The 69,493-nt window shown below is 44.5% G+C and overlaps 1 protein-coding gene across 12 annotated transcripts; it reads right to left on the reverse strand.

Moving 5' to 3' along the window:
* Window positions 1-19,252: 19,252 nt before the first annotated feature.
* Thumpd2 (THUMP domain containing 2) lies at window positions 19,253-60,119 on the reverse strand. Of its 12 annotated transcripts, XR_003952189.1 has the most exons (12): window positions 59,941-60,092; window positions 58,923-59,046; window positions 50,781-50,916; window positions 49,130-49,539; window positions 47,901-47,978; window positions 44,943-44,995; window positions 39,106-39,193; window positions 33,111-33,182; window positions 32,504-32,618; window positions 27,638-27,746; window positions 25,630-26,020; window positions 19,253-21,976 (listed from the first exon to the last, which is right to left on the reverse strand). XR_003952189.1 is itself a non-coding variant. In XM_030250061.1 (11 exons), the coding sequence occupies exons 3-11, from the start codon at window positions 50,860-50,862 to the stop codon at window positions 21,577-21,579; spliced, it is 1,407 nt and encodes a 468-aa protein (XP_030105921.1). In that variant the 5' UTR covers window positions 50,863-50,916; window positions 58,923-59,046; window positions 59,941-60,092; the 3' UTR covers window positions 19,253-21,576. The 12 variants fall into 12 exon arrangements, 7 of the variants coding, with proteins under 7 accessions (XP_030105921.1, XP_011244939.1, XP_011244938.1 ...); XR_876548.3 differs by lacking the exon at window positions 58,923-59,046 and having other exon boundaries at window positions 33,099-33,182; window positions 59,941-60,119; XR_003952188.1 differs by lacking the exon at window positions 58,923-59,046 and having other exon boundaries at window positions 59,941-60,118.
* Window positions 60,120-69,493: the final 9,374 nt, after the last annotated feature.

Genomic DNA, 69,493 nt, shown 5'->3' on the forward strand with positions numbered 1-69,493 from the left:
TCTGGGGTCCCGAGGACAAGAAAGTGGAGGCCTGTGTGCCCCCAGGGACACTGCCTGATGAGGGCTAAGTATCTGGGGTGCTCCGTGCCTGAATGCTACCTCTAGGTCCACCCGGGCTGGTCCCCCGGCTGAGGGCACCCACACCTCTGCTTGATTTGTTTGAATTTACACCCATCAAATCGCAAGCCTCCCTGGCACTGTCCTTGAACAGGCCACACTGCCATGGTCCCTGTCCTTGCCAGTTATTCTTCACGTGCAGCTTACATGCTAACTAGAATTAACCGAACTCAAGACTCTTGCAAGATGCAAACTGCCTTGTACCTACTGTCTCCACTGCTGGGCCCGATGTCTGGTTCACAGTAGTTGCTCTTAAATCTCTGTGGGATCAATGAATGACCTCAGTGTCACAGTTAGAAGTTCTCCTCCCCCAGACAGCATCGACTCCCTCGACACCCATTTTAGGGAAGCCGTTAAAAATAGACAGTAGTGTGATGAAGCCAAGTGGTCTGAGAGTATCGCTTGGCGAGCAAGTAAGCCTCATTAGGGTAATTAAAGGGACAATTAACCCAAGCTAACCCAGATAGAACTTGCATGTGTTATGAACAAAGCACTATGGAACATTTATTTGATGGCTCAAACATTATTAAGTTAGTAACCTCAATATAACTCTACACCGCAATTTAAACCTTCCCGTTTATGGGGGGGGGGGATTTTACCTCTCTAATTGGAATTCTGAGAGGGACGCTTCAGAAATAATTTCTTTTGAATGCAAATGGCTACGGTGACCAAGAACTCGTTCCAACTGCTTCTGCATTTCTTCAGGGCTTTGTCCTTTGACCAGAAGGAGTGGAGGTTCTCTGTTCTGCAAAACGACCACAAATGGTGGAAGATGCCTAAGGCACTCAGCTGCAAACTGCAAATGTGGCTATTCAATATATTTTCTCTTTGTATGCAACTTATATTTGTGCAAACCTTCAAAGCCAGCGTTTTAATTGTTCTAAACTGGATATGTGAGGTTGTCTGCCTGGAGAGACATAAGAGGAAAACAAATTGGTTAGCTATAAATTAAGATTTCTCTCTCTCTCTCTCTCTCTCTCTCTCTCTCTCTCTCTCTCTCTCATCTCCCCCTTTCTCTATCTCTGTGCATGTCACACGCATGGGTGTGGATACATGGGCCCACACACATGCAAGGAAAGGCCAGAGGAAGACATTAAATGTTTACATTTATTGTTCTCTTTCTGTTCCTTTGAGACAGGTCTCTCACAGAACCTGAAGCTCACCCAAGCTCCTGGGATCTGCTGGCCTCGGTCCTCAAAGGCTGGAGTTATACCTGTGTGAGGCCATGCCTGGGTTTTATGTGGGTACTTGGGAGTCAAACTCTGGTCCTCCTCCTGCACAGCAAGCTCTCTTACCCATAGACTTATCCCCTCAGACTCCTCTTTCTTTTTTGATTGTGTGTGTGTGTCCTCTCCTTCAGCATTCATTATTAATCCAGTGCCTGTGTGCTTGGACTGCCGTCGGTCTCCTTTGGGTCTCTAAGTGAACTCGTTGCCAGTAGGAAACAGAGAGGGTCAAGGGTCTGGCGTAGAGAGCACAAAAGGTCAGTGGTAGAGACGAGGCCCTGAGACCAGCAAAGCTTTCTTGGCTGCCCTTAGTAGGGTAGTGCACTTCATTCTGGCAGTGGGAAGCAATTAAAGGGTTTCACGGGGGAGAATTGTTTGCTTTTATTTCCAGCTTAGGAATATTAGAACTGCAGCTGGGTAGAGGAGGGAGCAGAAAAGACAGAGGCTAGCCCTGGCCTCACAGGAGATGAGAGAATGGCCTGGATGGGCAAGGAAAAGGGAGACAAGTGGAGAGATACATTTCAAAGATGGCATTGATAAGACTGGTTAGTAAACTGGATGTAGGAGAAAGGATAGGAAGTGTTGGGGGCAGAAAAAGGGAACTTACCTTAAGCACCGCCATTTTGACTTCAGACTCCATTTTACCTAAGCTGACCAGCACCCTCTCTAAGCAACGGTAGTTACCCAAAACATACCTGTTACCCAAAAAATAATGTCTGTTCCTAACAACAGAAAGAACAAATGAATTTGACTGCTTGGGCAAATGCACTTACATTAGATGCCAGTTGACAATGGCGACGGAATGCTGGGCAAAGTCCCTAATCCTGGAGTTCTGATTGGTAAAAATTTTATAACTGTAACTTGGCTCAGATGCTTGCGGGTTTTCTGCTTATAAAACCTGCTTCAACTCCCACTCAGAGAAAACAAGGCTTCTAAGCCCCTGTCTGGCTGCCTGGATCAATCAGTGACTCTGCTTATATGGTGGGAATAATAAAGATTTTGCTGTTCCCAAGCCCACAGGTGTTTTCTTTCCCCCTTCCTCCTGGCGCACAGTAGACTCGGGGTAACAGAAGGATAATCACAGATGATGCCTTTGGAAGCTTCCAGAACTAGATAGTTTACTTAGGTTCTTAGCCTCTTCTCTTGAGTGTGGTAGCGTGCACCTCCAATTCCAGCGGCTGGGAGGGACGATCAAGGTCATCCTTGGCTACATTGGGGAGATTAACTTGGGTGACTAACTGGCTTCCCCCCTTTTGTTGTAAATCTGATCCCCCTACCTTAACCTAAGTAATAGGGTTACTGGCACGTGCCACCACTTGTAGTTTGTGGCGTACTGGTGATGGAACCTAGGCTTTTGTGTATGTTAAGCAAGTGCTCTACCAACTGAGCTACATTCCTAGCTTGAATAGTGTGGTTCTTATACTAGAAGAGAGAGAGAGAGAGAGAGAGAGAGAGAGAGAGAGAGAGAGAGAGAAGGAAAAGGTAACAGGCAAAGAAGAAAACATATTCAATTTCATTGTGAAGTCTGTATTACTGTCTCAGTTAGGGTTTCACTGCTGTGAACAGATACCATGACCAAGGCAACTCTTATAAGGACAACATTTAATTGGGGGTGGCTTACAGGTTCAGAGGGTCAGTCCATTATCATCAAGGCAGGAGCATGGCAGCATCTAGGCAGACGTGGTGCAGGAAGGGCTGAGAGTTCTACATCTTCATCTGAAGGCTGCTAGCAGAAGCCTGGATTCCAGGCAGCTAGAACAAGGGTCTTAAAGCCCACACCCACAGTGATACACCTACTCCAACAGGGCCACACCTTCTATTAGTCCCACTCCCTGGGCTGAGTGTATACACACCATCACAGTTACATAGGATGGAATGTATCTTGAACTTGATACATCATGGAACTGAACATTAGGGCTGGGCATATGGTCCCAGCACTCTTCCTTCATTGAACTTCCCCAACTTCTAGCCCATCTGCTTTCTCTTCTAGATGCTCTCTAGAAGCTGGCTCTACAGGGCTAGAAATCATTGCTCAATGTGTGAGACTGGCAAGGTTTCAGTTCAGGCTCAAGGGAAATGCTTCTAATGATTGTGGGTAAATGATCATGAGTGGGAGAAGGCAAGCATCCCGTCGTGGTGACTTCCACGCTCAGCTATACCCACTAAGCTCTAGGTCTTTGGCCAAGTGTTTCCCTCCTCCAAAGCTTACTAAAATTGCGAGAATGTGCTCCTGAGAGACTTAGGACTGATGTTGCTGAAATGCTCAGGTCATTGTGAAAATAATTCCTTTGCCTAAAACAGCCAAGACTCTGACCTCCTTGAGTGTTGTGAGTCTAGGTGAGCTACAGCCACAGGATTGTCCAAAAGGAATCTTTAGGTCCACAAGGGACCTCTGTGCATTCTGTTCATGTGTATGTGTGGAGTGACATCCTCTGGGGATTCTAAAAAGTACACAGAGCCTTGCAACATTCCTAGAGGTATCATTAGACTCTGGCAAGGAGGGCCTGGTCTCTCTCTCTCTGTTGATCATGTTCCTAAAATACAGTAAGTACCACACCATCATAGCCAGATGTGAGCACAGGACAGTTCGTTTGTTCGTTCGTTCGTTCGTTCGTTCGTTCGTTCATTCATTCATTCATTCAGTCAGTCAGTCTTTCTTTCTTATTTATTTATTTACTATTTATTTATTTTTGAGACAGGGTTTTTCTGGAACTTGCTCTGTAGAGCAGGTTTGGCCTGGAACTGGAAATCTGCCTGCCTCTGTTTCCCAAATGCTGCGATTAAAGGCGTGCGCCACCACCACCTGGCTCGGGAGAGTTCATTCTTAAATCACCAAATATCTGCTATTTCGATCTTTATGGCTTTGCTTGCCTGTCAGGCTGACTGTGGTGAGCACATCAATGCTTGCTGTAAAAGCTTGGCCACACCCGACCTGAGCTTCATCCATCCATGGCTTTTGCGGGTTTCAGACACATTCCCTACAAGTCAAGCACATTACACCTCAGCTTGTCACGCTGCTGCAGTGCTTAGACCCAAGTGTTTAAAATCCACCCAAAGACATTGCCGACGTCCTCTCATGTCTCCCCTGAGCCTGGTTTCCCACTTCTTAGTTCTCTACTCCATGGGGTGCTTAGGAAATAAAACAAACACAGAAAAAACCAAACAACCAGCATTAAATTTGGCTTTTGTAAAGCACTTTCGTTTAAGACACCTATCCCAGAGTCACATTCATACTAACTGTTAGTGTTTCTTCATTCTGGTTAGACATATACAAGAGGTAGAGAAGAAAGCTCTGGTCTTCTGGGTCCTCTCCACCGCTGGCTCTGGGCATTAGTAAGAGTGACTCTTTGAGAGAAGACTTGCCTCACCACGTCCTAAAAAGTACCACGTAGCAGGGTTGTGAGTTGCTTTCCGGTCCACTCACCCATAGACTCTGCAGACACTCCAGTAATCTATTCCTAGCCAGGATTTGAGACATCCTTAACTTTTTATGCATCTAGGTAGATTCTCATCGCCTCACGATTTTGACGAATTCCCCTCAGAAGTAATTGCTCCACAGTTTTTAATCAGGCAGCTGTATTTCTAAACCAGAACACACAATGCCCTTTGTAACTCTGCAAAGAATGCCAGGCTTATTTTTCATAAGCACAGGCTTCTCTTTACATGACTGACCTTCAAGGGACCCCATAGTCTGCAGTAGCCTAAAGGTATGACAGCAATTTTAATTACCTTCTTGGCACTCCCCCCACCCCCCAGAGCACATTATGAGAAATTCTCACGTCACCAGGAATGACTGAAGATTAATATCTAAGTGGGTGGATCTTCCCTATTTTGTCCCGTGTAAGCATCCCTGATGGCTTTTTTAAAAAAATTAATTCCCTATTTTGTCCCGTGTAAGCATCCCTGATGGCTTTTTAAAAAAATTTAATTAATTAATTAATTTAAAAAAATTAAAGCAATTATTTGAAAAAAGGAGGCTACAGAGATTTGTGGTGAGTGGCAGGCTGGCCTCTCAGAGGCTCAGGCAATGCAGTCAGTCCTTGCTTCTTCGTGCCTGTCTAGCTGCATGGCTTTGAAAGTCAATCATCTCTGTTGATCCTCTCAGGAGACATCCACAAGCTGGGGTATTTTCCAGAAATGTTGGCAATAGCCACACATTAAAGAGCCTCTCACGCCCCCTCCCCAGCCAGCACTGTGAAGATAGGGTAAACCATTATTTTCTTTATTCATGTTGAATGTGAGCTACTTAACAAGACATCACATATTAAATTACATTTGTAATAAAATAGATCTATCTGATGTTGTCAGTACAAGGATACCTCCCAGTAGTTTTTTATTACATATTAAGGAGAGCAGTCCATTTTATGTTGTTCCTTTCTGAGATTGGTGCACTGTGTGGTGATTTGGTGGTGGTGGTGGTGGTGGTGGTGGTGGCCTGTATCACAGAATCTTCCTCAAACACGAAGAATCAAACCTTGAAGCAGCCTTGGAGGTAAGCAGAGGCAGGGACTGTTGTCTTGTTAGCAGTAGAAGAGGGAGAGAGAGAGAGAGAGAGAGAGAGAGAGAGAGAGAGAGAGAGAGAGAGACCCAGAGCTAAACGCCCACAAAGGAGTGAGCTGGGCTGTGAGGTAGCTATGTCTGAGGAAGTGTCTGTCTCTGCAAAACATCAGTGAAGCATCATCAGCCCTGCTTTATGAGCCTCTGCTGTGGCTACAGTAAATCGCTGTCCTGCCAACATGGTTCTCAGATAAAACGGACTTGGGAGTTGAGACTAAACCAGCTGTGAAAGGTAACCTGAGGAGATAACGGAGTGATGAATGCAGTATCGACCGGGAGGATGAGCCAGCTCCTAAATAAGGAATTCTCCAAATAAAGCAATGGTTTAAACAGTGTCCCTAGTAGTGGGGAACGGTTTTCGAGCGAAGCTGTGGAAGGAATGAAGGAGAGCCAGAGGGAGGACCATATGGGGCTCACAGAGGGGATGGGGGAACAGTCTTTTCTCACAAGCCTGTCCAAAAATGCAACAACAAGGCAAAGCAGATAAGACACAGATGAGTTACCCTGGGGAGCCAGAGGGAATGTGACAGCTAAGAGGGAAACTGGGAGCGATGCATTGAATCAGCTTGTGATTGTGCGATTTACCTACATCATCAGGAAGAGCGTCACAGAAGGCGTCAGGCCTGCCCCAGCAGTGTTGCCCCAAGATTTCTCCGCTGCGTGACTCCATGTACCTCGGTGTCACAAAGGAAAAGAGAGGGTTTCCCTTGGGAGAAGATTATCTTTTCCCCTTGGTGACATTAGAATGCATGGACTTGCTCAAAGCAAAGTGGGGGGCGGGGGGCGTGGTTGAGAATCTTGGGCCTTTCTGGCTCTGTTCACATTACTGGCAGTTGAGCAGGAGAAGTAATTTGGCCGGTGGGTGGTGTATTACAAAAGGAAATAAAAAGGAAAGAAAGGACGTGACCGCTCCTAGGTCTGCCGGAGAAGGAAGTTTCTTAGATATATGTGGGAAAGCAGATCCAGAAACAGACACATCTGGAAGAGTCTAGAGTGGTCGTGACCCTGAGCCATGTTGGGAGAGGGGGAGGGAAAGGGAGAGAGAACAACCAAGTACAACAGCCAGGAGACCAAAGGTACAAAAAGAAGGGAAAAGAGAGGAGGTGACCAAAATGTCTGGATTACGTAGGGAAGAGCCTCTGTGGGGAAGGGCGGCCCAGAGTTCAAGGTAGAGGGTGGGGCATGCCAGCCGTACCCTGTAACAGAAGGATACCGGAGGACCTGGAGGCCAGGTCTGCTTTGGCACGCTCGGGTGGGTAGGGGGTCAGTGGAGATTGGAGAAAGCACTAGGCTGTGTGCTAATGGAAGAAGGAAATGTGTGAGCGGCATACTGCGGAGATGAGGTCCCTGAAGATGCTGTCTCATACATAGCTTTTGTTTCGCAAGCTTACATTCTCCGGTTGCTCAGAAGCCCACTTCTCACAGAAGTCAAGATTTCTGTGATTGCTTTAAGAGCAAGGCAACAGCAGCAAAATGGCCCTGGGCCTGAGTACAAAAGAAGCTGCCTCCACGTTATAGAACAAAGATGAATGCGGTTCTAGAACGAGAGACCGGTGCTGTGTGCATGCTCCTTAACCCGTGGGGTCAGCCACACGTCGAATCTATATTAAGTGCACAGTGTGTGCCAGAGACTGCCTTCAGTGCAAATGGCAGACAATGAGCAAACAAAGCTGCTGTCCTCATCCCAGTCTGCGACAGCATAAAGGCAGACAATAGTTGGTCCTGTCCTGTGTCGTGGAGATGTATGTTGTGAACTCAAGGTGGCCAGGAGACTCAACAATAGCAGGCTGCCCTTCTTGGACAGAGAAGCTATAGATGGCTTCTCTTAAAAGGAGACACTTAAGGAGAGAGCCCAAGCAAGGCAGGTAGCTGGAGAAGTAAGGACAGAGGACCCGGGGCCAATAGAGGCAGAATAAACAGAAGGCTGTTTGGAGAGAAACAAGAGCAGGAGGAACTTTGGGCTTCATTCTTAGTTAAATACAGTCATTGGAAGATGTTGGGCAGAAAAGTAATATAATCTGACTTACAGCAAAACAAAGACCTCTTGGTTCAGTAATAAGTTCTTGTGTCCATGTTTTACTCCCCGCAAGCTGGTACTGGGCTTATCCCATGATGAATAGGCAAACTCTTTCAAGGCAAAATCCATCTCAAACGGTGGAGAGGGATGGAGAGGGATGGAGAGCAGGAGTCATGAAAGGACAACTAGGAGGGTGTAGAAGGTAAGTGGGGGCAGGGGGAGGGACTCTTCTCACTTATGCCATCCTTCATCCTGCAGAAGGGAGTGACCGAGAGGTGAATTGATGGAGACTGACAATATTAAATCATTGTGGCAGGTGGAGGGCAAGATTACACTTCAGCTCGCTTTGTTCCACTTAACATAATAAATGTATGGGCTTTAACCAAAAGCTAATGTTGAGCTCTTCAGGAATGCAGGGGTCTTTCTGGTTGTTACCCTATCACTTCCTCAGTGTTTGCCTGGACTCTGTTCATCCTCTCTGTGTCAAGGTTTAATGGACAGGCTTCAGCCAATCCTTTCCCTTGGTTATGAATATTCCTCTTCATCACAAACCAGCCATCAGTCTGGCTATCTTTTGAACAATCATGGCAGTGACTCAGGAAAGGCCATTTTACCCAGCGTCTGATGCCAAGCTGGTACTCCATAAATGCCTCGTGGCTGGCTGGAGGAAGGAAGGAATAAGAGATTTGAAAGAGCAACACACTTTCACAAAGCAAAATGTACGGACACATGAAAACACCCACTTGATATGTCTTAATTAGCAGGGTCTCTCTGTCAAGACTCTGCATCTTACACATTTAGTCCAAAGCTGTCCATGCATAGCTCCCTGAACAGTCATATTTATCTAATATTGACGAGAACAGTTGCTCTTGAAGTGCAGTTTATTTGGAATCCTTAATGGGCTTTGGGTTACACTGAAAGTCCACGTCTCCCCTGACAGCTGTCTGTTTCCAGTGTGACTTTTTGAGTGTCTCTTTTCCATTCTCAGACCCACAAGCATTTATTTGTTTACTTCCAATAAGAGCTAGCTGAATCTAGTATGCGCGACAGTAGGTGCTCTTGTGTATGTGGGCATAACCCTGAACCATGTGCTGGTGAAGGGGGAAAAAAACTTTAGAAACTATTACACCTACACCATCAGTTGGGGGGTGGGGGGATTCAGAAAACTTCAGAACTGTGTGCATTTTCTCTTTTTTTTCTTTCTAAATTTTTTATTGGTTATTTTATTTATTTACATTTCAAATGTTATTCCCCTTCCAGGTTTCCCCTCTTCAAACCCTCTATCCCATCCTTCCGTCCTCCCTGCCTCTATGAGGGTGATCCCCCACCCATTGCCTCCTTCTGCCTCACATTAGCATTCCTCTACGCTGGGGCATCAAGCCTTCACAGGACCAAGGGCCTCTCCTCCCATTGTTGCCAGATAAGGCCATCCTCTGCTACATATGAAGCTGGAGCCATGAGTATTCTTTGGTTGTTGGTTTAGTCCCTGGGAGCTCTGGGGGGGGGGGGTCTGGTTGGTTGATATTATTGTTCTTCCTATGGGTTGCAAACCCCTTCAGCTCCTTCAGTCCTTCCCCTAATTCTCCCATTGGGGACTCCGTGCTCAGTCTAATGGTTGGCTACAAACATCCACATCTGTATTGGTAAGTTTCTTCTATAGAATAGAGGTTGAAAAGACTGGCATTCTGCCTTTGGGGGTGGCAAGTACCCCCCAGTGCTGGAAAATGCCCTGGTAACCTGAAAATATGATGATTTGCTAATTCAGTGTGTTCTTTGGAATTGACGTCCATTCTTACTTTATCCTTAAGATTTTTCCAAGTACCCACTGTTCCCACATAATGTAACATAGTTATTTTTCCTCCACACAAGAACCCATCCCACCCTCTGTTCTATGACAAGGGTCATGGACACTCACATTTCAAGAACATTATTTCTGCGCAGTTTCAATTTTCCCTCTATATTACATCCTGTGGATAGTGGATTAGACTGTGACGTTTAAATCTTAAAAACAGCGGAAGGAGTGAAAGGATGTGCTATCGGACTAGTGGTCGGTATGAGCTGGTGGGTAGGCACCCTCTTCTCTTGTCCGTTGGGTGGAAGAACTCATCACAGTTGCTTCTGCTCGACAGTGTATCCTGGATTAACTTTCCCTCTTTCCCCATTCACTCCTTCTGGGCTTCCACCCCCAAATAAATCACCCACAAGGCAGTCTTAGGCTCAGCTCTGATCTTGCCGTGTGGGAATGGAGGCTGACACTTGCATGCTAGACAGACATACCTGTCCCTGAGCACTGAAAAGCATTCCAGCCCACACAGCTAACGTCCTTTGTGTTTCTTTATCCGTAGGAATGATGAATCCAAAACAATCGATATCTCCTTATCCAGTAGCTTCATTGTTGTGTCTCCTGGCAGGAAATCCTCTTTCAGAACAGTTACGTAAAGGACAGGGTTGTTCTGCGAATGACTCTGGCTGCTCGCAGTGAATTATTAGTATCTGGGAACTTGAGGGAGGGAATCACTTTCTCCAGAAAGAGGGGCTGTCTTCATTTAAACTCAGATTCCCACAAAACCGATGCTTACTTTCTGCTTTTTATCCCTACCTAGGAAGAGGCTGTAATGTATCATGTGACCCCAGGGTCAGTAGATCTAGATACATAGACACAGAGAAACTGGGTTCCCAGACAATTTCTGGAAAGGTACAGAAGACTAAATTCAGATATCTGGCACAGAGAAGCTTGTGTGTTTTCCCATAGGAAAGGCTCCTTTATCACAGTTGTCGGATAAAGCAGGCCCCAGGCTGCGGTGGCCCGGGTGGGGAGGATGCTGACGGTTATTTGCTGTGATATAATGGATCTTTTTATGAGAGGATGAGATCAAGAGATTCTGTGGAATATGTCCTGACTCTTCATGAGATGGGTGACAGTCCTGGAATAAGAGGTCTTCAGACCACAAAGCCAGGACAACCAGACACTCCAGTGGTGAGATACAGATGTTTCAGTAGGGTAGTTAGGAGTGCTATGGTGGAGTCTTCTCACTTTCAGCTCTGGACTCCTTATCCTGACTATGGGAGAAGCAGCGCCATCTATTGGTCATTGATTCATAGAACACGCAGCATGCCACAGGCTGGTATCCTCATGCTTGACTACATTGCTCTCTAGAGGGAACAACAACATGACTTTTAACAGACCAAGCCTTGAAAGCACAAGGGAAGGTGTGGTGTGTGTGTGTATGTGTGTGTGTGTGTGTGTGTGTGTGTGTGTTGCTTCCTGTGGAGATGGGTGAAGGAGGGGAGGGAAGATTAGAGATGGGGAGGGAGGAATGCATGTGACAAAGTACAAGGATATGTTTGCATGAAGTGTCACAATGAAACCTTCCTTCTGCTTCTATATTTATCTTTGTAGCAATTACATGCTTCCTTTTGCTAGACGATGTCATTCCAAGTGACTTTTTAGGTTTCAATGTAGTAGCCTGGTGGGGATTTCACACGCCTTTGATCCCAGCAATCTAAGGCAGGCAGATCTCTGTGAGTTCAAGGCTAGCCTCGTCTACATATTAAGTTTTAGGACAGCCAGGGCTACACAGAGAAACCCTGTCTTGAACTTTGCCCCTCCCCCCACCAAAAGTTTCAGTATAGTAGAAGTGGACCCCCTGTCCCTTTACCACGTGCCTGGTATTCATCACTCTGGGCCAGCCCTCTGCCAACGTTGGAGCTATAGCGTCAGCTGATGAATGGCCTTTTTGAGGAAAGAAAAGGCACCTCCGGTGGATCTGAAAGTCTTTTATTCAAGATACGGCATCTTCCTTTATTGATAGAACGTTATCGTACACGACATGTATATAAGATAGGGGCTAGTGCTGAGCTAAAAGAAAACCAGGAGAAGCTTGGATGCGAGCGCCCACCCCTCCGCCAGAAGATGAGGAAGCACGGTAGGAAGGGCTTAAAGAGGAAAAGCAAAAGACAATAAAGCCAGCGTTCCCCGACGGACGCTCAGCCTCCCTGGAATGGTCTCTGCTGGTAGAGCTTTTGAAAGGACTGGCAGAAATAATGTCTGCTTCAGGTGACAGGATACAAACAAGGAGTCCTATGGGGTGTCTGTCATTTTGTCACCCTCCCCCGCAGCCCCGAGCTTCTTGGTGAGAAGCCCCATAATGTATGGAAATACACAACTGTGAATAAGGTAGTTCTCTGTGCACACAGAGTGTGTTGATTGATGGAGGCTCTATAAACAGAAGAAATGGTTTTTTTCCAGCAAAGTATTGCCCAAGGGTCTCTCATGGAACCCCCTTTTCCCCTTACTGTGTTACAAGTCTCACAGATGGCTACTACTACTAAAATTTAATTGGAACTGGCAGTAGCCACTTCAGTCTGGTGAGAAGTCATTGTTGCTCTAATGAATTGCTTCCATCCCTGCCCATTTGAGGTCCTGAGCAAGAACCAAGGAGGCCGGGGAAAGGAACAGACTGACATCTAGAGGGCACAGGGAAGATGAGCTCCTACTTGATACAGAGCCCTCTGTATCAAGTAGGAGTGGGGCCTCTGAGGTCATTCCAGTGGGGGTACTGATGTTCTCCTGCCATGGCACTGTGAGAGACTCACACATATTCCTCTTCTCTCCATATCTTCTATATAGGTAGTCTCCACCGTGACACGGCAAGAACATGCCTTTCAGAACATCTCGACTTTGAGCAAAGTATGCCTTGGTAGTAGTGCATAGTGCACAGCTCCAAGTTTGGATCCCTAGGAAGACTTTCCCACATCCCCTCACTAGGAGTGGGGTTCAAATGCCCCTGCAGGTACCAGAAAAGCCTGCAGAGTTACCTTTAAGCCAGATTTCACTTGCTGATGTTTTCAAGCTTCCTGTAGCTAATTCCTTGGGAGACTATGAGAGAGAGGGTGTCCAGTAGTGGCGGTGTGGTGGGAGGCATCTAGCCAGGACACAATGCAGAGTTCCTTTCCCTGCAGTCCCATGGAGCTCTGCACTGAGAAATGAGGTGCCGCTTGGTAGGACAAATCACTCCCAGTTCCAGACATGCATTGCAGGTAAGATGGTTACATAGTGTCTGAAGTCAAGACCAGGTAGCAAACAAGGGGTTGTTCCCCAAAGCAGAATAATTACTTGTAGGCTAGAGCTTGGCATCGCTCTAGAGGTTAAGAGGCTGCAGCTGTGCTGGCTCCCATTGGGATCTGCCACAGATGTTCTGGGCACGGTTAGATCTCTCAGGTCATAAGGACATTAATGTGGAGCTGCTGACAGCGAGGCCCGAACCAGCTGGAGACTCTCTTACCAGGCTTCCAGGAAATGAGAGCGGCAACCCCAGAGGTGACATGGGGTGCCTTCAGATGCCAAAGAGCTGCAGTGAACATCTGCGCCTCCCTTTCTGGTGGTACTGATGCCTCCAGCTTTTGGACTGAAATGGCCTCACTGCTGGTAGCTATTTTGGTAGGTATGGAAGCATAAGGCATGTGGCCTTGGCCCTTGTTAGTAGACAGCCCTCCTTCACGGGTCAAAGAGAGGGTCCCGTGATTGCCTTTTGTAAGTTTCCATTTCATTTTCACTGAGAAAAGTGAAGTAGAGAGAGAGACTTTCCACACTGTACATTTGCCATGTCCGCTCACTGTCGAGCGTCTGCCTCACACTACAATGGACTCAGTCGCTTGTCTCTATAATGGGCACTCTCTTACTGCCAAGGAGGGGGTGGTGCCATTAAAGTGTTTTCTAATAAGTTATCTCCCCTGTGGCATATTAACATTCTGTGTTATTGATTATGAACACCAGAATATCAAACTCGAGAACAATGAGGAGACTGAGCAAGCCACAGGTAAACAAAGTTATCACCTTGGCCATATTTCCTCTGTGCAGCTCAGTGGCTCCATGCTCAAGGTGTCATGGAGACCTTGTCCTCTTCCTGGAAAACGAAAGCCCTTTATTTACTAATGTATTATTCATTGGGAGTGTGAATATCTTTATTTGAATATGTATGGCATGGGCATGCATGGGGCTGTGAAAGGCAGTCTGCTTTCTGGTCGAGCTAGGTTTAAGCCCCGGAGACCCTGCAAGGGACGGAAGGAAGTTTGCCATAGGATCCCAGACACTAGGCGCCATAATTCAGTGGCCTTCAGTCATGTAGGCTGTCAGGACTCCACCCCCACAGTTACCAGCCAGGTAGCAACAGCCACGTAGGCCCAGCCCACTATAAAAGGAACCGCTTTCCTCCTCCTCCCTCACTGTCTCTGTCTCTCTCTCTCTTGCCCTCTTGCTCCCCCGCCTCTCTGCCTTCCCTTCCCCCCTCTCTCCATGTGGCCATGGCCAGTCCCTACTTCTCTACTCTTCTCCCTTTCTACAATAAACGCCTTAAAACCATGGACTGCCTCTTCTCATCAGGATCTGCCTTGATGGAGGAATGGAGCAGGTCTTCTCCTATAGAGCCTCACATCTAACCTCCCACCAGGAAGCTGCCCTGCTGCCAGCCAACCCATGGGACCCAGCCGGAGCGCTCTCCTGCCCTTTTCCCTTTGGCCCTGGGCCAGAGCCTGCGGGCCCCCACTCTGTTCTCAGCTCTTCCGTGGCATACAACAGTGTCTGGGATGTCCAAGTGCCTGAGAACCTGTTGTACTAGGCCTCCAAGCAGCCCAGGGACCCCGAGCCAATTCCAACAGTTCCAGGGGGACCCCAGACTGCACCTTCCCCAACCCCAAGAGTGGGGTCCTGCAGCTTCTCACAGCCTGGCTGCCCAGGGTGCACGCAGTCAAACTCCCTGTGTCCTCCTTGCCCTGGTCCAAGCCTTGGGCTGGATGAGGGACCCCATTTTGACCCGAGGTCAATTTTGTGTCTTCTCTACATCTCTCTGTATACTGAGGCAGAGATTTATTCTATAGCTTCTTAGTTGGGCCAGACAGCTTGCTCTGGTGTTTCTATCTCTGCCCCTCACACTCTGGGACTCTATGTGGCTGCCATAGCCACCAGTTCTTATGTGGGTTCTGGAGGTCTGAAGTTTGGTCCTCACACAAGCACAGCAAGCACTTTGTCCACAGTCATCTCTCTGGCCTAATGGTCCTTTTCTTGTACTAGGTCTTACTGTACTAGGTCTTTAAAGGGACGTCTAGGGGGAAATGTCTTGTTATGTTATCCAGTTTGGTTTTCAACTATCGGGCTCAAGTAATGCATGTGTGTTTGCCACTCCTCCCACGTTTGCACTAGCAGGTTTCCTAAGACTGGCGTTTCTGTGAGCACCCAGATTGCAAGGCTATAAAGGTTTGGGTTGGTCTGCCCAACCTAATTTATTATTTTTAAAAAAGAAATTCTGTTGCTTTTAGGGCATGAATCTGAGAGTTAAAAACTGTTGAGGAGTGTATTTATTGTGGTATAGCAGACATTTTTGTAAAGTACTCCTTTCCACACATCACCATGAGTGAGTTGTTTATGCTGCTTCCTTAAACGAAGTCCGAAGTCCTCTGCTTGTGGACAACATCTCATCCCTTATTCAGGGATGCTGCCCCAGGATTTCCCCGTTCATCAATTTCTCAGCTCTCCTAGGATGCTTTAACATTGTATAAACTTATATAATAACATATGTAATGTTATATAGGTTTTAGTATTTTATATATCTACATATGTAGGTACACATGTATGTATAGTTACACTTCCTACTTTCCCCAATTAAAACAGTTATTTCCTGATTCTGCATCCATTATAAGTCATTTTCTGCATCTATTGCTTCCATTTTTAAAGTCTGGTTGTACCTGTTGTCTGGGTTCACCGACTCCATCTTCTCTTCTATTTTCTCTTGATCCCACTGCAGTCTGGTTTTGTTTCCTCTTCTTTAAAAAAATTTTTTTTAAAGTTTTATTTTATGTGTATGGGTGTGTCACCTCCATATTTGTATGTGCATCGTATATATGCTGTGACTTTGAAGGTCAAGAGAAGGTATCAGATTCCTTGAAACTGGAGTTTTAGATGTTATGAGCCACTGTGTAGATACTGGGAACTGAACCTAGGTTCTACAATGATAGCAGTTAGTGCTCGAAACCATTGTGCCCTCTCTCCAGCCCCTATTTCCCTCCTCTTATCAAAACTTCTAGTGCCAAAGCCACCAGTGAGTGACCTTGTTGGCAAATCCAGTGATTGATTCCCATCCCTTTCCCATGTGGTCCGTTAGCTGCATGGGCAGAATGGCTCCCTCCTTCTCCATAGCTGGTGTCCATTTGCTTCCAGCCAACCACACTCTTGCATTTCCTCCTTGGTGGTGGCTCCATCTTTGTCTCTTCTGTTAGGGCCAAAGAAGTGCAGAGCCCAGCCATGGCCCCTGTTTATGCAAAACTCTCAGCTTCATCTTAAAAGAAATAAAAGCGTTTATCTTGGAGCCACTTTGAGTGACCATGGCTCCAGAACACAGATTTACCCCAGTTACTTTAAATTCTATGCTCTAGTGTGGGAGCAATTTCACTGAGTTTTATTGTTTTACAGAGCAAAGAATTCATACATCAAGCAAAGTTTAAAGTACATCAGAGAGGGAAACAGCAAGACAGAGGACATTTTTCTATAGGCTAACTGGTGAGTCTTAGTTTTTTTGTGGGTGGAAGAAGCCATTGGGTCTGCTAAGGTAACAGATTCTAAAAGTTTTTATTTCTTAATCATAGGTGTTAGTTCTGACACAGAGGTGGGTAAGGAATGGCTATCCCAGGTCTAAAGCTAGTTCAAGATAAGGTAATTGGCTTCTGGACCTGCAACATCCCAATCGCTCCACAGTTCTGAAGTCTAATCAGTCAATCCGTTGCTGTGGATGGAGCGTCCATCCAGGATGTCACAGCTCTTTCCTTTTATGCTCAGTTCTTTGTTGATGACACCCAACCTCAGGCCACTGCGAACACAAACCTTCACTGTCCTAATATGCAGCTCCATTTTTCTTATGCTGCAGATCCAAATATTCAGTTGCCTATTTGACATCTCCAGTTTGCTTAATACATGTTTCAAAATTAGAAAGTCTAAAACTGTCTGGCGAGCAAGTCTAAACTAGATTGTGTTAGTTGAGACGGTCTCGGCTAGACAAGTCAAAATTAGGCTGTCTAGACTTAGCAAGTCTAAAATCTGAACTTCTGATACCCCCCAAAACTATCACTGCTCCACTGTCTCTGCAGCCTTTCCCCGTTACAGCTGACAGAAACTCCCTAGCTCCAGGAGTATGCCCAAAGGCTGGGCAGTCATTTGTTGCCTTACCATCCATCACACTGCTATTAAACACACCTCAGAGCCTGTGCCGTTCTACTTTTAGAGTATAGCCAAGCTACCTCCTCCCCCTTTGCTGTTCCCATTTTAGGATATGTCATAGTTTTCTCTTGCTTGTATTACTGCAAAACAAAAGCACCCCCCCCCCAACAACAACAACAACACTAGTCAGGTGTGATTCAGCTTATGAGGAAGCTCAATATTCTGGAGGCAGAGGCAGGGGACAAACAAACAAAAAGGACCCAACCAACTTCAAAGTTCTGTCATTTCCTTTCGATAGTTCGCCATGCATGTATGCTAGATTCAGCTGTTCTGTTAGTTCTTGTGTTAAAAGCGGCCTCTATGATCTGCCTCCAGGCCTTGTCTGATGTAGCCTGCAGGACATCCCTGCAGCTTCCTGATCTGTCATTCTCCATCCTGTTCCAGGCATCTTTGCTTTCCTCGGTGGTTCTCCTGCCTCTTGCCGAGACCCTACCTATTTCTTCTGCCTGGATCATTCCTCTACCATTTTTAAATATTTGCTTAAATCTCACAGTCTCCGTGAGACCTGTTCTAATTAAAAACGTAAAGGTAAACAGGGCTTGGGGAGATGGGTCAGTGCTTAAAATACTTGACGTACAGGCAAGTGTAAGTGAGGGTGCTGTGAAGCTATAGAACTAAACCGCTCCATGGGTAGAAAGAAAGGCTTATTGGGGACCCAAAAGCAAGCAGAGTCTACGAGTCACCAGGGCTGACCAGTCTTTGAGCGGATACTGGCTGTCCGGATTACTGCGAATTAGGAGTCCTTTCTGGAGGTGGTTGGCCTTTGGGGGAAGGTTGATGGAGGTTCCTGACAAAAGAAGCTGCCTTAAGCCTGCTTTTCTAGTAAATAGAAACCTTTAGGCTTGCATACCTGTAACCACCCTTCTCTTCACCCACTGAAAGCCCTTCTGTTTAGAACAATGTCACCAGCACTGCCATTTGGAGGTGCCATTTAAGATCAACAGCAAGAAGGCTTGTGTTTGGATCCCTAGCGCCCTGCTAGGTGGGAATGGCAGCAGGTAATTCCAGTCTCAGAAGGTAGAGAGACCACGGATTCCCAGAGCAAGTAAGCTGGCTACTGGGAGACCAAAACTGGAAAAAAATACACCTTGTAGGTTAGGAGCTCTGTTTACAGTGAAGAGTAAGTTCCTGTGTAGTTTTCTATGCCCCAGTGAGTGAGTGGGTTGCTTCTGCTTTTCATCTTCTTCTTCTCCTCCTTCTCCTCCTCCTCCCCCACTCCTCCTCTTCCTCTTCTTCTCCTTCCCCTTCCCTTCCCCCTCCTCCTCCTCCTTCTTCTTCTTCCTCCTCCTCCTCCTCCTCCTCCTCCTTTCTTTCCCCCTCCTCCTCTTCTCTTCTTCTCAAGGGTGGGTGGGGGGAACAGACCTGGGAAGACTGGGAAGTGAGTATGCTTGGGGTTCATGCTGTGAAATTCACAAATCATCAATATTCTGTAAAAAAGAATACATTTCTGTTTGTCATGTTTGATCCATCTGCACCAGATGTGCTTAATCACATGTGGGTGGGAGGTATGTGAGTGGGTAATATTTCAGGATGTATGCTTGTCCCTAATTGGATCTGATGGGAAACATGGTGTATTGTCAGTTTTACCTTCTTAAGCTCTTGTAAAACATGACTGGTGGCCATTTTCTGGAAACTCAGAATGGACTTGGCCAGAGATCCATCCTCCTGGCCAGTATCTAATTAAAGCTTGCTTCAAAATTGTGGAAGTGGTCTTATTCTTGACCAGTGGGATAACAGTGGATGAGCCATAACTTCAGATCTTGGTTGGATGGAAAGAACTTGCTTCAAAAAGAATAAAGATGGGGAGTGATTTGGCATATCAACCTTAGGCCTTTACATGAATGGACATATGAGTCCCCCCCACCTCATGCATGCATACATATATACAATACATACATACATACATACATACATACACACACACTCATGACATACATACTATGCATGAGAAGAAAAGTAAAATCTAGCTTCCTATTCCACAACCACTTTGTCGTTGAACTTGGGGTGTTACAGCCTGTGCCCCAAGCCAGTTTTAGCCACCTGTCCACAATAAGGCAACTGAGAGTCAAATTAGTATCGGAAAACAGAAATGGATTTATTCAATGTGGTCACATTGGGAAGAAGGACAAAGATCCAACAAAAACTCTAAATACCCTGTAAATATACCTTTATGTTTCTTGAAGTGAAATTAATAAAATAGGGAGCTAAAAACACATACATCTAAGCAATCAAGGTCAATGTGTGGTCCTGTCTACTCTGACCCAATATCCGGGCTCCAGTCTTACCTGTAAAGTGGTCTGATATGCTGTTAGATGCGTAAAGTCTGTATGAAAGGTTCTTCCTCTGGCTGGGGCCTCTTCCTTCCCCCAGCAGATTCCTGGCGGAAATTCTCATTTCTTTTGAGGTCCACTGTTCCAATAGGCTGGCAGTCAGACTGAGAGTCGCAGGTGTCTCGTTAGAGTGTCTCATTTCTCCCAGACTGGAACTTCATTCTGTTTTCTCATCTTCACAGCTATCACAACTGATCTAACCTGGCAAATAAATGCTATCAGTTGTTTCTTATGCATCCTGCCTCCCCCGAATGGTTAAATTCAACTAGGGTTTGGGTAATGAATGTGCTGTAGGCTTAGAACAACTCTGTGATGATAAAGTGTGATAGCTTGATGGGATTTAGAACTGCACAAACAAACCTCTGGGAATGTCTGTGAGGGGGTTGATGGAGACTGGCACCATTTCATGGGCTGGGGTTCTGGATGGAATGAAAGGAAAACACAAGGTGTGATGGTTTGTATATGCTTGGTCTAGGGGTTGGTGACGCTATTAGGTGTGGAGTAGGTGTGTCACTGGGCATGGGCTTTAAGACCCTCATCTTAGCTGCCTGGAAGCCAGTATTCTGCTAGCAGCCTTCAGATGAAGATGTAAAACTCTCAGCTCCTCCTGTACCATGCCTGCCTGGATGCTACCATGCTCCAGTCTTGATGATAATGGACTGAACCTATAAGCCACCCCAATTTAATGTTGTCCTTATAAGAGTTGCCTTGGTCATGGTGTCTGTTGACAGGAGTAAAACCCTAACTCAGACACAAGATGAACAATAGGATCATTGCTTTCTACTTCCTGACTGTGGCTATAATGTGACCAACTGCTTCATGATCTTGCTACCATGCCCCGCTGTCACGTTGGATGGTGACATCAAACAGCATGTCCAAAGATACTTGTTTCTCATGCTGCTTTTACCAGGTACTGTGTCAGAGCAGGAAACAACTATCCAAGTGCCTTGGCATCAGTAGGTAGTATCTGTTATATAAGACTGTGAGGCAGTTCAGGGTCAAAGGGTCACTTATCACTGAAGTCCATGAGCCCCCATTCTGACTCGTGGACTTCAGTAGTACTTGGAATTCCAGGGATGGCACTGCCAGATAGCAATGGACAGAGAGGTCTAGATACTTCCCTTCTTGGTCAAGAGCAGCTATTTTTATTGGTTGTAAGTTTTCTCTGTGGAAGGCTGGGAGGTCTCTTCCCTCTAACGTGTCTATTTTTTCATTTGAAGGGCTGTCTTGGCATCGTCTCGAGTGATCCTCGGTATCTGCCTTAAGCCAGTGTTTCTCAGCTTGACACTGGTGCTATTTTGTTGTGAGGGGCTGCTCTATGTGTCTCAGGAAGCTTAATAGTTGCTTGTCTTTATTCACGAGACTCCTGTTTTCTCTCTCTGCCTCATAAGGCAGTAGCTAAAATCTGAAGATATTCCCAGACATCTTCTACAGACAAAGTTGCCCCTGGCTGAGACCACTGCAGTGACTCAAACCGAATGTCTTCTCCTGGGCTGTCAAGTTCTGTTATAACCAGAGAGGCTACCCCACAGACCTGATGTTCCTCAGGTTTTTTATGAATCCTGTGGCAGCTGGTAAGCACAGGAGTAATAGATTGTCTCACCACCAAGACCTGCCAAAGACTTTCTATACTGCTCTCTCTAACCCATCTTTTACCCAGCGAGGCTACACAGCCAGCAACACACTCACATTTCTGGGGATTTTTTGCTTGACATCCCTGAGTGTCTAGCTCCATATTAACTTCCTAGCTGTTAACAAGCCACAGCCAACAGTGCCACTCCGTATGGTCCAGCATCCACACACAAGAGTCTATAAGCAAATTATAGGTTAAAAAACAAAAATCAAGTTTAATATATAAAAAAAGTTACCCATAAAGGTTTCCTCATTTCTAATAGTTAGACTTTTGGGAAGAAGTAGTTTTTTACATCAAGTCTTTTCAAAATCTTAACCAGCTGTTCTCTGTCAAGAACTGGATACTGGAGAGTCCAAGGCAGGAAGCCTTATTTGACAAGAGTGTTTTTGGCCACATCCACCCATACAGGCTGTGTTCTTGGAGCTCCGGGGCTATAAGGAATCCTGGAGAGAAGGGGATTCTTGCATGGCTGCCATCTCGGTGTGTGCACCTGGCTCATGGCATTCAGCTGAGGACAGTCCCGAAGCTTGTGCCTTCTTATACTTACATATAAATGCATCTGTTTTTCCAAGGCTAACTTTGAAGGATTCCACTGGTACCAATGAGCCACAGGGCCGCATCCTGCCCAGACACTGCACGCTACTTGCTCTTTGTGAAGGTGATGCTGTGTCGGGTGCACCAGTTCTGTCAGGATTCGAAAGCGTCTTCATCTCAGGCTCAGCGATGTGACCCTTGGAAGTCAGGGGGATGCTGCTGCCTCCACAGTCTGTAAGATGCCGGTGGTGATCTTCACTGAGCAACAAGACCATGGCCCCACCAACACGCAGCACTCTGTGACAAAAATAATCCCAAACAAACCGTAATCGGGATGAGGGTTTCTATGTTCCGAGACAACGCACCATTCCGATTTATTTAAAATAGTTGCTAATCGGAAATTTAATTTCATTTATTTAAATACAAGAGTTTTGATAATTAGGTAGCATCTTCCATAATGCATACTCATTATAGTAATTATGGAATCTCTGGTACAAATCTGCTTTAATTATCTATTTTTGCTCTACTTAGAAGGCAAGCTTCAAAGTAATTTATAGTCACATTCTAATAAATGATTGTATGACAGAGAAGGCAAGTGTGAGAATCCTTTGGAATTGCATATTTAAGATAGACACGGCTGCCGGCAGGAGTCACCAGGGAGGAGTTAGGACATGAACAAGGGACAATTAAGGGATGACCCCACAAAGGGCGCGCGGATCAGGAGACATCAGCTTCTGAGAATTTATCTACTCAGTCATCCAAGTGTGACACATCTGTGGGAACAGTGACAGCTTATGAGTGACTAAAGGTTCACAGCAGTGAGGGGGGAAGCAAGGGGCAGTGAGGGGCAGTAGAAGCTGCAAGGTGCACACCAGAGGCTGCAAAACCAAGCTCAGGAGTGAGCCAGCCCAGTGACAGGAAGGGGCCTGGGAGGAAGCGGGCAGGAGCAGGGACTAAAGGCTGCTCAGCCTGGTGGGGGAAGCAGAAAGAGGGGGCGCAGAGCTCAGTATGGAATGATCTGCTCAGTACGGATGGTGGGTTCCAGAGGACAGCTGGGTGCATAGTCTGGGGGGTGTGTGTGTGGAGGTGTGTGTGTCCTGAGGCACCAGGGCTTGAGGCAGAGACAGAAGGCTTAATGGTAAATGGAAGATAAAGCCAAAATGTCTGGATTTTGCAGGAGAAGAAGAGGGAAGCAAAGTCAGGAAGCAGAAACTTCTCTTAAGGAAGGACTGTGGAAGGGAACCAGGGGATGTACCCAAGAGGAAGCTGGAACACTGGTTGTGCCATGTCGGCCAAAAAGGCATGGTATCAAGTGTCAAAAGCTATAGGACCAGCAAGTGGTCATGGTTAGTGAGCCTTGGGACAGATGGACGGAAGGCCAAGGCAGCAAGGAGATAATAATTTGCCAAGGAAGTCCACTCAATACAGCGCACTCCATCTCTTCCCAGCGTCTACTCAGAAGGCACATGTCTAAGGTCTGTCCTATGGTGCTCCGGGCTGCTCTGCAGTCTGTCCACTTCTGCCTGTCTGTCCTATGGTACTCCGGGCTGCTCTGCAGTCTGTCCATTTCTGCCTGTCTGTCCTATGGTACTCCGGGCTGCTCTGCAGTCTGTCCATTTCTGCCTGTCTGTCCTATGGTACTCCGGGCTGCTCTGCAGTCTGTCCACTTCTGCCTGTCTGTCCTATGGTGCTCCAGGCTGCTCTGCAGTCTGCTCACTCCTGTATTTAAGGCCCACTGCCTGCTCGCTTCCCTCTGGCCAAGGATCTCCCCTCAGTTGCTCACACTCACTAACATGTTTCTGCCTTCAGTCAGTTGGTCTCATTGCTCTCTCTCCACTTCACAGGCCTCCCCTTGTGTGCGTCTCACCCCTCAGGCCCTAGACTTGTGCTGCCACTTCTGTAGACAGGCTTCTATTGACTATGTATATCTAAGGCACAGCCAGGACTGTCCTCCCGCTCCAGCCAGTATCCTGAGCCACCATAACTGGAAACTGCTGTGTGAACCACTGTCCCAGGACCTCACCTGTCCTGCCCACGGCTGTGTCCTCAGGATCTAGTTCAGGACACAAACATTCACACATCTGCAGAAAGAGTGACGGAACCTCTTAGGAAGAAGAGGAAGGTAAAATGGCTGAAGTCTAGGGAGGAAAGTGGGCAGAGTATGGTTCTTTAGGAAGGAAGGGACTGGGAGAAGCAGCCTGGCTTGGAGGAGAAAAGCCACTTCTACACAGACCGGCAGGCAGAAGGAGGTCAGCTATAAAACTACAAATAGCTCTGAACACAGCAAAGAAAATGGAAGTAAAGTGGTAACAACAAGGTCTTTTGACTCATTTCATTATCCAGGATGAAAAGGCTGGTGCGTAGGACGGAAACACTGGGATGATGACCATTTTTGAAGATGGAAACTGCTATGGTATTTTTTTTTTTTGGGACAGTGGTTAGTTATATCATATCAACAATGCAGGATATCATTAATCCTGCAATATTACCTCTGTGAAATTATCCCGAGATTACATAATTGCAGTAGCAGCAGAGTCCCAGGGCTCAATAATGATGATAGCCGATATTTCCTTACTGTGTACCATCTCCCTCTTCTAGCACATGTGCAAGGCACTTCACGTGATAGTGACCAGCTTATTCACTGTAATTTCTTTCAAATAATGGAGAAAGGAGAAAAGAAGAACCAAACTTCTGTGATGAGAGTTCTTCTAGGCCTCTTCCCATGTACATGACACAGAATGTCTCACAAAAGGGCTATCAGAAATTATACTATTGCTCAAAATGCTTGCCTTGAACAGCAGCAGTATTTCAGTTCTCGACACTGATGATATCTTTAAAATGTCCTGTTGTTAAAAGGGCGAGAAAACTGTACACCAAACCATAGACAGGATTTCTCTTCTGCATGGGATCCTGCAAGCCCAGGGGTAGATGATTCAATAAAGCTGTTACTGGACCATGGAGCACCTTAGGCATTTGGCATCTAAACCATTGACTGCCAGCCTTCTGCCTCGGGACATTTGGTGTAGCCCCTGGCCCTTGAGTAGCTTTGCTGCTTCCTTCTTCATGGAATATCAGCATGGATAAAAACAAGGCCCCCTTTAAAAATTCCTTCACACCTTCCAAACTTTACTGGCAACTCTTGTCTCCCGTGAAACCATTCCAGGCTTCTTCAGCATTCGGGAGCATTCCTCTTTCATCAAGGTGAGCAAGGTTCATTTCAAATGTTGTTCATGTATTTGGGAATAGTTGAGAAGAAAGCCCAAATGCTCCATCAAATTCCTAACTGTGCTCTGTCTTGAGATAACTAGGTGAGCTGCATGTGTGGCTCTTGCTATCATAGCAATCGTTGGTCTGACAATCTGAGTGTGACCCATATTCCTTCTCGGGGACCCCATTCTGTGTGACACAGAACCATAGATTTTTCACAGCCATTATGAATAAGGCTACTGAATACTTCTTTCTCTTAATTTTAGTAACACAAGTCTCCTCTTTTGATTTCTAGATATCTAGATCCAATAGATACCAGTGAATTATTAGGAGAAAAGCTTACGTATTTAGCTATGAATGTATATCCTCACAGACCTTCCAAGCAGTGTCTTATGCTAGGAAGTCTGGGTAGGAACTAAGAAGCTGAGTGCTGTCTAGTGCTCAGCTGTTTAGACCCATGGGACCCTCTGAACAATACGTGAAGGTATATATTATGATAGAAAAACGAGCCATGAAGTGGTCAGTCTGCTTATGCAGACTTATAGAGTCTTATGTGACTTATAGAGTCACAGCCAAGCCTGTAACAAGCTGCCTGGCTTCCAAGGCTGTGTTCTCAGTCACTGTGTGCTGTCTGGACAACCCTGAAACTACAGAAGTCAAAGGTTAGGCAGGTAGCTGGGGCAAAGGAGAAAGAGCCATCCCCCCTCTTATACTGAAATGCATAGACTTTAAACTGGACCTACTGAGGCACGCTTAACCACGCAGGAAACTCTCATCTTCCTGACTCTGTGGTAAACGTTTCAATTCCCTGACAGTGGGCAGGCAGCAGGCAGGCAGCAGGCAGGCAGGCAGGCAGGCAGGCAGGCAGGCAGGCAGGCAGGCAGGCAGGCAGGCAGCAGGCAGGCAGCAGGCAGGCAGCAGGCAGGCAGGCAGGCAGGCAGGCAGGCAGGCAGGCAGGCAGGCAGGCAGGCAGGCAGGCAGCAGGCAGGCAGCAGGCAGGCAGCAGGCAGGCAGCAGGCAGGCAGGCAGGCAGCAGGCAGGCAGGCAGGCAGATTCATCAGTGTCACACCTACAGAAACTTCAACTGCCACAGGTGCTGTCTGCAACCCTAACTCCCATGACGTGTACACATGTCTAAAATAGAGAAAGCTAGATCTTTAGTCAAGTCATTATCTCTCTCTGCAAAGTTCCAGTTTAAATGCGAGTAATGGCTTCCACGTTTCTTTATCTCCCGTGAACTGGTTAATAGGTAGCGAGCAACTCAGTCAGGGTCACAGCCTGTCCTAGGCTGTACAACAAGATCACAGCCGGCAGCTTTTAAGAATCATATCCAGGCCCGATCCTAGACCAATTAAGTTAGAGATGTGGCGAGAGATGGGAAACGGCCATAGTATTTTTAAACACGCCGAGGCAATAACTTTAACATGAAGACAGGGTTGTGAAATCTGCTGAAGGAGAATTAATATCAGATCTGGGGATGAGGAGAATTAATATCAGATCTGGGGATGACGAAGAGATGCCTACATCACAAGTGCTGCTTTGAGCAGGACAGAGCCAGGGACCCAGGCAGCAGGGAATGGCTTTAAAAATGTATTTATTTCATGTATTTATTTTTGCATGCCTGCATGCCACAGCACACACACACAGGGGTCAGAGGGGTCACTCCACAGCCAGCTCTTGCTCTCACTGCGACAGGAACTCTGGGATTGCAGATGTAGATACCCTTCACTGTACCTGTTCATGCACACGAGGACCCAGGCCGAATCCCTAGCACTCATGGGAAGAGCAGATGTGACAGGGGGTGCCTTCGGTCCCAGCATGGGGTGTGTTGAGACAGAAAGATCCCTGGGGCTTGCTGGTCACAGTCTAGCCAAATCTGTGAGTTCCAGCCATGCTCTGAGAACTTGTCTCAAAAGTTGAGTGGTGAGTGAGACATAAAGACACCAAACAGAAATGTCTGGTTTCCACACATGTGTACCACATGAACACACATGTGTACACCACAAATGAGAAATGTGAGGTGCCCGGCTGACAAGATGCAGTGAGACAGCTAACAGGTGGGTGACAACTTGAGCCAGGCTTTGATTCCCTATGGTATGTTAGCCTTGACACTGAATTCTCTCTTACACACTGGTGACACATGACTCCCAAAGAAGGGGAGCGACATGCAGGTCCTGGTCCAGCTGATGTAGTTTATCATTGCTCAATCCCTTATTGTTGTCTACTTATTCCTGTATCAATACAGATGACTGGGAAATGTTTATCTAGGCCTTACTGAACCTCTTGAAAAAATACTTCCATTAAACTACATTCAGAGGTCAACACTGGAAAGTGTGGTATGAACAACAGTGTGCATTATCATCTCATGCCAGTGAGGTCCCACCCTGTCACTCTGGTCTGTGGTTCAGCGGCTCAGGCCCATCTTCCTGGGCCCAGTTTCTTATCTTTAAAGTGTGGGGTCTGACATGGAGGATATAAGGTTTGTGAAGATTAGAAGCAGATATCTAAATTATCCACTCTGGTGACTGAAACAATAGTCATTTTTTTTTCCTCAATAAAATTAATGATATAAGAAGATTCAGAAAAAACATTTCAGTTATAAACTTCTAACTTTTGGAAAATTAATAGTAACAATTTTTGAATTGTTTGAAGTAAGAAATTATTCCACTGTAAACAGTCTTAGGGACAATGATATATTTTGACTAAATGGTCCATAGCTAGAATATTATAGGAAAAAATTCAACAACTTACCTTTCCATTTCTTGTAGAATGCTTTTGATGTCTTTTCCTAACTTAAATTTTTTCCCAAATGGAATGTCAGAAATAATAACATCCGTACTTTGTGATGGCAGTGGTAAATCTGGAATGCAGAAGCCAGAGACTCCTATTACGGCAAGGTCAGGGTTCTATCGCCTCAACGAGACACTGACCTACGAGCATTTTAAAATGTATCCAATAAGATTCAGAGCTTCTATATTGCTTCTATGAAAAGACAAGATTTCGAAGGCTGGAGATTCAAGATAAAAATCACCAGCACTATTTTGCAATCCTCCCTGGTCTGGCAGGGTAACAGTCAGAAGTAAATGCAGAGGACAAGAAGCTCTTAACAATTCCCTCTTTATCTTTGCCAAAGGTCTTTAAAGGCTTAGGTGGCCAGGGCCGGGCCATTCCCTGTAAACAGGCCTCTCTCCTACTCCTGTAGCAGCAGGTTTCTCACCAGCCCCACAGCATCCAGCTCTCACCAGCCCCACAGCATCAGTATCTACAGGAAGTACCACTGACTGTGCAGAGTTCAAGTAGGGGTATCTGCAAGACAGGCTGTGGGCCAGGGATTTGATGCAGAGACTCCTGAGATAGTAAGCGCCTAACTCACAAGACTGAGCACACAGTAAAACCCTGTAAATTATGAAGTGCTCTGAACTGCCTGTGGAACACTCACATTCTTGTAGAAACAGCTATTCTTAGTTAAAGTTAGTTCTGTAGTTACACAGACTCAATCCTCATGCCCAGTCATTTTGTCTGGACATCTGTTCCTCAGCGGATTCATCTCTTCTACATCTGCATTTCATTAATTAAATTAATTAACAAAGACGAGCGGCTACTGGATCTTCTATGCTTACCTTTTTTGATCACTTTAGTTAAGTATAGGGAGGCACAAATAATGTCAACAAATTCCTAATCCATCATCTCAATCCACAAGTCCACAGTTAGTCTTTAATGATTTTTGTTTTCAATTTATTTTTGATGTGTACGAGTGTTTTGCCTGAATGTTTTATTCATCCATGCATCCATCCATGCATCCGTCCGTCCGTCTGTCTGTCTGTGTCTAGAGTTTCTCCTGGCTATCTATCTATCTATCTATCTATCAGAGTTTCTCCTGTCTGTCTGTCTGTCTATCTATCTATCTATCTATCTATCAGTTTTTTATCTATCTATCTATCTATCTATCTATCTATCTATCTATCTATCATCTATCAATCAATCAGAGTTTCTCCTGGCTGTCCTTGAGCTCAGAGGTCTGCCTGCCTCTGCTCCCAAGGGCTGAGATTAAAAGCAGTCCTGTGTGTATGATGTGCACCACATGCCTGCAGGGACCTTGGAGGCCAGAAGTGGATGCCAGATTCTGAGACTGGAGTCACATATACCTGTGGAGTAGCCATGTGGGTGCTAGAACTTAAATCCAAAAAGAGTAGCCAGTGCTTTATTCACCGAGCCATCTCTGCAGCCCCTATAAGAAGTCTTAAACATGTAAGATAACTAGTTTGGCAACTGAGTTGAGACACCATTTAATTTATAATTTAGTAAGGAATATTGTTGGGAAGGAAGATGCTAAAATTATATACTTTGGAAATATCTATTATACTACATGATGCTGAGCTTAAGGATAACATATATTTGTGCATACGAAAGTCTTAATCAAACTTTAAAGAATCTTATTAGCACCACAATAATTGTAGTACATATTCATCTCCCAACGGGCTTCCGAGGCATAACTGTTTTGGATATCACTGGCTTAAAGCTGATTTTCATAAAACTGCCTGTTGAGTGTCGAAGCTCTGCTTTCATATTTCAGAACCGTGTTGGGCCACATTTATAGTTGAGAACATGCTTTGTCTAGAGTCGTTTAAGTAACAACGGATCTCAGAGCAAACTCCAGTGAATGGAATGGAGGTTGCTCTCAGCTCTACCTCACTTGGAAGATGGGAGCATTTTAGGCCTTCACAGACCTTTCTCTCAGAGACTTCAACAAATACAAAATTCAAAAGTTGTCTCTGTTGTTTTTAATTTTACCAAGTGAAGACTCAACAAAATTAGGCCTGCAGTTTCATTCCACTCTATCCCAGAATATACTCATGTCCAGTTAAAAGGAAGGACACGAAGAAAGTCATCAGGAGATTCTTGCTACAAGACATCAAGGGACAGTTGCAGAATTTCACCTTGTGTGCTATTGAGCTCAATAATCTGTTCATGGCTTCCCATTGCTAACTTTATTTTTAATAACAAATCACCAAAAAAAAAAAAAAAAAAAACAAAAACCCAAAGACAAAAGAAACCCACAAGCATAGGAACACTTGCAGTCTAAGCTGAACAACGTTAATTTAGAAGACCAGCGGTTCCATGTTGACAAAGAGCCATGCTTCACACAGAGATGTGGAATGCATTTTCTTCAGCTGCAGGTGACAAACATCTGGCTTTGATCCACAAATATCTTTTAAATAACTTCTAAGCTTTGAAGTAAACGCTAGGTGTTTCTATAAGCAGACCTAGAGAATATAGACTTGGTACTTACTTTTCCATTAAAAATGCACTCTAATGAACTTATTGGCACTAGGAGTTCATTACACAATAGAAATGCTACCAAACAATACAATGGCAGCATGCAGATGCTTCTGTGGTGACTTCTTATCTATTTCCTCTGTACTTCATGCACACCTAGCCTACGACAGCCACATCCATCCAGGCCAACAGGACAGAAGAGAAGCGCCAGCATGAGGGAAAGAAAACCACATGGCTCGTCACACTTCTGAACAAGGGTGGCAATAAATGACACAAAATCTCGTGACAAGAGTCTTGTTATAAAGCCTGTTGATGAAATGACGAGAGAGCAGCTGTCAACTGTCTCACTGGCAGCAACATAAACATTTGCCTTACTTAGTTACATTTTAATTACATCACAAGTGGATTTCTTTTGCTCAAGTCTGCATGTTACATGTTCTACCATATGTTAAAAATGTGTGTATGTGAACAGATGACAATGCCTAAGTAGTAATGAGCTCTTACTTCCTAGGATAACTGGCAGCCCACAAGCATTCGAGGCCATATTTTCTCAATGACTAAAGCTCAGGAAGAAATCTGAGGAATTTCTTCATGTTAAATGATCACCTTTGATTATACCAGCAGAGGGTTACAAAGCAAAGTGAATGCTACAAGAAGCAGAGGTAACTAAGCCACTACAATACAATAAAATGGGTCAGTGAGATGGCTCATTGGGTAAAGACATTGCTGCCAAGCATGATGACCACATTCTCTCCCTGGACCCTGCACACAGAGAACTGACTCCTATACCTTGTCCTTTGACCTCACACATCAAGTAAATAAATACAATACAATACAATACAATACAATACAATAAAGAGAATGAGGTCATTGGTTTATATGAATGTAAATTACCCTATTCAAGAACAGCAGAGGTACCTTTTCTTGTTTTTTAAAGTGAAACTTCACAGGAAACATCTTGAAAATGAATCGACAGTGAAGCTGGAAATGTGGCAGAAGTCTTGGGAGGGGTGCGGGGCGCGGGGTGGGGGCGAGGAGTCTGTCTGCCCTCCCTCAGGTATGCAGGGTGCCGTGGAGAAAGCAAACAGATTGAAAACCCCAGCTCCAAGACAACTTAGAAAGTCCTTCTCTTAAAGGTCTCAGGGAGAGCCTTCTTAATGAATTGGAGTCCAAAGAACTTGATTTGGTCACCTCTAGAAATCGGTGTCTCAAGACTGAATTCATGGTCACCGGTTGACAACAACCACAAGACTGCAATCAGTCTGAGTTTTTCTATGAGTCTGCATTACAAAACTTCTCTATCAGTGGTTCTCAACCTTCCAAATGCTGTGCCCCTTAATACAGTTCCTCATGCTGTGGTGACCACCCCCAACCACAAATTTATTTTTGTTATGACTTCATAAATATAGTTTTGCTACTATTATAAACTGCAATGTAAATATCTGACAACAGGATATCTGGTACGCGCTCCCTGTTAGAGTGTTCTTTAAGGAGTCTCGGAGCATCCACAGGCTGAGAAGCTACACGGGAGCACTTCTAACGGATTCTCCCATGGCACTCATTTCTGGTACTTTCTCTCTCTAGAAGAAAAACCTAAACACGCGCTGTACGAGGGACGGAGGGATGGAGGGAGGGGAGAGGGAGAGAGAGAGAGAGAGAGCACATGATACTGAGGGACAGCAAGCAGTTTAGGAGCTCAGGGAAGCCTGGCTAAAGCAGCCCCCAGCCACGGCGGTCAGGGGCTATGGGAGGACATCGCAGCACCGGGCCACAGGGCATCCGGGCTATGAGAGGACTCTGAGTGCTATCCCATCTGCCACTGCTGATTCCCTATCAGTGAAGAAGGAGTGATGGTTACATTCATCCTCGTTTGCCCAGACCTCTCTGGGTTCTTAAAAATATTGGTTTAGCACCCAAGGGTAGGTGACTGAGTCACTTTTCTATGTCCAATGGGAAACAAAAGATTGGCTAATTCAGAGCGTGTCCCACATGAAGGAGTTCAGTAGTTTCTTCTCCCTCCAGGGCTCTCTTTATGTTATGGTTGTATCATTCCATCTCAGGTCATGAGAGGACAATGATTAGGCCACAAACATCTGCAGAAGGTGGATTTCAGCTTAATGCTATAGAAACTACAGAAATATCACTTCCCAATCAAGAGTAATTAGGAATATTTCAAACAGCTATAGTAGTGGAAGTAAAGTGCTTGTTAGCCCCACAGGGCATAAGCAACACCACACACTCACGTGAGCGCGCGCGCGCGCGCACGCGCGCACACACACACACACACACACACATGCATACACACACACAATGGCTCTCACTTTGTGTTTTCCATCTCACCTGTAACAGAGCTTTTAAGTAACTCAATCCTGTCTGTAAGGCCTGCAGCCTTCAGATTGTCACATGCGCCAAGTAACTGTGCGTCACTCATATCAGCACCCATGTAAAATACATCCTACGGGGGAAAAACAATCCATACTTTAAGTATAAGTAAATCCATTAAGTATTTCAGTATTTAATAAAACCTACTTGCACTTTAGTAAATGGAAAAGAGTAAAGTTAACAGATTCTTAATTTCAAGTTAAAACAAACTTGAAGCATATTTTTCAAAACACACAATACTAAACTTTAAAGTCTGTTAATATTTTACCATTATAGTTGCCTAAAGCGTCTAGACATTCGTATGATCTAGGTATGAATAGTTATCATAGTCCTGTCATACTTTCTTAAATTCTTCATAGAATTTAATGAAATAATATAGAAATTTAACAACTCTTCAAAATCTATTATAATTATAGTAAACAAGAACTCATATAATTACAGTAATCCAAAAATAGACTATCTGCTTATAAAAACTGGTGAGTGTCACTATTAAAATATAACATAATCTATTATATAACATATGTTATACAACATAATCTGGCTCGGACCAAACCTTGCGACTTACTGGCCACTCTTCGGCTGCTTCCACAAGTATAGTCCCAAGGCCACACATCGGATCTAAAACCAGTGCTCCAGCCTGAACAGAAAGACAAACTGGTATTACTATGTCTTCTGCAACAGGTCTACTATAAAAGAAGCCTTAACCCGGGAACCTCAGGCAGCCCGAGTTCCAAGGCAGGGACTGCATTTGCCATGGTGTGAAGTAGGAGGTGCCCAGTGTGGTCAAGGAACATCGAGTGAGGGGGCAAAGGCGATGGTAACATTGGAGAGGCAACCAGGGGATGCCATGACTGTAATCTCCAGACTGTAGAAGTCTATAACAACACACAACCCACACTTCATGCCCACCCAAACCAGGGCACCTGGGACGTTACTCTTTCTGGAAATGAAATGTCTAAAGAAGCGGTCACCATCTGAAGTGTTCCCATCACCATGTCAGAGGGAGGGGACGCAGGGCAAGTTGTGCATTGCTCTGAAATGTTAACATGTGGATGTCAGTCACATGGCTGCCTAGAGCATCAGGCTGGTTAAACCATGCCGGTCACTTGGTGCATACAGCTTCAAGGAGTCAGGATGAGATACTATTTATGTTTGAAAAGAAATAAAAATTTGGAGAAAAAAAAACCTAATTAATTACTCCCACTCTGGGAATAACATTGTTTCAGATCTTGCCAGTTCCCTAAGGATTCTGGTTCTATTGCAGAAGGACAGGCAAGTGTTGCAGGGTGTGATTAAAGAAGTCACATGATACTGCAGCTGGAGGGGATCAGGGTGAGATTAAAGAAGTCACATGATGCTGCAGCTGGAGGGGATCACATTGGCTACTCAGGAGCATGGACCATAAGGAGGCTGGTTAGAGAGACCAGACAGGAGAGATTGAAAGTCATACTGGGAGAAATGTTGGATTCTGGGTGTGTTGTAAAGGGTGGAGCCAGAAGGAAGGTTTGGATGTGGACTGTTAAAGATGACTAAACTTTTTGTGTGACCAACAGAAGAGCTGTTACTGGTGGGGCAGGGGTGTGGAGGGAGATTTGAGGAGTCAGGAAACTCTTCTGACATGCTCACTTTAGACACTCTTGGTATACACAATGTGTGACTGCATAGATGAATCTAGAGCTCAAGGTTCAGGCTACAGATATGGGGTTAGGGTTAGTCAATGTGAGTCAGCTGATACTGTATGTAAAGCTGGGTGAGATCATTCCGGGAGCAAGGGAAGTTAAGAAGGGGCATCTAGGCTTTAGGCCTCAGTGCCCTAAACACGATGTCCAGAAGATAAGGCTCAGACACAATTACTGAGAGGTGGTGCTTGTGAGCCAGGAGGAGAAGCAGAGTGGGTCCTAACTAACACAGAAAATCTGTCCAGGGAAAGCAGTCACGTCATCAGGTGTTAAAAAGGACAATGGGCCGGTTCAGTGAGGTCTTCACAAAAGAAGTGGGCACAAGAGATTGAGAAGGAAGGAACCGGGGGAGCATATATCAGTCATTTCCAAGTTTGTTTTGTTGGGGTGGGGGGTGATGGGGGTGTATAACCTGAACTTATTAGAGGATTTTATTTTATTTTATTATTATTTTTTTAAAGTTACAAGAGCAATGGACAGGGTGATGGCAGTGGCCCAGTAGAAGGAAAAAGTCCTTAAATATGAAAGAGGAAGCTGAATCCAGTATCCAGCTCTGGGATAGAACAGACAATTCGCCACCAAAGGACAAAAGGCCATGCTATGTGGGCACAGATTCTCACAGCTGATAGGTTGGGTAAAGAACACACACCGGTTCTGGCTCTAAGTCTACAAGTCAAATAAGAAGGGAGAGCACTGAAGGTGCAGAACCAAAAACAAACAAAAACCAAACCAAACCAAACCAAACCAAACCAAACCAAACCAAACCAAACCCCAAGCCCCAAACCAGTATAAGACGACAGAATTCTTCCTTTTTGAGAGACAGGGTCTTGCAATGTTCCCAAGGCTAGCCTCAAAGCTCTGGGTTCCTGTGATGCTCTTGCCTCAGCTTCCCAAGTAGCTGAGGCTATATGTGGACATTTCCACACCTGGCAAAGAACAGGACTATTGAAACAGAGACACCCAGAAGACACTCTGGATTTGACATGGTCTAGGATGGGACTAGGCCACATCATTATAGGGAGAAGATCCAATAAACCAAGAGGCAGGTCGTTGCCTGGCTACGGTGACCGTTAAGAACCAGATAGAAAGAAGGGCTTCTATTCTAACAGGAATGATAGGGAGAGAGGTCTGTACCTGACTGGTATACTCTGCATGTGCTTCAAGGGCAGAAGAAAGGAACCAATAGCCAGCAAGGAGCAAGCAGGACACCTACCCCACTTCAGGTTGAGTGATACTCGGATGTGGGAGAAAAACATCCATCACTGGACGTGTCTACAGAGGAAGCAGGGTCCCCAGGGCACAGCCAGGTGTCAGGACCAGATGGTACCTGAAGGAAAGAAGTGAAAAATCCTTCAGGCAAGAGAATCTGTGTCCTGGTACCAAACATATGTCTATCTCCAGACAAACATGAAAGTTCAGGTTTGTATGCGGTCACATACATTTATACTTAAACACAAACTTTGAAAGCATAGAAAAGAACAGAAGGGAGTCACATTTCTAGCCTTATAAAAAAGCAGATTAGGATAAAGGTTTAAAGACCAGCATGGGGCCTTGATCCCTGGTCTAGCTAATGCTCGGACTCCAAGGCTCTGGTGCTCAGAGAACCCTGGGTTCCCACTGAGACTCCCAAGAAGGAACTGGTAGGGGTTCCTTGCCTGGGCTGAGTAATAAGAACAACGTGGAACCAGGTGGGAGATTGTCTTCAGAGAGCTATAGGCCTAGAAGGAGCCCAGAGAGCTGCCTGTCCTTCAGGCATCTCAGGGTGGACTCTTTGAACACTGCTGATACAGAGATCTGTCTGCCTCTTACCATTTGCTCCAGGCAGTCACACATCCACTGATAACATATTTTGACCTTAATGTGCAAACAAAAACACCTGGCTCACCTGAGGGGGCGCCTAGTGAGCAGAACAGTGGACTACTGGGAGGGCCATGATATGAGACATCACAGATACTCACACTTGCCAACAAAACCATGACTTTAAAGCCAGAAAAACCGACAAGTGATTAAGGGAGATCAGGTCTCTGTTTGTTACTCCTGGAACTTAGAAGAATAGCTCCAGTGGAGAGGTAAGATATGGGGAAACCATGTGTGGAAGGATAAATGGCTTGGATGGATAGAACAGCACATCAACACGCTCTACTGGGAATTTCAGAGGTCGAAACCAAAGAGACTGAAGTCACACTCACGAGACAGCTGAGGCAATGATATTAAATAATGGAAGAGTGCTTAGCTAAGAGGAACAATAGACAGTACTTACTATTAAATAGCAACAATTCCATAAATTTCAATTTCACACCATAACAACTTTAAATACTACTGCCATAACAACTCACACGTGTGCATTTCCTACGACAACTACTAGTTTAATTGCTTTATTAATGCTGACTCATCTAGTCTTGACCTGAACCTACTGTAGCCATCAGAGAAGGAAGGAAGATATTCTAAGGAGGGTCTGTCTCTCCTCTCATCATAGAGAAGATGGACCCAAGAAACTTTTCTTTGGATCTTCTGCTGAGAGAAAGCAAAGCCAGAGGAGGAATTTGTCTCGGAAGGATTTCACAGTCTGCCAGACAACTGCCAGACAACTGCTAGACTGAGCAACAGAGACTAGGGCTGGGATGACAGTGGTGGGCAGGATAACACTGTGTCTGCTTGGTTATCTACACTGCCCTTTATTTAACCTAAACATCTTGCCAGGACTGCCGAGATAGACTGGAGATAGGTAGCTCACTGGACATTTTTTGTTAGTTTGCTTTCCAATGCTGTGCCACTGATTAAATCTTCTTTCTTTTCCTTTTTTCTATTCATGATTTTGTTTTTAATTTAAAAATTATTTTATTCCTGTGTATGAGTGTCTTGCCTGCCTGCATGTGTGCCTGTGCACTATGTGAGTGCCTGATGCCAGAAAAGAGGTGCCTGCCTAGAACTGGAGTGACAGGTGGCTGCACTCCATCATGTGGGTGCTGGGTATCAACTGAACCCTGGTCCTCTTGAAGAACAGCTATTGAGTTTAGCCACTGAGCCATGTTGTCAGCCCTGTTTGTCACTGCCCTCCCGAGAACAAGTGGCTGAGCCTGGCCCATCAGAGATGTTGTGACCCCAACGGCTACTCTAACAGTATGGCATACTATTTTTATCTTGCAAACAAGAAAGAGAGGCAGTGTCGTTACATATCTTTCCTAAAAGTCCTTGGCCAGTAAGTGCTGGAGACAAAACTCACCAGGAAGGCAGACGCAGGAACCTCTGGGCCTGCATAGAAACATACTCGTGCGTGCACAACAAAACACCCCGTCTACAGAGATTCTTGCAGCACTCCCGAGCTTTAGACTGAAGACAAAACTCTTAGGAGCCAGCCTTTAGAAAGAACCAAGAGACCCACGGTGTGTGGCAGATTCATTGGTGGCACCCGAAGATAAAGGAGGGAGAGCACTCCATGCCTGAAAGGGTAGAACTCCAAATCAAGACCCTCTGTCGCCATGATGAAGAAAGGAAGAAAGGAGGATCTGAGGATGGGATGGATACAGACAGTGTTCCAGTCAAATACGACAGGAGAGGACATGGCTATAAACTGACTTGAACTAAGTCAATGTCGGCGCCCCGGATAGGGAAGGGAAAGAGAACAAGGTGAGGAACAACACAGGTTAGAGGAATCTTTGCGACTGTACCCAAATGTGCTATGAAAGTATGCTCTACCAGAGAGCCATGAAAGAGCTAACTGAGATTCAAAAACAGCAGGGGGCAACTTTGAGGGAATCTGTGATACACAGTATTTTAGTTCAGTTTAGCAGCTGTGGGCTGGGAGGGGAAGCCAGGACTTTTGCAAAAGCATGGCTGCTGGGAAGGGAAGTGGAAGGACTCCTCATGACCCAGAGGGGCAGCTGGGAAGATAACCGTGGGAATGGATTAGCTAGGAGTGGGTTCAGCAACCTACAGGAATGGCCCCAAGGGAGGAGGATATCAAGGGATTGGCAGGTCCACTGGTCACAGCAGGGGCAGTTCACAGGTCAACAGTAAGAAACACTATAGACAGACAGCAGACAGGAAGTGGAGGAGGAAGACAGGAAGTGAATCTGCCAGGCTTCTTTCTGGTTGTTTTCAATGAAAGAGACAGGGACAGAAAAGATCAACACCAGGTGTGAAGCTGGGTGTGGTGTCAATAAACAGAAAACAGGGAGGCTGACACACAGTCACAAGTTCAAGACCAGCCTTGGCTCCAAAGGCTGCTCAGGACTTCCTAGGAGAGACAAAAGGCAAAATAGCAACAACAACAACAACATCCTTGAACTTGAAATTGGAAAGCACAGTGTGAAATGATCATTAAGACACAAGACATGGTGAAGTCTGAGCTGAGCTGGCAAACCCAGACAGAGAGGAGTTTCACAGCAAATAGAGAACATTTGCATGAAGTGAGATCTCGCTGAAGGAGAAATGCAACTTAGTGCACATACAGCAATGCAGGAAGTTTCAGGATAGCTTCTAGACAGTCACGCAGGTTGCAGAGATCATATAGAACACTCCTCAATAAGAAAACACTACTTCCTATTGTCGGCGTAACTTTCACAGACTGATGAAGACGCTGGACAGAGAGAAAGCTAACATTTTTAAAGATGAAGGTTCTATGGGTCACATTTTGGACTATGACTCATAAGATCAGAAATAATAAAACACAATTCATTTTTTTAGTCAAAATGCTTACAGAGAAGTTCAATGCAGAAAAACAAAAAGCGAGAAATAAAACAAAGGCTATTAAGTCCATTGGCAGCTGCAAAAAATAAAAAATAAAGAGGCGAGAGAGGGGAAAACAGAAACCACCAGACTGTGTAGTTAACACAGGAAGGGCCTCGCTTGCCTCGAGAGGGAAACAGGTATCTTACTAACCTTAATTTCTGCAATGGACGCCATGGCCCACGCTATGGTTGACCGCAGCCCAGCTGTCTGGATGTAAGTTCTGCTGGCCAAGGGCATTCTGCAAGAAAGAGGCAAGGTAGGTATCAAATATTATCATATGCTAAAGCACAGGATGCAAAAAAAAAAAGATTATTTTGTCTCTGAGAAGCACTTTAACATATCAACCTGATATGTTCTCTGAACTAAAGGATATTTTCATCCCATTATTAAATACCTTCTACATTGGGCTGTTTATTTAATCAACTAGTGTGGCATTTAGAATAACAATTATCTTAGACAACTGAAATTTAAGTCACAAAACCAAAAAATCACACATGAAGGAAACCTCTTACTTAGCACTTCCCGTCCTTCTACCCAGAACAGCTGGCATCATCAAGAGGAGCAGGGCTTTGTGATCGGGATGCAGGATGGGGAATTTATAGTGGCTTCTGGAAGCTTGGTTTCTGCTGATTTGCATCTTTCTCAGAGGACAGGAAGAGGCCGAAGCATACAAATGAGTCTCTGCTCTCATTCTTAATTGCAGCACAGGCCCACCCTACACCCACCCCCTTCCTAGCTACCATGCTTCTACATCTGACAGACATTTGTGTGGCTATAGGTCAGCCTTGAGAGATGCTCCTCAGAGGGTGTCTTATTTCTCAAGACCGGTTGGTTGGTTCTCTGGGACCAGACGCTTGCTGACACTGGCCTTGGACTGCAGAACAAGGGCAGTGACCCCGCTGTCTCTGCCTCCCCAATGCTGGGGCTCCAAGTGGAAGCCATCTGAGGTTCTGAGGATGAAGTCAGGTCCTCACTAGGGTATAGTAGCATCTTACAGACTGAGCTGCCTCCCCAGCCTCCGTATCTACCTCTCTAAGGCAACAAGTAAGGGGTATTGTTTTGTAGCTGCAATTTTGATAAGATAAATAGGTTACGATTTCAAGAATTTGTGCTGGTGTTTGGGGGTAGGGTCATTTTAAACCCGTGAGAGGGCCGTCACACAAAGCCACAGTTTTCCGCATCCTTCTGTAAACCTTTCAGTGTAACTCCACACACTGACTTGCTATCGGTTTATTTCTCATCTTTGTCCGGCTTTAGATTATTCGGTCTGTATCTCCTGCATGCCTCTTAAATTCTTAGGACCAGATAAGACACTGCAACTGTGTACTTCCTGTCACAATGTGCACTTCCTGTCACAATCAGGTGCTTCTGTGTGGTAAACCCAGGAGAAGTGCCCTTTTAATTGAAGCGTTTTCAGGAAATAATCGTCACATTATAAACAGCACTGTATCTAAAGATTTGAAATCCAGGCTGTAAACTGGCAGCAGAGAGACCATAAAATATTTTGATCAATGAATTTTGCTCCTCCAAAGTAGGCTTGGCAATTATCTTGCTGCAGAACAATCAGTTTACCCTATAAATACCCATCAGGAGACCCCGAGTGGAAAGCAGTCCTCAGTTGAGAAGTTTACAGTCTTCATCCAGGTAGCAGGGATTTGTATAAGACCTCTGACAACTCTGACATATCTGTCAAATATAAATGTGCTCTTAGTCTGCTTAAACCTAGGCACCATAATCGGCTATGACCACAACCCATGGACCCATTCAAACCAGCAGGGGGCAGTCAAGGGGAAGCAGAGCTCAAGCTCTCTAGAATAAAAACAATGATCTACTTGTTTAGCATTTGTTCTAAATCAGGTTTTAGTTGTTCAAAAGGAAATGTACATTTTGGTTCTTCCCATGTAGATAAATTTCGTTCTTATTCAACATCCTCCATCGAGACAAGGAGGGTCAGAATAGCCCTTGCGCTCCATGCCCCCTTGTGGCCTGTGTGTGGGCTGTCTGGATTTAGGTTAACCTCTGAGGATGGCTGTGAGGAATTCTGATTGCATGATGGGTGGGGGAAGTCCCACCTCACTGTGCACACTACTATCCCTTGCGTATGGACTCCTGGGCGATATAACATGGAGAGGGCAGGCTAAGCACTACACGCACTAACTCACTGCTCTCTGCGCTTGCCTGTGGATGAAATGTTTCTCTGCTGTGGTAGACTGTAACCTAGAGTTGGGAGCCAAAGAGTACTTTTCTCTCTTAAGTTTATTTTGTCAGAGTCTTTTATCACACAAACAGAAACATATCAAAGAAAGAAGGAAGACAGGAATTTTGGAACATCTGCCTGGACCATCTTTCCTTCTCTTGTCCACTGGGGAGGCCTTAATCCTCTCACACCTTTCTTGTCTTTCATACTTTCTATCCCTCCTTGCCTCCCTCCACCTGCCTATCTCTCCCTCCCTTCCTCCCTCCCCCCATCCATCCATCCCTCCTGACACAGTTGTGCTATGCAGTCTAGGTGGCCCTGGGACCCCCCCATGCACTCAGAGCATCCTGCTGAAGGTGACAAGCCTGTGCCACCACACCTGACCTTTCAAGTCTCTTAGGTCCTGTGCCCATCTGCCACCCAATAGTTAACTCTTTCCTAACTGGTCAAGCTTTTATCATGGGCCACTCCACTCGCAGACTGGATTTCTTGAACTTATTAACCATCTTACTCAGAGACATAGTTGCTCACCTCAGACTAACTGAATGGATTCCTATAGCTCTAGTAATGTTCCTCCCTTTCCTGGGCAGTTTCAAAAATATGTTAAAAATGTATTCAGCAAACTCTGAATCTTATAAACTGTCACACGGGCTGGCTCATTTAAACCTCAACCACAAAGCTAGTTTGGTGGTTTGGATAGAACAGCTCCCATATATACGAATGCTTGCCCCACAGATGGTGTACTGTTTAAGAAGGGTTGGGAGGTGTGGCCTTATTAGAGGAGGTGGGTCACTCACTGGAGATGAGCTTTGAGGTTTCAAAGGCCCATGCCAAACCCAGTCTCTCTCTCTACCTCCTACTGCACTCTGACTGCTTGCCTGCTGCCAAACTCCTCACCATGATGGTAACGAAGCCTAACCCTCTGAAACTGTAAGTCCCCAATAAACGATTCCTTCTATAAGTCGTCTTGGCCATGATATCTAATCATACCAATAAACAGCTATAAAGTGGCTAATATTATCTTCTTGATTTTATAGCAAAGAAGAGATACCATGACCGTGTTGGCGTGGGTAGAGTTATGCCCTTGAGACTTCAAACTGTTCTCCAAAAGATCCACACAGTTCTTATCGTTAGAAAAGCAAGCCTTTGATAAGGAACTCCTATGATATTTTGATGTGGCCATTGGACATTCTGGAGATCTTATGCTGTTTCCCAGGTTCCCACTCTCTTCCATATCTAAGGTCATCATTGCTGTCTCTTTCATGGCTAGGGTCACCAAGCTGTCTCTTCCATGGCTAGGGTCACCAAGCTGTCCCTTCCATGGCTAGGGTCACCAAGCTGTCTCATCCATGGCTAGGGTCACCAAGCTGTCTCATCCATGGCTAGGGTCACCAAGCTGTCTCTTCCATGGCTAGGGTCACCATGCTGTTCTTTGGTTCATACTCACACAACTCATTAAGTCAGCTCTGAGACACCTTTGCGAGGTGTCTTCCCTTCACTGAGGTAGTCAATGCAACTCACCACAGGGTATCAGTGGTAACTTCTCACTACACCGTGTGTTCCAGTTCTGAGTCTTAATCTTTGGGTACATATGTGCTTTTAAACTTTTAGCTTATTACCAACTGTTATTTGAAATGCTGTATGTATGGCTTGTGTTACTATAAGCATGGAAACATTGGAATTATAAAATATAATGACTTAAAAACCACTTATATAAAGTTATATATATATTTGCTGAATAAAAATTTAACAGTTTTCTGTATAATTGAAAATTTTAAATATTAGTTTATTTGGCATTGGAATCTAAATATCTCACTTCTGTATTTTAGTACTACCAGGTTTTTCTAGTAAATTTCTAGGCTCACCTTTTTGGGAGGAAGTAGAAAGCGGCTGGGAATATAGCTCAGAAGTATAACATCTGTTGTATTGCATGTGTGTGAAGCCCTGGGTTTGACCCCCAGCATCAAGGATGGGGGAGGGAGACAGGGAAAAGAAGAGGGAAGGAGTAGGAGGGGGTGAGGCACAAAGAGAGACAGAAAGTGACTGAGACTCGCTTTATGCTACGAATTCTTATAAAATACGCTTTATGTTTAACTGTCCTACTTGGACTTTGTTTTGGTGATCACTAATAAACACACAGCTCAAATGTAATCATTCTGCAGCCCCCCCCCCCATTCCTTCCGTCAGCAATTAGGGGAGTTAAAAAGAAGTCAGATGGGCAGGAGTACTGCAATTAGTCACAGAGGGGCCCGCAGCAGGGCAGCCTGGATACCATACAGCATACAGCATACAGCATACAGCATACAGCATACAGCATACAGCATACAGCATGCATACAGCATACAGCATACAGCATACAGCATACAGCATACAGCATACAGCATACAGCATACAGCATACAGCATACAGCGGTGAGGCTTGGGTCTGAAGAGCTGGCAGTGGGGTAACTGTGGCCCAGGGAAAGCATCAGGCCACCAACCCAGGTGATGGCCTCATAGGGGTTGCACTACCAAGAACCTTCATCTAATTCCTGGTACTTGGTGGTGATGGTGGTGAGACACCGGTAGAGCCTGTCATATCACCAGGAGTAAGCAGGGACACTATCATTCAGCATTCTTGCGCATGTGCAGAGCTCTCTGCCTTGTCCTTGGCTAGCTGGAGAGCTCCACTGGAGAAGAGCCATTATAACCACCCTAAGCATTTAAAAAATACATCCTGGTGTAAGACTGAGAAAACGAGCCGGGTGTGGTGGTGCACACCTTTAATCCCAGGACTCGGGAGGCAGAGGCAGGCGGATTTCTGAGTTTGAGGCCAGCCTGGTCTACAGAGTGAGTTCCAGGACAGCCAGGACTACACAGAGAAACCCTGTCTTGGAAAAAAAAAAAAAAAAAAGACAAAAAAACAAAAACAAACAAAAAAAAAAAACCAAAAAAAAAAACCAAAAGACTGAGAAAACAAGAGCTTAAGGCAAATGTGGAATTAACAGAAAGGAGTGCGTAAGTCACTGTCCTGTGTACGCAGGGTCAGACACACAAGACGTTTTTAAACGCCATGGCTAGTTACATGCTTTCAAGAACCTAAGAGTGACTACTTGCACCCAACCAGCTTTCTCCCAAAAACAAATAGAAAAAGCAACTGTTACCCACGAAGAATTCAGTAAATATGTTTTTAAAAAAGAATTTGAGCCGGGCAGTGGTGGCACATGTCTTTAATCTCAGTACTTGGAAAGCAGAGACCAGCCTGGTCTACAGAGTGAGTCCCAGGACAGCCAGGGCTACACAGAGAAACACTGCCTTGAAAAACAAAACAAAACAAAACAAACAAACAAACAAAAAACAACCCCCCAAAACAAAACAAAAAAAAAAAAGATTTTGAACTTATTTAGTACTCTGCATGATTTTTAAAATGAGCAATAGCCACTCGTAATAAAACAATAATGGCAATAAAATCTTCAGAATGTAGAATGTTCAATATGCATTTGTATAACTATGCTTCATTTTCTTTTTAGATTCTATCACCAAGATGCCAACAGACTAACAGTCTTTGCTTATACATGGGTCTGTACAGACTACTAAATAGAAACAATGAAGTGTTGTTTCAAGATATATTCTGCAATCCATGGAAGACTGTGGTCAACCTTTCTCTGGTTAGATCAAGGCCCATTCCCAAGCAAAGACCTCGGCAAACTGCCTCCCCCCATGCCGCACCCCCCCCCCCCCCCGCCGCTGTATCAGTAGTTCATACCACATAAATAAAGGTAAGTTCTTAATTCTACAAATACAGCCCTTACCTGAGCAGAGGAATCCCCACCACGGAGTAAGCATCACTCAGGTGCATGAAGATCTGAAAGAAGAAACCCAGGCATCACGACGACACAAGAAAACACCACAGCAAGCTACTGACAACCGGAAGCATTCGTTTTGAGTTCGTATGACTTGTATTTTAATAAGAGATGCCAAGACCTACTTGCCATGTCTGGAAAACCCTCTATTACCTTTTGTCCTTAACCAGAGGTGAACCACATTTAGGTTCATTTTATAAAATGAAAAATCTGAGGTCGAGGTGGTGGGTGAGCTCTAGAGTCCCGTGTCAAAGAACTCAGACCTTTCTGCCCTGGGACTCTCTGGACTGAAGTAACTGGATAGAGTTGGGGTGGCTAAGACTTCCTCAAGTCTGGTATAACTTCAAGCAAGACTTACAGCTATGCAGAGCTACCTACTGCAGACAGCTCAGGCAAGGGACACTTCTGTAAGCCAGGGTGCCCTCCTTTCTACTATCCGCAGGTGAGTGTCTTAGTTAGGTTTCTATTGCTGTGAGAAAAAACAGGACCATATGCAACCTGGGGAGAAAGGGGTTATTTCATAGTACAACTCCATCCCTGAGGAAAGTCAGGGCAAGAACTCAAGGAGGGGACTTGGACGTAGGAACTGAAGCAGAGGAATGAAGGAAAGGCAGAGGCTGCTTACTGGCTGGCTCCTATGCTCTGTGTAGCCTGCTTTCTTGTACAGGTCAGGCCTACTTGCCCAGAGTGGCACTGATACCCACAGTGAGCTAGGCTCTCCCACATCAATCAGTAAGAAAATACCTCACGGACCCACACACAGGCCATCTGATGAAGGTATTTCAGTGAGATCTCTCTTCCCAAATAACTCCATCTTATGCCAAGTTAACAAAACAAATCAAAACAAAACAAAACCCTGGTCTCAATCCTTCCTTCTGTTAGGTCCTGGATAGAATTTAATGTGTCATCCTTAGTAGACCATGTCAAGTTAAAAAAATGGGAATTTCTCTGACTTTTATAGACTGATGGGACTTATAGACCACTCTAAACTATAAACCAAATGGTACTTTCGCCCCAAATGTCTTTCCGCTTACTTGCTGCTAGAGTCTGAACACTGAACCTGGGGTCTCACACATGCTGGGTAAATGCTCTACCAGTGAGCCACACCCGAGTCCCCGAGGTCACTACTAGCATTTTCACCAGTCTTTCTAATACCGGTAATCTTCATCCAGATTTGCATGAGATGGTCACACTTGTGCACAATTCCTCCATCAACTGACACATCACAGCTGAACTTCCCAGTTATATTGATGATGCATTTTAGCAAAATTATTTAATAAAGTTCTGTTCAAATGTAATATATATTGATCTCATTTTCAGATACCAAATATCAGGGACTGTTTCTCACACTATAAAGCTGATTTCTTATCAATTTCACAGGATCAAATTTAAGATTTGATTCTTCATCAGTTTGAGTCACACATTTTATTATATGTTGCTTTGATACCAAGTAAGCTTTTGCATGATTACTTTAACCCATTATAGCTATCAGTAGTTGCATGGGATGGTGGATAGGAGATAAACTGATGATATTTTGGGGATGATTTTGACAGTATACTGGAGCTAGAGGAGAGAAGGAGAAAACAAAGAGAGAAGATGAAGAGAAGAGACAACACAATGTCAAACAACCTGGAACCAAATATTTTGGGTATGTCATGGGATTTTGTGGGACTGTGAAAGGTAGCTTGGTCCCCAGTTGAGCTAAGGCTTGAAGCCCGGGAAACCTAGAAGGGACAAAGGGACAGGAGGCGCTTTGCCTGTTTCTGGGGAACCAGGCCCCTGTCACTAGCAGCAGCCCCCAAAGATTTGTGACCATCAGTCACGAAGGGGAATGCCCTACGACCTTCCACAGGTAGGTCACATAGGCTCAAGACAGATCTCCATTTTAATGAGGTACCTAAAGGCCTGGAGGCTTAGCCAATAACCTTTCCTTCCCAGACACTCCTCCCTGCAATTAGTCCCACCCTGAGAAGTGGGGTACGGTTTTACTCATCCACTTTCCGCCATGACAATAAATGCCAAAAAACCACGGACTGCCTCTTTTCATTGGGATGTGCAGTGGGGAGCCATGGAGAAGGCCTTTACCTAAAGAGCTACAGTCTAATCTCCTGTAGAAGGCCTCTCGGCACCTGGGTGTCCAAGAGTTTGAGAACCAGATGGCCTGGCCTCATCACAGGCCCGGGGACCCGTAAAAAGCTCTGGCTGTCCCACAACACCTCAGACTGCACTCCCCCACCCCTGGAGTCGTGTATGGGGCCTACGGCCCAATGCCAGCTCTGCGATGACAGTGTTGGGTAAGCACAGTCAACTTCCGGCATCCTGCCTCCCTGAGTGGCCAAGCCCTGTGGTGGAGCAGAGGCAGGACCCATAATCCTGCAGGATTTATAGCAGGCACTATATTTTAGAGATGAAAAACATCAAATAAGGTGTGTGAGGCGACAAAAAGCCAACAACTCACAAAGGGTTCTGACTTACTTGGTCAAGTCTGTCCCCATAGAAAGTTGTATCACATGGAATAAATTTATATAGAAATTATGAAAATAACTGCCTACCTGCCAAATCAATTCAGATTTTTCAAAGTACAGAGAAGGCTATTTTGTTGTTGTTACCCTCTATATGTATTTTAAACATAAGCCCACAAGCCCAACAAAGCCATTGGTAACATTTCCTGAATGTTACACGTATGAAGACTACAGCCAGGGTCTCTGTCACATCACTATGAACTATTTTTTCAGCTGTGGCCAAGGGACTCCAGCCTGGGGAAGACATTTTCTGCACTATTTGGCTGTGAAAAAGCAACAAGCTGCTGGGCCCAGGCAGACAATGGTCTTTATAACTGAGGCTGCCATGGAAAGTCTGGGAAGGAGGCGGTGCTGTTGTATAGAAACTGAGGTGAATATTCATTACCTCTATATTTGGATTCCTCAAGTCAGCTTTCCATCCAAACTGCCTCATGAGAGCAAGTCCAATCACTCTTCCTGCCTCCTGCGAAGTGGCAAGTTTTAGAAAAGGTAAGAATATAAGAAAGATGAAAACTTTAAAACAGGCTAGTAGCCCTGGGGGAAAACCAACTCATAGCACCTGAAGGCGATTTAGTGATATTAAAGTATGCCTCTAAAGATTGCCTAGGCAAGGCAATGGGCTGAATTTTACTTCCTCCATCTTTCAACCCCCCTGAGATCTCTACTCTGACAATCCTAGATGTGTGACATAAGACCATGACCTGCTTCATGTGATCCTTGTAATAAAGGAATGAACACACAATGAAAGACTAAGCATGACCATTCTATGTTTGCATGACCAGATCAGCTTTATTAGACTCAATCTTTGTGTGATTGTAAGTTTGGCTAAAAAATCCAGACCAATTCTGTGTTACTGAACTTTGTAAAGGTCAACTAAGGAGGTCTTGGGATAAAAACAGGTGTTTATCTGTGATGGTCTGTATATGCTTGGTCCAGGGAGTGGCTCTGTTGGAAGGTGTGGCCTTGTGGGTGTTGTCCTAGCTGTCTGGGAGCTAGTATTCTACCAGCAGTCTTCGACGAAGATGTAGAACTCTCAGCTTCTCCTGCACCATGCCTGCCTGTTTGATGCCATGTTCTTGTTTTGACAATAATGGACTGAACCTCTGAACCTGTAAGCCAGCCCCAATTAAATGTTGTCTTTTAAAAGATTTGCCTTGGTCATGGTGTCTGTTCACAACAGAAAAATTCTAATTAAGACACCAACCTTTCCTAGACAGTCAGATTTTGTGTGCATTGGTGTATTTGTGGTCTAGGTCCCAGTGACAAGTCTAAAAACATCACACAAGCAGGGTGGTCCTCAACAGGCATACGGATGTAATAAAGAAGTACAGAAGTACCCCCAACATACTAAGACCCCAGCACTGGGATTCACAAATGCAAAGGACACCTATGAACCTAGAGAAACCTTTATGCAGAAAGCAAAAGGAAGCCGTTATATGGAATAGCATACTATTCCTCTGGAGCCTCTGGAGCTAAGCTGAAAAGGAGCTTGCACTTTTAAAGATGTACAATCCTATGGAGTCAGACTTCCTCCTCACCTGTCTGGGCCACGTTACCTGTTCTGTACGAGGCGTGCTTTTGGAAAGCAGGATCCCACTCGGGAGATGAGCCTACCTGTCCCGTGATGACCTTTCTGACATTCCCGGTGCAGCGGCAGGAAACCCTGAAGGTCAAGTCCTCCTGGTCCTGAGCATCAGCTGCCTTCTCTGTGGTACTATTGAGTCTATGGTCTTGCAGCTCTGTTCTAGTGACAGCTTCTCCTTGCTCCGGGGAGCCTTGCAGAAGTTTGTCCTCCTGGCTTTCTCCGTGATCCTTGGCAACCTCTTGTTTCTCCTCCACTTTTAATTTCTTAGCAATGATAGTTTCATTTTCTCCCGCTTTCCGTTTTAGTGGGTTAGCATCCCTTTGAGAAACTTTTTCTCTTTTTGGGTCATGTTCGAGAAGTTTTTTCCAAAGTGAAATGGCCTCCAGCCAACTTCCTGGATCATCATTTACAAATCTTTGCATCTCATTAAGTATTTTTCCTAAATAAACAAAATCTCAGTTCACCCATCTTCAAGTTTTATGGACAGTTGTCTATTACATTCCCCAATCTCAGGTTTAATGTCCTTTACTTCTTTAAAATATTTTGCTGAATGGCTACACAAACAAGAATTGCTACATGAACAAAATTTCACTTTTATTTGGAATTCATATAATTTACCCTAGTAATATAAAGCAGAATAAATTTCACTATTTTACGTTCAGAGCTCTTAAGTTGTATCAAATTTATAGAAATCCCTTGTATTAGCTTAGCAAAGCCATTTATCCAGTGATAATATACTCAGCTAGATTGTGAGGGTTTTCATTTTTTATTTTTTGTTTTTCGAGACAGAGTTTCATCTAAGACCACAAAAAAATTTGACATAAATCTTAAGATGAGTTTCCACGATATTAAACTTCAGATATACAAGCCACTTTTTTAAGTTAAGGGTTGTCAGCTTGCCAAGGGAACTTTAATCTTTTCTTATAAACAAAAGCTAACAAAAGCCACCACGATTATCTGAAAATTATCACTCTACTTCCTTCAATGTGACAGTATGCAGATGACTGGAAAGAAACTATGCTACCCACAAGGCCTCCGGATTTACCCACAAGGCCTCAGGATTTCTCTAATGTTTTTTCTTCAAGTCTTGGTTTCTGCCATCTGCGTTTATTTCTTGAAATAGTTCCTTACAGATTTATGTAATTCTTTGATGTGTTATGCACATAGCAATCAGAGTGAAGGTTAAGGCAGGGTTAAATCCTGCAGGGTCTGCCCTTTAAAAATGTCTTTAATCACGATCTTGAAATTATTTATACAACATAATTTTAAAGTTAGGGAGTAGTTAAGAAATCTCCTAAGCTCCCTTTATACATGGTCATAAGTTTGTTGAAAACATTTAAGGTTCTAGGAGAAGAAAATTTTACTATGTAGTAATTTTCCAACTGTATCACTCGGTTAAGATGACAGTTTTTATCAATAATTGCATTCTGGTTATTACATGCTTTGAAAAATCAAACAAGTACAATGGAGTGTATTTATCCCTAGAAAGAAAACACATGAACAATAAAACCCAGAGGATAGATGGCAGGTTCCACAGAGAAGCCACGGGGTCTGCTATAGCTATGAGACGATACCCTGTACTGAGAAGTCTGTAAGTGACACAGCACGGGTGTACCCGGAAGTGTGAAATGGAGACACACACTGTTGAGTGGGTAACCAAAGCAACAGGGCACACTGTACCTTTGTGCAGAGAAGAGACTGCAATGGGAAGCTGCTTCTTAATCAACACAAACAGTCTTTCCGCTGACTTCAACTTCTTCATAGAGGGCAAATCTGAACAGGTGGTGAAAAACACTTTTCCTGAAATGTATTCAACCTAGACACAGAAGAACAGGTATCAGTATGGCTGAGGGTCAGAATCAAGACCACTTTCCCCCTCTGGTTGTGTATGGATCACCTGTCTTCAGTTAGGTTCTGCAGTAGGAACTGTCAGTATGTGGTTTTCCTTTAAACAGTTACAAACACTAAGGTAGATTTTACCATGTCCATTTTCTACATCAGAAACTGACATTTAGGGTAGGCTAAAAATTGTGCCCTTCCCCCAGCTTTGAGTTGGCTACACAAACCTTGAGTGCTGGCCACAAATGGTTTTACAACCTAGCAGGAGTCTCTGGGCTCAATGCATTTGCAATTTCCTACAGGGGCAGAGTGCCCGCTGAGCTTGCTTTGCAAGATAACCCAGCTGGAACAAAGGTTGTGGTCTGTGGGCTCTCCCTATATAAACGCAGTGATGAAAATTAAACATTGAGCCTTGATCAGAAACTCAGTCTTGACTCCATCCTTCTCTAGCACCCCGTTCTTTTTTCATTTCCAGCCCCCCTTTCAGGTAACCCAGTTCATCCGTGGCTGCTGGACACAGCTAAACTAAACAATTTGTTTGAGGTCGTGTAGTCAGACTATATTGATTATGCTACTCCTAATGATGTACACCCTATGTGACTGGAAAATATGGAGACAAAAGATTTAGTAATTATACTGCCAAACTTCAACCGCTGCTTAAAAGTAGGCAAAAGAAAGATGTTCCACATAGCACAAACCAGGTGTCTAGACCAAGGCAGATGTTTCTTACATCTTTCCATTGTCCACTAGGGAAAATGCTGAACTACAGGAAATAATGAACACTGATGCAACAGACATGTAAGCTAAGATATAAAACTCATAAGACAACCTCAGGATATCTGATAAGCTACCCAGTATTTTAGCATTGAACATGGAAGCCACCATTTTCAAATACTGGGAGGAGACTCTTGTAAGAGCTGGGAAGCAGAGGATTCTAACCAACAGCAGCAGGTGCAGAAGCAACAAAACCTTGGCTGCAGCAAACTGTCAGATCCTGGCAGCGCTGGCTGAATTATGCTGATTGATAACGTCAGGGGGAACGATGGCATAGCTTAGGCCAGTCTGATGTATGGCCATGAAATCCTGAGTACCACAGATGGTAATGGGCAGCCATTAAAGAATTTTGATGAGAACCATGACAGCGATGATTTAGCTGACAGAGAAATTACCTTGAAGGGGCATAGAAGACGGGTGTAGAATGTGATTGCTGGAGGGAGAAATAGATGACTGCGGTAGGAACGATGGGGCAGGTGGCCATGGCACAGGGAAACAGACAGGAGTGAGGCATCCACATCACATAGAAAGTCTTTGGGATGAGCATGTGGTAGAGTGCGGAGGAAGGATGGGAAACTCACTGATCCACAGGGAACTGAATGTGCTAAATGTGGTGTGGGAAATAGTGTGTGGTGAAAAAGGGATCCTAAACTTTCTAGCTGTCATTAAGTTCAGGAAGGATATCGATGGCCTTGGAGTTCTTTTTTCATATTGGTCATGGCTGACTGACACAGTCCTAAGTTATCTGGAACTAAAGGTACCAGGGAATGTGGGGTACTTTGTGCTACAGGCCGAATGTGTATCCCAAGGGTCAAGTAAGGGAGGCTGGTCATTGTGGGTGATACCGAAAGCCGGCAGAACTTTTAGACTTAGCCTAGCAAGCAGTGATTGGGTCACGATGACCTTGAAACCAATGCTGGTCACATGGTTGCTGCTGGGTCTCATGACAGTAGCTACTTCCCAGAAAAGCAGGTTGCTATAAGAGAAGCTTGGATCCTACCCATCTCCTGCAGACATGGGTGCCCATGGAGGCCAGATAGACCCTTTGGAGTTGGAAGTGGGTGTCAGCTGTCTGAATGTGGGTGCTGGGATCTCAACTTAGGTCCTCTGGAAGAGCAGCTACCACTGCCACTACTTCTTAACATGTATTTACTTGTGTGACTGCGTCTGTGTGTGACAGTGCGAATGTGGAGGTCAGAGGACAACTCGTGGAGTCAGCTCTCCCCTTCCACTGAACTCAAGGCTGTCACGCTTGGCAGCAAGCGCTTTTACCTGTGAGGATCTCTTAGGCCTTGGCTTATTGCTTCTAACTGATCATATTCAATTATAATATTGCAGAGTATTATAGCATTTTTATCTCAGGATTTGTTACTTGAAAAGCTATTTGCAATTTGTTTCTCCCGTTTTGAGTCCATTGAAAACAAAGTGTCTAATGCCTAACACTTCTGCAGATGAGCTCAGGGCCCTTCCTTGCTAGTGTGTCATAAATGGTTAACATTTTTATCTTTCCTTTTACATGTATGGACTCAAGTTTAGCCTAAAGCTTAGTAGATGTTTAATTTAGGTAAACTACAGTATCACTGGGAGGCAACAAAGCTCTAATTCTACTGATACTCTTTAGACTTAGGGTGGATTTTTAATATACTAAATGATCTGTGGTGGTATCTAAGTTTGTTTTGGTTCATTTTATAAGACAGAAGTTAAAAATAGATTTTAATTTTCAAAATGCCATCAAATTGAAAGAAAAGTAATGTACAGAATCTTGAAAGGCTTATAGAATCATTCTGTCCTTCAGAAATAACTACTCAACAACCCCCTTAGCTTTAACTATCCCCCACTGTCATGACACTATTAAAAAACGAAAAACTACTTGGCCTCCCAAAGGCTTGGGTTAATAGTCTCTGCTGTGTGGATTTGTAAAGATCAATGAGTCAATCGACAGAAGCCTATGCTTAGCTAGCACGACGTCACCTCCATGACATTCAATTGTATTTTAAAGACAATTATTGCTACTATGATCCTGACCAAAAATTAGTGTTTAACACATTACATATTATATAAAGAGATTTTTTTTCCTGTACTGAGAGGGATCTAAATGTGTGTATTAAATATTTTAAAATATCCGCATAGCTTTAAAGACATCCACCCCACCACTGGAACAAGGGAGGAATCAAGCTTCAATCTGACCAAGTTATGGGAACCCAGTTTGCAGGAAACATAGAGGATGGAGTTCCCCAATGCTTCTGTGCTGGAAATATAATGCTCTGTGCATTATGGGAGGTAGGAGCTCTCTAAGACAGAGCTTCACAGTGGATTGATGTTGCTGAGGAAACGAACTTCTTATAAACATGAGCCTGGGCCCTAGTGTGCCCCTGCACAATCTTTTCCTTTCTCTCCCTGGAAGCTGCCTGCCGTGTTAGAAGGTAGCAAGAAGTTCTCACAGATGCAGCCCCTCTCTCGTGGGCTTCTGAACCTCCATGGCTGTAAAAAGCATATTTCTTTTCCTTCTACAGTATTCAGTATGCAATATCCACTCACAGTGATACAAAAGGATCGAGACGTAGAGGAACGCATCAAGTCATGCCATGGGGATGTTGTGTCTTAGTCATTTTTCTATTACTTTGGACAGACACTATGACCAAGGCAGCTTTTAAGTTGCAGAGGGCAAGTCCATGATCATCATGGTGGGGATTATGGTGGAAAGGCAGGCAGGCAGGCAGAATGCTGGGGTAATAGCTGAAAACCTAAAATCTTATCTTCAAGATGGAGACAGAGAGAAGGGGGAGAGATGGAGACAATGGCACGCTCTCCCACCTCGCCCATCCTCACATGCTCGCCCGCATACACACACACACACACACACACACACACACACACACACACAGACCGAGAGACAGAGAAAGGCTGGGCCTAGCATGGCTGGGCTTTAGAAGCCTTGAGGCCCATCCCAGTGTCACACCTCCTTCACAAGGCCACACTTCTTAACTCTTCCTTAACAGACCAACAGTCGGGAACCAAACACTCAAATATCTCAGCCCAGGAGGGATCAACTTCATCCAAACCACCACAGTCAGGGAGTCTAAACCAGGGTCACTTTGTATCCAATCCAGGATGTGTAGTTTATGGGCACCTGAAGTGTCAACAAGGTGTCTGAAAAAGAGAATGCGTATTTAACTTTAAATAGCCACTGACAGGGCTATTAGTGACCCTGCTGCACAGCCATGGTGGGTCATGTTGAGCTAACTTGCCCTGTTGAGCTGAGAATAGCTTAATGATTTTTTAAAAAAATGTATTTATTATTATATTTAAGTACACTGTAGCTGTCTTCAGACACACAAGAAGAGGGCGTCAGATGGTGTGAGCCACCATGTGGTTGCTGGGATTTGAACTCAGGACCTTTGGAAGAGCAGTCAGTGCTCTTAACCACTGAGACATCTCTCCAGCCTGCTTAATATTTTTAAGGGATATGAATACAACAGCAAAGACAAAAAAAAAAAAATCATAGAAATCACACGTGACTAATCAAGCCACATGATAGGAAGTGTGACAGAAGCTAATTGTGAGGCACACAGCTTTTATTTTACAGATTGCTTTAGCTTAACAGTCACTTTAACATGAAAATCCTGAGAGAAACACAGGTAAATTTATACATTAGATGAAAAAGACTATAAACCAATCACAATGTGTGGATGGCATTTAAATCCCTACTAACTCACACAAACTTAAAAAGAAAAATGGTGCTATAAACAAATTCAATTTTGAATACTAATTAGGTATTTGTTGATAAAGGATGATTTTTTTTTAGCTATGTAAATGATAAGGTGACATTTTTAAAAGCTTCATCATCTCCTTTACATTACACTATATGCCCTGCTCTGAACATCATAATCTAGAGATACATAAATCCCACGGGTTGGACGTGTGACGGAGAGATGAATGGAGCAGAACTCACTGTGTGTTGATCTCTAAGGCAGCTGGCTGATGAGCATGGAGAATTCACCGTATTATTCTGTTTGTTTCTGTGTCCATGAAAAGCATCGGAAAGGAATACACAGGAGGCTTTCTGCTGCCAGCCGTTTTGGAGGATTTACCTGACAGCCCCTGGGAAGGGAGAGTGTGGTTTCCTGCTCAAATGCAAACACCTGGGCTCATCAGCAGCCTACTGAAGGAAAAACCTTTTGGGGCTCAAACCCAGGAATATGCACCTCCAACAAGCTTCCCTGGTGAGCCTTAACATTCACTAAAGTCATGAAAACACTGATTAAAAGTAAACAGTCACTTCTGAATTAATCTGTTTTATAAATTCAGAGGTTTTGAATATTGATTTTCTTCCAGCAAACCTAAATTTCTAGGAGACTTTTCTCACCACAAGAATGATCTTTTAAAAAAAAGATATATTTAGTTATTACTATGCATACACTGTTCTGCCTGCATGTACGCCTGCACACCAGAAGAGTGCACCAGACTTCATAATAGATGGTCATGAACTACCATGTGGTTGCTGGGAATTGAACTCAGGACCTCTGGAAGAACAGCCAGTGCTCTTAACCTCTGAACCATCTCTCCAGCACCACAAGAATGATTTTTAAGTATCCTTGTACAACTTATTTTGTGGGAGAGCATTTATGGAGCACCAACTGTTTGCAATGCACTCCAGGCTATCTATCTTTAGTTGAGTGACATCATATGAAAGAATCAGCCAAGGAAAAGTGAGGCTTAGAAAACTGAGCACTTTGCTGTGTTATGTCCTTTCCTGTGGCTTTATAGCATAGCCTTACTCAGTGCTACAGTGTAGGTGTACTATACTTGGTCCTCCACATTTGCTCCATTGGTGGATTCAACATCTCAGACAGAAGATATTTAGGAAGTAAATACTGAAAGTCCATGAAAGACCCACAAAGTGAGGACTCCCCCATGTTCTGACTCAGGAGAGGCAACACCCCAAACCACTCACAAGAAACGGCCTTGATGCAAACCGCAGGAGGACTTTTTATTCCAGGCGTGCTCTGGGGCCCACAGTCATACACTACGCAGGGGTAGAGGACCGAGGACCCCAAGTAGCTGGGAAAGGGGGGTATTTAAAGGAAAAAACCACAACCCAAGGGGGTAGGGAGGGCGTTATTGGAAAATACCAAGAATACCAGTGAAAAGTCACAAGGGGGTACTAAAAATCACAAGGGGAAATAAAATCCCTGCTTCTCAAGATTGTTCTCAAGATTTTAATCTAACTTTTGTGGTCAGCCAGGTCCTGGAACAGGGTCACTGAACCGGCTTGTGTAACTACCTGTTCTGTGATCAGTCATTCTCAGAACCGGCTGCTTCAGGGACCAACTATTTTTCTTTCTTGGCTCCAACTTGGTCTAGGGGTCCAAACTTAAATTTTCTACCTTACAGTGCGCAGACTCCTTCTTTGGTATTTATTTCCTGAACAATTTGCTGAACAGCTGACCCAGCCTTAGTGCCCTCTGCTACCTGCATGGTGTTCACATGAGCAAGTTATAAGCACTACTTTGTATATAGACTTGAGCAACTATGCATTTGTGTACAGGGAGGTGTCTTAGATATCAATATCCTCAGACGGATCAGAAGAACCCACCCTGCGGCAGAAGGTAAGCTTATTGTTGCAGTTCTGTTAAACACTGATATCAATGATTGCAAATCATTTTCTACAAATAACCCTCTTAACGTTTGTGTTTCCTTTAAATAAGCTAAGGTGTTGGGGGCTGGGGAAATTTGACTCCAAGTGCTTCAGACGCTTCTCTGGTGCTCTGGTGGCTTTTTATCAAGGACAGTCAGTCAGTTGTGCAGCTGGACTGCCCTAATCGCTAGCACGCCATGGAGGTCTTGAGGAAGGTACACAGTCACCACAGCTGATTGCTACAAAAACACCCATCATTTAAAATGCTATTTCAGCCACGGCTTTTTCAAATGCCTTGCACAGCCCCGCCCCCCTTTTAATCTCACAAGTCTTGGTAAACTACAGATGACCCTGCTGACCCTGAACATATTTTTACTCAGGCCAGAGGGAGAGCACATTGCCTGACAGCCCAGCAGAAGGCCAGTGACTGGTACAAACAGACCTTCATGTGCTGTTGGAAGACTTCCTGAAATGATTTTGTCTTTCAAGGAGACAAACAGAAGACTTTTTCTAACAATCTTAAATAACCAGACTGGATGACACATTGTTATTTCCACACTAAGCCTGCCAAGTTAACAAAACAAATTCCTGGGCCTCACTATGGAAAAGTAACTTTTATTTACCAGATATAATTGTCTCTGAGGTTTACTGCCTCTGTCTGCTAACCTAACCTAGTGCTGGAAGCGTCCAGCCTCTGTACAATCTAATCTAGACCTAGAATGTTTGCAGCCTCTGAGACTTACTGATGAATAAACTCACCCTTTCTAGTTCTTTCTGAAAATCTAGTTGGATGGTTCAACTCAGCTGTTCTGGCTCAAACTCCTCTCCAAGCTGACTGATTCAGTCTGCTTTCTCTCTTTGTCTCTCTGTCTCTGTCTCTGTCTTCTCTCTCTCTGCCTCTCCTGAATTGCTCTGCTTGGCCTCATACTAACTTTGGCAATCTGTTCTTATCTTCTGCCTCCTTCTCATTCTCTGGCTTGCTCTGTCTTCACCTGTGTCTAGCTTGTTCTCTCTCTGCAACCTATCTCCCTGTAACTGTCCGGTAAAACTGTCTGTCGTCTCCTCCTCCTCCTCTTCCTCCTTCTCTTCTTCCTTCTCCTCTTCCTCCTCCTCCTCTCTCTGCCCCTGTTCAAGTAGCTTCCCTTTCCTCTCTCTTCTCTTGTGAGTTGGGCATGTCCTTGTTCTGTGAAATCTTTCTCTGATTCGTCACCTTGTCTGCCATTCAATTAGACATCACTTTCAAACATGGCTGCCTCCTTCTACAAACTAACTTGACTTTCATTGTTTGGGCTTAAAGATGTGTGCTAAGGGCATGCCTGTATTCCAGCCAGATGGATTAAAGGTATGTGCTAAGGGCTGAGCCAGACCACAAATAGAAACATGTTTGTTTGTTTTTGTTTTTTCAGTAAATAGCACAATCTTGGGGTTCACAGTGTGATCAAGTGCCCTGCAACATGTATATGCCCACATGTGGCTGGGTTGGACATTATATAGTTATGCTTGATTTCAGAATCTGAATATCACCAACATCATTTTGTAATTGTGTAACTTGAATACATCACTGGATTCACCTGGTTAAGACTGGGTATTAGTCTTGTAGAGGAACCATGTTTGCATCCTAGCACCCACGCAGGGCAGCCCACAATCACCAGTTACTCCAGCTCCAGGGAGATGAGCTGATGGTTCACGCTTTCACTAGTATGAGAACACACACAATTAAAACCAAAACAAACAAACAAAAAAACCCAACAAACTTTAAATCCTTGATGAATGCGGAGGTTATTATTTAGATATTTAATTTAGATTAAATTTATTTAGATTAAATGCTAGTCTTGGCAACTCTCCCCACTGCACCTGCACCTCTATCATCTCCATCTGCATCTCCACCATCTCCATCTGGATCCTCACCGTGGCAGAGACTCCTTTTGTGGGCTTCGAACACTGCTCCCCAGAGGCGAACAGCTAGTTTGGTTTTAGCAAGCTTCCCCTTTCCAAGAACATGTCACACACAAAAGTCCCGACCTATCCTATTACATCCTTTCCCTGTGTTTTCAAGAACTCAGTTTGCACATCCTGGTACGTTTGGAATTTGTTCACTAGTCACTCATTGAAACGCACGGGTAGCAGGGGAGAGTTCTTGTTCTAGCTTCTGTTTACCACGTGTGTTGTGGGTGTACTGGGCATGTCTCACAGTCCTCCTACAATGTAAAACCCAAGCTTGTCAAGTAACAAGACTCAAACAAGTAAGCCCGGGAAGTATATCTGCATTTAAGGTATAAAGGAAGGATTCTAACTCTAGCTATTGCCATGTCATAGTTTCTTTTTAAGGAATCCCAGACAAAAGTGGCTTCCGCACCCCTCTGTTTAAAACTTTGGCTGTGACAGATATACAGTGACCATACTGGATAAAGAACGAAACCACCAGAGCAGCCGGTTGCTCTCAGCAGTCATCAAAGGTCCCGGATGGGGCCCACTGCACGCCAAGGATGGGGTGCTCACAAGTCCTTCCCGGGCCTGAGCCCCACGCTGGTGCCAAGAGGGGACCCGGGGCGAGCGTGGCTCCCCCCGAGCACGGTGAGCCCGACTCACCTGCGTGGCTTCCAGCCGCGCGCGCACCTCCCGCATCAAGAACGGCTCCAGGCCGCGGCCCGCGGTGCAGAAGAACCGGGCGCCGCCAGCGGGGTCAGAACCCGGGTCTGCCTGGGCTACAGCCATGGCGCTCAGGCGCGACCCCGAGACCCGGTCACGTGAGCTCGGGAGCGCGCCTGGGAGCCTTCAGTGGAACGCGCACCGGAGCGTCGCCTTTGCAGGCCCGCCCTCTATGGGGCGTCCCGGAAACTACAGCGAGCCTCCTGCAGCCAGGCATCTCTGATTGTCAAGGGTCCTGGGGATGCTGTCCTTACTGTCTTCATCTAAGACTGGGCCGAACCGGTGAACTCAGGATCAAGAGAAGAAATTCTTGTTCTCCAGCAAAATGTCTTTGTGTTCCCGACACTTGTTACATTTCTTGAATCTGGCCAATCACATAGGTAAATAATGAATGTGCCATCCAGTTTAGTCTAATCGATTTGAGCTAGTGACGGTATTTGAATGGTTTTTTTTTTTTTTAAAGAAAAACCTCTTGAGTTTTAAAATGACAAAATTTGATATAGATAGAATAAAAATCTATCTCTAATTCAACAACATTAAATTAGCTATGTAGTTCTATATTGAATCAGATATTAGAAACTGTTAGAGGAATATTTCTCCAGGTCCAGAAATGAATGCCAGTGGGTAACTGACATTCTCTTGCCCCTTAACCAGTGGTCAGCTCCTGAAGGGTTGGGGCAGTAGAGCCAAGTTCCTTATGGAGTCCCGTCACCTGAGCGTTTCCAAAGGTCAGCTCTAAGTTGTTTCATTTGGTGGCTCACCCTAGACCTGTCCCCAAAAATTAAAAATAAAAGAGGGACAACACCTGAGGAAGGATACCTGAGGTTGTCTTCTGGCCTCTATGTGTACACATGCACATGTACGCCGCACACATATTTTCCTGCATATACATACATGTGCGTGCATACACACATACATACATAGTCTGTACTAAAAAAATAGTCTCAGATGCCTTCAGATGAATTTAACTTACCCAGCTGCAATCTGCCATTTGAATATTACTTATTCAACATCGAGGAAGTTGGAAGTCAACAGAAACAATTTTAGAACGGACAGACTTTAATTCTCTTTCATGTTTGTCAGTTCTGTATATTTCTATAATAAATTTTAGTCATTTTTATCTCACCTCAAGATGCACATTTAAACTGGAGTAGCTGTGAGACATTTGCTTCACAGTTTCTCCCTGTTTTGATGTGATTGTCGATTCCCTTAATTTCAAAGGTGTTTAATGCATGCAATTGACTATCAGAATGCAGATGTTTTAGGCTGCGAAATTCCTGGGGAGATGATAGTTTCATTCATCCGGATACCATAGTCATACACAGGCTTACTCTCGGTAGGTAATAAGTTAGTTTGGTGCTGAATTGGATGCAATTCATTGGCATAAGACTAAAAGAAAGACCAACACAGGAAGTCTCTCTCAGCTAGGAAGATTGCTATAATTGCCTAGGGTGGTTAGGTTTTTTTTTCGACTTGCTTCAACTTAAAATCACTTATAGTCCTCAACCGAGGAATCAACTGGATCAGGTTGGCTTGTGCTGACGTCTCTGGAGGTTTGTCTTGCTAACTGACACAGCCCACTGTGGGTGGCACCATTCCCTAAGCCGGGAAGGAGTTTCTGCTTATAACCAGAAACCAAGCAAGCCAGCCTCCATTTCTCTATCTTCTTGCTGCTCCCGAGTGTCGAGGTGGCACATTAATTCCATAACCTGGAACTGTAAGCCAAACAAACCCTTTCCGCCCCTAAGTTGCTTTCAGTCAGGCTGTTTTATCCTGGCAACAGAAATGATACTAGAACACCATCCTATCCGCAGTGGCTATTGTGAGCAGGCATGGAATAAAGGAAAGGAAGTGTGGGCAACAAAGTAGGAAAGTTGGGGTGCTAAAGGGTAGGAGATCACTGCACCCCTGAACTTCTTTGCAACATACCTTGTTGCTTTCCTTCTTCCTGTCATCTCAGCAACATATTCTGTAGCCAAGGGGAATGAATATCCCTCAGAATGACCAGGATGGTCTTTCAGCAGCATTCTTGCTACTACCCTTTCCTCTATACTGATGCTGTTGAGTGTTGGTACCTGGCCTTGTCCCATTTTCCCCAAGAGATTAAAGAACCATTGATAGAGCCAACTGCGGGAGTTATTTTTCTCCTCGATGCAACAAGATACATGACAGTGGAAACGTCCTTATGGAGGAAAGAATAACTGTGCGCATGATTTCAAGATTGTGGCTCATATCTTGGTTAGTTTTACTGTCAACGGAAGTCATCTGGGAAGAGGGAACCTTGATTGAAGAATTGTCTCAATCAGAGTGGCCCGTAGACATGTCTCTGGGGCATTGTCTTGATTCCTAATTGATAGGCTTTTTCCTCTCTTCCCCCCCAATCCCCCCCCCCCCCGTGACACAGAGAAAGGCCAGATTAGACCAGATAAAAAACAGATAAAGGCAGGCTTATTAGGAGCCAGCTCTCAGGTAGGTTCACCAATCTCACAGGTGGAGGTCAGTGAAGTCACACATCCGGGCTAAAAGCAAGGGGGTTTTATAGAGCTTCAGCGAGGAGTGATATGCTAGTTAGGAGCTGGGATTGTATCCACACATGGTCAAAAACTGAGTTCCTGAGTGGGTTCTCTTGAGTGGGTCGCTGGAAATGGGGAGACAAGGAGTGATGACAGGTTAGCTCAAAGTTTTCTCCAAGCTGATGAGGGAGTTTTCTCTGTGGGGCTAGGGTTTGGAGAAGGAGGGCAGACAGGGTTTCCCAGCATGTGTGGGGGAGAGCAGGGGTTCCAGCCTAACACTGATTGGTTCAGGAGAGCACAGCCCACTGTCTTGGTTCCGTTCCTATACAGGGGGTGGGGTGGGATGGGTCTGTGCTGTAGGAGAAAGCTTGAGCATGAGAGCCAGCAAATAAGCAGCGTCCCTCTGCGGTTTATATTTCAGTTCCTGCTTGAGTTCCTGCCCTGGCTTCTCTCAGTGATGGACTGGTGACCCTGTGACATACACCCTTTCCTCCCCGAAGTCGATTCTGGTCACGGTGTTTATCACAGCAACAGAAAGCAAGCTAGAACAAGCAGGAACAACATGACAGTTTGTTCATGGGAGAGGGAGTAAGTGGTTGGTATGGCTGGGGCTCCTCACCTCTTAATGGACCGGGAGACAACATATGGTTCCTATATGGGACAAGGCATAAAACTCAAGGCCTCTAGTGGATAACCTCCTCTAGGCAGACTCACTCACCTCCCAGAGGTTTCACAACTTTTCAGAAAGTACCACCGGCCTGTGATGGAGCGTTCAGATACTGCACGGGGACATTTCACACGTAAATCACCGATACCATCACTCTTCTATCTATCATATCCCTCAACCTCAAACTTCCAGGATGCGCTACATATGTCCCCTCTCTCTAGAATACTCATTAGTTTTTTCTTTAAGGCTAATCTAGAATTCCACATCAGTGATGCTCGTTCTTGCACCATTGGCTTATATAACATTTTGTTCCTTTATTATTTACTTGTTCATACATATTTATTGAATACATGGCAATATGTCACGTAATATGACAAGATCCCAGTCCTGGGACAACCTTTAATTTAGGGTGTAGGTAATGTGGAAGGGGCTGGAATGCCAAGAGAAGCATATAAAAATTTTTAATGCAATGCCATGTCTGGGGGACTAAGCCAAGCGACTGGGCCTGGCATACTGTAGCTACTTAATAAGAATAAGCGACCTTGAATGAATGACGTAGTTCAGAAGTTCCATGAGCCTTTGTCTCTCCCACCTGGGTGGTTCCCTGCCTTAGGGGAGTTTTGTAGCCGGGTTATCCTGATGGAACAGAGGGTTTACCGGTGAGAATTAGATAAGAAGCTCATGTGACTGACAGCTAACTTGGAAGGAAAGGTTTTCTCCTTGGGACAGCAGTAGCGGTATCTGTTGGAGGCATTCCTGTCCTAGTTATGATGTTGTTGTTTTTGTTTGTTTTGTTTTTTCAGTTTGTTCAGTGATGTGAGTCTTATAAAGTTTTGTTTTGTTTTCTTTAAAAAGAAAAGCTCTCTTTTTTTTTATAATCAGATAAAATGAGCATCTATTTTTCGTAACAAAGAGCCCTGACTGATGGGCGTGGATCTACTCTCCTACTCTTTCTGGGCAGGAGCTGCTAACTTCCCTGTCTTAGTTGCCCCTCCCCTTTCCCCTCTGCTCCCCACCCCTCCCCTGCCTTTTATTCCTCTCTCTTCTTATTCCTCTGTGAGCTCCATGGAGGAATGACAGACATATAGTGAGTGATCTACAAAGAGAATGTAGGTCCATCCTGAAATTTTAGCAGGTAAAGGCATTTGCTATGCCTACATATGCATACAATAGCAACAACGATAATAATATGTTTTAAAATTCAGCTGCACTGTAATGTTTGGTCAGACCTTAGATGAAGGTGACCGAGAGACATATTTTAACTGAGTCAGTCAAAAAACATGAATCAACTTATTTTTGTCTACAACTCTAAGCCACTTGGGGAAAAGCTACCACCAGCCATGATCACATACTGATCATTTAAGCCACTTGTATGTGCATGATAATTGCTTCAGATGAGGCTTCTTTGAATATATGGTTCAAAAAGAGAACATTCAGCAGAAAGTAGTTGCAGAGGATACATAAATACTGTCTGTAGAATGTCGCTTGCTAATTGGTGTTTACAACGACGTACTTCTAATGTAGCACTGAAATTCTAAAGATGCAATCTTTATGATCTTATTCAGAGACCGTTTCTGTTTACACATTGTCTGGCCTTTAGTTACACAGTGCAGGAAACCTTTATATATATATATATATATATATATATATATATATATATATATATATATATATATATATATATATGTACAAACACAGTCGAGTATTTCTCGTACCTTTTTGGAGTAGTGTATCACGTATTTGTTTAGTGCCTGTTTCAAAACACTGAGCTATTTAGTGGGATTTTATTTGTCTAAATGCACTTTGAGCCTATAAAACTGTATATATATTTGATAGACCCCTTGAATGCTCCCGTTAGAAGAGCGTAGGAAAATTGTTTCTTCAATGTATCTGCAGAATGAATGAAGGTGCAATTTTCTTCAATTTACTGGAATGAGCTATATTGCCTAAATAAAATGAAGCCATTTTCTTTTTTTTGCAGTTATGTGTACTTTAATGCAGATTGTTACTTTAATATTCCTTTTTCTGGCTGCACCATGATTGTGGTTGTGTAAATTATTTTCCTTTAGAGTTTAGCTATTATCTCCTCTTTAACCTCCTCCTCCTCTTTTTGTTACAATGTTTGTGTGTGTGTGTGTGTGCGGCCAGAAGAGAATTGTGGATCCCCAGACCTGAATTTTCAGACATTTGAAGGCTACCCAGCTCAGGAATCCAAATTCCAGTTCTCATGAACGTAGAGCAAATTCTTTTAGCCACTGAGCTGTCAGGTCTGTGTGGCTCTGATTGGCTTCAGAATTCTGCACACACACTATTCTCTTGCCTCAGCCTCCTGGGTTGCAAGAATGTAGTAGTGTAAGCATGCGCTATAGGGCCTGGTTCTGTTCCTATTTCATCCTTTAAAGAAAACCACTGAAGTCTAAAAAACCAGCAAAGATGCTGTAGTTTGATATTTCTCCCTTTCACTTAACTCTTTATTTCCTTACGGTAGGTGCTCAATTTAGTTTGCATGGTTTCTTCGTGATGTTTTAAAAACCAAATCACCATAAAGGTCAAAAAGATGATCTACAAATAAACAGAAATAAGTAGGGAGTGAGTTTTATTTTCTTAAAATACTGACAGAGAACCCCGTTTCACACGAGTGGCATTTAGAAGGAACTCTGAGCGTTCTGTTAGGCGGTGGGCTAAATTCCGTCGGCTCTCTTCCACGATTGACACAGTGTAGAATGCAGACTGTAGAGCAAGGGAGTTTACTTGCTGCGTCTCTGCTCGTTTCCTTTCATTTTCCTTGTGTTGAAGTGTGATAATTTCTTGAAGCCCATGGATATCTGTGCAGCTCTGGAAATTAGCCTTTAGCGCATTGAAAAGTTCTGATGTGTGTTCACACACAATCTGCCATATCTTCTACAAGTTTCTTTTTTTAAAGCTTGCTACTTTAATAATTAAATAGATACTATGCATATTTACACATAATGGTATGCATTTAAAGGATGAATGTGAGTTATTTGGCAAAGTAGAAAAATAATTTTGTCCAAAATAAAAGCAGAAGTAGCTTTCTAAAAATTAAATACTTCTGCAGTGGGACATGACAGCTGACATTGTTTGAACCTAGGTAACTACTAGATCAAGGTAATATTAATATCTTTCATTTCTACTTGTAATTAATTTTGATGCTGTTAATCTCCTTTCTCAAAAGCTCCAGAATCTAATGAAGCCAGGCTGAGAAAAATAATCTTTTTTTCTTTTTTTTTTTTTTTTTTTTGAGACAAGGTCTAATTTCTTAGCCTTGGCTACTATGCAACACAGTATGTAGCCTAGGTTAGCCACAACTTGTGGCACTATCCCTTCCTTGACCTCATTAGTACTGAGACGATGGGTGTGTATTGTCACGCCCAGCTGCAGCACCTGATCTGCTCTGACACACATCACTTGTGACGGCTCCATGAGACCCAGCTCTGCCAAGGGAAGCTTTGTCAGCTCTACTGAAAAACAATTTTAATTTTTTTTCTCTTTTCTTTTTTTTCTTTTTTCTTTCTTTCTTTCTTTCTTTCTTTCTTTCTTTCTTTCTTTCTTTCTTTCTTTTTTTTTTCAAGATGGTGTTTCTCTATATAGCCCTGGCCGTCCTGGAACTCACTTTTTAGACCAGGCTGGCTTCAAACTCAGAAATCTGCCTGCCTCTGCCTCCCAAGTGCTGGGATTAAAATCATGTGCCACCATTGCCCGGCTTTTAATTTTCTTTAAAAATACACAGGCACCCATGGTATTGCACCTACTTCTTTTTTTTTTTTTTTTTTTTTTTTATCTTGAATGTACAAATGGTGGGGCTTTTGCTATGACAGTCCATCTTGCAACCATGAACCTCTAAACAAAGCAAAGCAAAACAAATTCTAACGAGTGGAGAAAGTCAGAAACTGGGAAAGAATCTGGACCCTTAATAACATTGCGGGGGTCTCTCCACCCTTTCTTGGTAAGTAAACAGTAAAGGCCGCTGCAGTTTAACCCCCTCTAAGTCAGCAGGTCTCAACAGGGGTCCCCGATCAGATACCCTTCGTGTCAGATATTTATATTACAATTCATAATAGTAGCAAAATTACAGTTATGAAATAGCGATGGAAATAATTTTATAGCTGGGGTTCACCACAACATGAGGAACTGTACTAATTGGTTGCAGCATCAGGGAGGTTTAAAACCACTTAATAAATTTTCTTTATTCTTTGCTTACAGAAACATTCTGAATGTAGGTGAAAACAACTCTGGACAAAACTCATAAACTGGATGCAGATGAAATGTTTTCCAAAATCCTGGTGAAAGCTTTGAAACAATTTGCCTTACCATACATATGTTATTATACAAGTTTTTACATAAAACACTCTGATGCCCATTATATGCAATATGTTTTATATGTAATATGTATCAGTTTTGCATCTATTTCATATTTTTATACATCCAGTGTGATAACATTCCATACATAAGAAATCAGTTGTCCAGTCATTGAACAATTACTTATTAATTATACACTAGAAAATGGTTTCAGGTAAACATATGGAGCATTTCAGTGACCAAAACAAACGTTTTTGTCCTTAAAAATACCAATCCTTCAGTCCCTTCTCCAACTCCTCCACCAGCCAGACCCCCCCCCAACCCCCGAGCCCCGAGGGACTGGAGCATCAACCAAAGAGCTCACACGGAGGAACCCATGGCTCTGGCTGCAAATATGGCAGAGGATAGCCTTGTTGGAGATCAGTGAGAGGAGCCGCCCTTGGGCCTGAGGATGTTTGATGCCCCAGTGGAGGGGAATGCCAGGGTGGGAAGGCAGGAGTGGGTAAGTGGGTGGGGGAGTGCCCTCATAAAGGCAGGGGGAGGAGGGATGGGATAGGGGGTTTCCGGAGGGGAGACTAGAAGGGAGATAACTTTGAAATGCAAATAAAGAAAATATCCAATAAAAGAAAAAAAAAGTGCCCATCCTACCGTCTGAAGTGAGGATGTACGATAGATTATGTACGTAGCACATGAGGAGGTTCAGTTTCCTGGGCAAACATGGGAACACACACACACAGATTGCTGCCTCATACATTTTGTGCTGCTGGAACTTAAGACCACAGATTAGGTCACGTGCGGTATGCGTGTGGGGGTGGGCAGCCGTGGTTCCGAATCCTCTGTTTTCTCACTCTTAGGGTGTCCAGACATTGCTGCAATACCTGGCTGGAAGAACAAAGCAGGGTCTGGAATGGGTGGGGTCTACAGGATCCCGGTTGGTTAGGGAAATGGGGTGGGGAAATGTCTTTTTCAGAGGATCTTAGTGACACAGCTTTTTAAAACGTAGGCCTTCCTGCTAGCCTTTAGTGAAACAGCTTCCTTAGCTGACCTTAGCTTGTGAGCATATCTTTGTTAGCGATGGGCTTGTAGGCATACACTTTATTCATGGAGGAGAAGGGCTGTATACGGACCTTGGAGAGTGGGAAGGAGTTTTCAGGATAAGTGAAAATCATTGGCTAGAGTTCAAAGTACTGTGAACGCTTCATTTGTATGGAGAGGCATTGCAGGTATCCCAGGTACTTGCTGTGTACCTTATAAGGAAAAGTAGAAGTAGAAATTGTAGGTTTGCCAAGGGCTATGTGACCTTCCTCGGGTAGAAGGTGTTGGGGATTGGGCTTCCCAGTTAAGGTCTAAGAAGGAGAGGCCCTGGTGGTCAAGGGTGATATGTTTTATAAACCAACAATTTGACTTTCCAGCCATCAGATAGCTAGATCTCTCCATGCAAACACTAGGGAGTTTGTAAGCTACCCCAATGGTCAGTGTAAATGGCCCTTGATCCCAAGGGAGGGCTGTTGAGCTCTCAGCCACCCTCTGGTGTCTTTGAGGATGGAGTTATCCACACCCTTCACTACTGGCCCTTCTTGCTGATCCACCACCTAAGGACCTCGTCCCTTGGTGAGATTTCTCTCTCTCCTCGAGACAGTTCCCCTCTCACGGCTCAAAAATTCCAGGCCTAGGTGAATCATTCTTCCTTGGGCATTGGCCCTCAGCCCCTAGTTGACCTCATGACAAGCTGCCAATCTAGTCTGGCTGCTTGCTCAGTTATTAAATCTATCCCTGGCACACCGCTAGTGATAGAATAATAACTCCTACCCTCACTCAATGGGTGGGTCTTCAGTGCTAATTCCAGGCTCCCCACTGGGATGCCTCTTGGTCTTAAAGGCTTCCAAATTTACATTAAATTTGGTCCCCAAACCCACTTAATGGCACCAATGATATGTTTATAAAGCATGGTATGGTGTGGGTACCTCAGCAGGTGCATGCTGAGGCATCCAATCCC

Source organism: Mus musculus, chromosome 17 (assembly GCF_000001635.26).
Source record: "Mus musculus strain C57BL/6J chromosome 17, GRCm38.p6 C57BL/6J".
Classification (NCBI taxonomy): Eukaryota; Metazoa; Chordata; class Mammalia; order Rodentia; family Muridae; genus Mus; species Mus musculus.

Excerpts from the sequence above, each read along its gene's own strand:
- Thumpd2 (XM_011246636.3), bottom strand. The coding sequence starts at position 60,066 with ATGGCTGTAGCCCAGGCAGACCCGGGTTCTGACCCCGCTGGCGGCGCC. Across the intron at positions 50,917-59,940 it reads CGCGGCTGGAAGCCACGCAG|GTTGAATACATTTCAGGAAA; the intron begins GTGAGTCGGGCT and ends TTCTGTGTCTAG. Across the intron at positions 32,619-33,098 it reads AGTGGCCAGTAAGTCGCAAG|GATGTATTTTACATGGGTGC; the intron begins GTTTGGTCCGAG and ends TTTCCCCCGTAG.